Source organism: Sciurus vulgaris (genome assembly GCF_902686455.1).
Source record: "Sciurus vulgaris genome assembly, chromosome: 15".
Lineage (NCBI taxonomy): Eukaryota > Metazoa > Chordata > Mammalia > Rodentia > Sciuridae > Sciurus > Sciurus vulgaris.
Window position 1 is genome coordinate 9909747 of NC_136476.1, and position 60948 is coordinate 9970694.

Genomic DNA, 60948 nt, shown 5'->3' on the forward strand with positions numbered 1-60948 from the left:
TAAATTGCTGAAGCTGGCTTTGAACTCACAATCTTCCTGCCTCTCCTCCTGAGCCACTGGCATGCGCCACCACACCCAGCTTGTTAATCAGTATTTTCACTTAAAATTCTATAGGACTTGCTGGGCACAGTAATCCCAGCAATTTGGGAGGCTGAGGCAGGAGGATCACAAGTTTAAAGCCAGTTTCAGCAACTTAGCAAGGCCCCATGCAACTTAGCAAGACCCCATCTCAAAATAAAAAATAAAAAGAGCTGGAGACATAGCTCTGTAGTTCAATCCCCATTTAAAAAAGGGGGGGGGGAGAAAAAGAAAGAAAAGAAGAAATAAAAAGAGAGAGAAGGGAAGGGGGAGAGGAAGGGAGGAGAAGGGAAGGGAAAGAAAAGAAATGAAAAGAAAAGAAAAGAAAAGAAAAGAAAAGAAAAGAAAAGAAAAGAAAAGAAAAGAAAAGAAAAGAAAAGAAAAGAAAAGAAAAGAAAAGGAAAGGAAAGGAAAGAAAAGAAATTCTACAGAACCGAACTTCAGGCCTAAACAGGAGAGATGCTTCAGAGCCTGAGGCTGATGACCTTTAGACAGGGAGGTTAGTTCTAGGTCAGGCCTTTGGGCCATAAGAGAGGAGCTTAATGGAAGGAACTATAGACTAGAGGGAAAGGACAGGACCAATAACTGGAAATGATTAAATAATGCTTTTAGCTTCAACGAAGCTGACAGAAGTAGAATATGAACTAGTTTGTGGGGCTGTTCACTGTCCTACAGTTCTGAGAGTCCTTCATCTAGCTCTAAAGTTTGTTTGCACGCTTGCTGTTAAGGTTAAGATGGCGGAAAGGGAGAAGGCTGGAAGGGTGGTACTGGTAATTGTCAAGTGTCTTATTCTTTTTACATCAGAGTGATTTTCTAATATAAAGTATAAATCTTGCTATTTATAAGTATATAAGTGTATAAGAACCATGTGGGTAACAAATATGAAAGAAGTTGACAAGGGAGAAGAAAAGCAAATTTGAGCGCTCCCTGTCCAAAGGGGCAGCGTCCAATGCTTCCAGACCATTGTTACCACTTGAATACAAGCTGGAATTTCCTTCCTCTTTAAGGAAAGACAGGAATTGAGATAATAATGCTTCCTCTCATTATTTTTTAATAGAACTATTAATTTAATAATAATAAGGTATTAGATGGTTCCAACAAAACACAACCACTGGTTCATTCTACAATAGAATCAATGTGTGGCTCCAGGTTGAGTTTCTCTCACCCTGAAAACCTCAAGCAGATGTTAATTCAATTTCCCTACGTCTTTGGTAGAGTAGTGACACCAGTGTCGAGAATCAGGTTTGAGTCCCATTCCCCAGGTGTTGAAGACTGAATACCCAAGAAACACCAAGGCAAGAGCAAAAAGTTTTGTTTAAAGGACAGAACAGAAAGAGACAAACAGGACCTCTGCAGAGGGAGTCCAAGTTGGTGCCCAAGGGAAGGGGGGGAGTCCTTCTCCTTTTATCCTTTCTTTTCATGCCTCCTCCTACCCTTATCTTGCCCACATGACCAAAAGATAGGAAAGGAGCCTTCCAGGGGTGCCTCTCCATACCTGCCCAGAAAGAAGGGAGCTACCCAGAAGTTACTTCATTAACAACTCCATGTTGGGAGGAACAAGTCCCTGGAAGCACATAACCTTGGCAACAGGTTGGAGGAGGGGAAGTGTTCTGGAGGTATTAGCATTTTATTTCCTTTTGAATCAGTCTCCATCTTCCTGATCCAATCTTTCATTACCTACACTGGCTGTCCTTTTGCCCCCCAGCCTCAGTAGCAATACCCAAGATAGCAATACTCAGTAGCAATACCCTCCCAGCAGGGAGGGAGGTGATACAGATCTAGGGAAGCACTTAATTTGCTTTGGGAAGAAATCTTATATCAATCAGACACGAATATAGATTACTTTCCCATGGTGTCTATACTGCCATCTATATGTTTAGGCAACATTTACTGAATATCACTTAGAGAAGATTAGTGATTGATACTGTGGAAATTCTGAAAATGCGGTACATTCAGGACTGAAATCCAGCAGGTATGCATCTTTGCTCTGTATCAGTTGTTTATATATTTATCTACATCTATCCTCCTTGGTTTGCAATCACTGTTCAAGCCTCAGCTGTGGACTCGGACCCCAGCGGGAGAGCGTCCCAGGCACTACAGAGAGCTACTTGCTGAGGCCTTATCTGACTTCCTGTCTATGGGAACCTGCTGCCCATTGGGGCTATCCTATAGGCGCCCCCCTGTGGTCATATGCAGAAACTGCAGCTTGTGCGGAGCACTATACTGGTGGATCAGTATTTTAAGTATCATACACCAACTCTCCCAAGAAAAAAAATCAAGTGATCGAAGCCCCCGAAAGATGCCCAAATTTCTTGTCCTCTTCTTGATAACTCCTACACTATCTTTCAGGTCTCTGCTTAAATGTCACCTCCCACCTCCAATCTGGACTGGTTGTCTTTGACATAATTGTTACAGCTCTGCGTGAGTTTCCTTCATATATTGCAACCATTTAGTTGTTTACCGTCTGCCTCCCCGACTAGGCTGATCCATGAGGGTAACAGAAAGTTTTTGACAAATTACCCAGGTTTCAATATGGTTTAGATGGCATTGGCCTTAGCCACCTCAAGGGAGGACCTTGATTTATTTCAGTCAATTAGCATATCCTTTCCTCATTGGTTCAGCGTGAGAAGCTGAGCTAAGCCAGCCCAATCAAAGTGCACCTCGGTATTCCCGCCGGGAAGGTTGAAATCCGTACCTGTTTTCATCACCTGGGCAACCGCTGTGAACAGAATTGCCATTGCTATCCTGTGATCATGAGGGAGGATATGAAGGAGGGTAAAGTCCCAGAGTCAGGAGGTGAACCCACGGAGCAAACCAGACCAGAGGTTGGCCTGCCCGTGGCCTTTTCAGTATAGTATATCAACCAATAATATATATATATATATATATATATATATATATATATATATATATATATTTTTTTTTTTTTTTTTTTTTTCCTCTAGTCAGTTTGGATCAAGTTTTCTATCTGTTGTGACAACAAAGCCTTGATTGTTTTGCTCACTGCTGCATCCACAAGAATGCTCCTCATGGAAGACAATGTTTTTAAACATTGGTTTTAAACTGTTTAAAGCATGGTTTTAAACTGGGGGAAGGGAGCAGAAAGTCTCTAGCTGTCTTTTACTTTCCTCACCCTTGCCTGCATGAATAACCTGTAACTGCTTACATTTCTTATGCCTCAACTTTAAGTCTCATTTCTCAGACATTTAAGGTACCTTCAGCTTCTTACCTGACTAGATGGAAGCCAAGATTTTATTTTTCTCTTGGGGACAATTCTGCTGAGCTACAGTCATCTGAGGCAACTTTAGGTTGTTCTATGACATCTTTCAAAGTATAATCAGGCTGTGTGGCTCATGATCTGACTATTATATTAAAGGTATGTGTTGCCAAAGGGCTGTACTTCTAAAAATATTGAGACATAAAACAAACTTGACTAGACAGGGAAGGAAAATTCTACAAGTTGAATTCCCTATATCTTAAACAGAGAATTCTTTTTCTCTTTTCTGGTTCACTAAAAGCATGTTTGCCCAGACTATTAATATTTTCAAAATATGTTTGTTACTCTCAGGGCTTCTGTAATACATACCCTCCAACTATTGATTTTGGACTTCCAAAATGTAATTTTTCACACACCTTTGCTTCAGGTATTTTCATTTGGGGCGTGGGTAGCTGTAAAAAATAAGCAATAAATCATTTCACTTTCTCCATCAAATAATTCCACTGAGACTGTCCTTTTTATGGAATCTATTTGATGAAGAACAAACTATTTGCATACCCTCAAAATCTCCCCCAAACTTATTAATCACAAAGACAAGTAATAAACTGACAGTGGGAACATCTCATAGAAACCACCTGAACCAAGACAACAAGAATATTACCAATAAGACAAATCAACTGAGGACACAGTATCACTTCTGCAAGGTCTCTGCCCAATATGCATAACCTAAAGCAGTCACAAGAAAACAAATTTATATACACCTAATGTGAGAGACATTTTACATCACAATTGGCCTACACTCTTCATTAAATGCCAATAACAGAAATAACAGAGGTTTAAGAACTAGTTCATATTTAGATGAAGAGACATGTCAATTAAATGCAATACATGATTGTAGTCTGGATACCTGGTGGAGAAAAAAAAAAAAAGCTATGGAGGATGTCCCTGGGATAATTGGCAAATTTTGAATATGGACTGTAGATTAAGTGTATCAGTGTTCAATTTCTGATTTGGGTAATTTGTGAGGTGGTTACATAAGAGAATACCCTTGTTCTTAGGAAGTAAACACTGTAGAGATAAAGGGGTACATTGTCTCCAACTTATCCTTAAACACTTCAAGAAAAATAATAAGTATCTATGGAAAGAATAAATGACAAAAAGTCTATGATGCCAAATATTAAGAACTGGTGAATCTAGGTGAAGCATATACAAAGAGTTCTTCATACTAGTCTAGCAAATTTTCTACAAGTTTGAAATTATATCTATAAATTTACTATACAAAGGTATTATAAACAATATATAAACACATAATTACAGCCCAGTGTATCAACCTAAAATCCAGGCTATTCTTCAGGTAGTCTTCGCTAAGACATCATGAGACAGGGTCCGTAATTCATTAACCTGTCTATTATTTCTAGTAACTTATTTTTTCACTTGAATAAACATTTGAGGCTTCCTTAAACCTAGTGCAGTTTAAGCAGACAATTATGCAGTTTGTTTAAAAACAAAGTACAAATTCCACAGTCTTCCCCAAGTGAGGTTCCAGGCTGTTAATATTCTTCTGCACTACCTAGTAATCAGGGATACTTTCTGCAAAACCTAGAGAACTTGTGTGGATGTAAACTTTCTCTAAGATGCCTACTTCCGTTTTCTTTAAAAAATTCAATTTACATCTCTAGGATTCCAAATATACAAGCTCTCACTTCTGTCATGTCAAATAAACCATTTTATTCTTTAGCTTCTTGTAAAAAAAATTCAATAAATCTTTGCTCACTGCCAGCTTTTCTCTCTCTCCCAATAGCTCTTTGATCAAGATTTTCCATCCACTCTGGAATAATCCAGAGGTAATTAGAACTTCTTACCTGCTTTAGCCCAAAAGGAGCCAATTTATCACAAACTGTCAGGGATTCCAATTTTAAATTACCAAGAGCCCAATTACCAACAGAGCCAAGGAATTGTCTTTCCAATTAAAGTGATTGATTTCTTAGCAGACTCAGTAGTATTTCACTTTTTAATTATGCTTATTCTGATCAAATGTAAGGAAATTCTCACTTTATTTTCCTTCCAAAGAACATGATACAACAAACATTAATCCTGAGTGACACAAGGCCAGACCCAGCAATGCCTTTGGCAGAACTAGACATCTAATGCATCGATGGGTCTTGTCCATTTTTATGAGTCTTGGTGACTGCCTCAGCTCCAAAGGGGGTCAGGGGATAATTATTTGTTTCTTCATATTGTTCACCCAGGAGCACACCAAACCTTCCAGCATCAACTACGTTGTTGCAAAATGGCAATAGGTACTTCAATAAATAATCTAGCAGGGACATGGGGAGTTAGGGACAGAACCCAGTCTCGTTTCTTATGCAAAGAACAGAACTGTGGTACTGGAGACAAAGCAGCGTATGGAGATAAACCTCAGGAACAGGGGAACCAATCTGTTTTTTCTCACTGGTTGGCATTAGAACAACTAGGTGTTGTAAAGCATTTTGAAAGGGAAAAATACAACTTCAGTTTCAGTTCAGGGAAAAACAGTTTAGAGGAATCCAAGGAACACATGGCAGTCCCTTGCACAGCCTCTAAAGTCTCCAAGGACACGTTTGTCTACCTGGCTTTTAATCTTGAATGATAAACCAGTTGGTTCTTACCTACAGCCTGCTTACCAGCCATCTGCATCCAGATCTCCTCCTTCCTCTTTATACATGGTCAGCAGACTAGCATCAGCTCATTCCTTGAGAAAAGGTCAATGTTCACACTCTGATGACTATTTTCCAGCAATCTATACTCCAAAACTTACCCCTGTGGCCAGACAAGTGAGTATCCCTTGCTATAGAAAGTTATTGACCATTTTCCAAAAGTTTGTAGATTTAGATAGTTCTAGGGAACTGCTAGAATTTTAAATTTTCACATTCAACCATGGAACCATATTTGACCATTCTAGTTAAAAATTAAATTATATGCAAAAATCTTTGAAATTTTAAGAGAAAAGGGCTGGGGACTGAGCTCAGTGGTAGAGCGCATGCCTAGCAGGTGTGAGGCCCTAGGTTCTATCCCCTCTCTATTACTACAAAAAGAAAGGGGGGAAAAAAGGAAACTGAAGGAAAATAAAAAACAATATATTAGAGACTGCCTCTCTCTCTAACTTTACTATTCTAGGCAGCTCAATATGCAACATTCAGGAAGACCTCCCTTAGGACTTTCCATTCATCAAGCAGACAATTATGCAGCACCTCCCAAGGGCAAGGCAGGCTGTCAGGGGCAGGAGAATCTCAATTCCTTCTACACTGCTTTACCCAGAAGGAGACAAGCGGCCACCTCAGTACAGTGAAGAACAGAGCTGGAGATGTTCTGATGGGATAAAAGGGTCACCTGGGTGAAAACAAAGAAAAAAGCACTTGCAGTAGAGACAAATAAGGTTGAGGTAGGCAAGCTACCTTGAAGGCAGGCTGGTTTACTGAGTGCAGGAACCCAGGCTGCCATCATGGCGACACAGCATGGGCAAATGCAAATGCACACCCCATTCCAATAACCATGAACACGGGAGACAAGGGGCCAGGCCAGATGTTATGAAGCTGTGACTATAAGGCTAAGAGGCCTGGGGTTCTGTGTGAATGAACAAGGAGCACAAGGGAAAGCCACAGTCCAGCTGGCTGTGGTGTGAGAGGAGGACAGGGCAGACAAGGCTGCTGAGGCAAGCCACCAGGGCTGACACAACAGAGCTGGCCCTAACCACAGGAAGGGAAAGAAGCCCAGATATGAGCAATGTGGTGCTGTCACAGATGACAGGGACTTACAGTACATGTGAGGACAAAGGCACAGTGGACTCAGCACCACTCACTTGGTTGGATTCCATGGACTGGCTGGCTTTTGCTAAAGGGTTTATTGTGATTATCATTCACATCCTGCATCAGGTACTCATTTTAAACTCTAAATATTCCAGAGATAAGAGGCAGAGTGATTTTACCCCTCCTTTTACAGATGAGAACCCAGCCCAGGAGACTGAGACCTGACCAGGAAACTCAACTAATCCGTGCAGACAGAACAAGCAATCAGTAGAGTTCCCATTACACAATCAAACACGACAGGCAGAGAGCTCAGAATTGTCTCCCTGGCATGTTTCTGAGGTCAGGGGGACAGAGTTCACAGAACTTTACCCAGTGAGCTGGGTCAGAAGGTGGTTTGCTGATAATGTCCATTCCAAAAGCAAATGGAAAGCTTCCGTACTGCACTCGATTTTTAAAACACAGCTGCACAAGATTCAAGTCTTACACCTTAGATTAAATTACACTATTGCATGCTATTTTTAGACTCTAGCTTTCTTATCAAAAGGTTTAAAAAAAAAAAAAAGAAACATTTGTCTAAAAAACAGGTAGAAGAATCATCGACAAGAGTTTAGATATCTCAGGATTTTAATGTTCTTCACATTCAATACAAAATACTGACAACAGATAAACAACAGGGGAAAAGACTCCAGCAAAGATCTTCTGGGACTCACAGTATTGCTCTGTTCACACAATACAAAGAAAACCACCAAGTGAACACAGGATAAGGGAGTCTAACAGATTTTGAGTTTAATGGCATAAATGGAAAACGAAATGCAACCATTTCTTTCACCTATTGAAAGGAGAGTCAAAGTGAATTGTGGAACTTCTAGAATTCTTTCCACGGAGTAGCTTCAAAGGGGAAAGGGCTGAAGAGGGGGGGTACAACTGTTCTTAATTCAGTGCTGTAATGCACAAAGTCAGGAATTTAACAAATTCTAAGCTTATAAATCACTGAGAACCATTTCATCAGAAATACAAATGCACAGAGATATAAATGATGTGGTATTAAAAACAGACCCTACTAAATGAACATTTATATAGTAAGTCACTTTTATCTCTTCAAGAGAATAACAGTATAAAGAAAGACCTGCAGTTTGCCCTTTTGCCTGGCCCTCCAAATGGTCACCAAATAATCAATGTTAACCTTAACCCATTATGTCCCATGATCTCATTTATGAAACACCTAAAAAACTTAAATTGAGCAACAAATGTACCACTTCTGATCATTCTGAAACATTTGTTTTTAAGAGTTTTTTGAGAAAAGTAATAGGTGAATGATTAGTGATAGTACTTATATTATTAATGATATCATTATATTTTAATGATAATATGTTATATAATAAGCTCTAGATTCGGATTTCCAGCCTAATTTAATGCACCTGTGTCAATTTCATTGACATATTTGCAGAATTGAAAACTTGGGACCTAATGGGTTAATCAATAGCTGCAGAACCCAGGAGACCCCACTACTCCCAGATTCTGTACCTGGAAGACCCTCCCACCCTCCATTACTAATTGCAACTGGTATAATTAAGTCCAAGCAAGTTCAAATACTGAGATCTAGCTAGAAAAAGTAGCAGCAAAGACAAAATAGGCTGGAATTCATTAGAAAAGCAACAGGAAGATTTTTTTAAATGCTTCCAGTTTGAGTCAGAATTGAGGTGACTATTAGCATGTGGTCCCATCAACTCTGCAGAGCTGTGGATGTTTTGCTGTTGTTCTTTGAAAACGGAATCTATAATAAACATGTTTATCTGAAAAAAACTTAACCTGTCTGTTGAGTTTTTGTAGCCATTCTCAAATTACGTTAACCTTTGTATACACTGTATAAAAGCAGAGAATATACTGGTTAGGCCTCATTCATAGCTGATGCATCTCCAAAAAATTTTTCATGAAGGTGGCCAGCGTTTCAACATCTTCAGTGGTGACAGCATTGTACAGAGAGACCCGAATGCCTCCCACTGACCTAGAATGACCAAAGAGATTCAATCATTAAGAATTAGAGTATCAGCTGGGTGCAATGGTGCACTCCTATAATCCCAGCATCTCAGAAGACTGAGGTAAGAGGAACACAATGCCAAAGCCAGCCTTAGTAAATTAGCAAGGCCCTGTCTCAAAAAAAAAAAAAAATGAAAAGGATTAAGGATGTGGCTCAATGATAGAGCACCCCTGGGTACAAAAAAAAAAAAAAAAAAATTTAAGCGCATCAGGCTGGTGTTTCAATGGCAGAGCACCTACCCAGCATGCAAGAAGCCCTGGGTTCTATCCACCACAAAAAAAAAAAAAAAAAAAAAAAAAAAGAAGAAGAAAGAGAAAGAAAAAGGAAAAGCATCTAATTTAATATCAACAAACCCTCTGCCTGAGAGCTGTAGCACTGGAGACCAATGATGCCCAACCTCCCACCTGATAACCAGACAGGAAGCACTGAGCTTTCATGTCTGAGTCATTAGAAAAAAAATCTCCCTTATGCAGTGAAGATCCATGCTGCTTACACCTGGATTAACTCAAACTATTCACTCTCGATAAATTAAAAAAAAAAAAAAAAAAAAAAAAAAAAATTGAGAAAAAGGGGGAGAAAAAATATCCATCAATGAAGATGATGATCGTGGGGCTCGGCACCAGGCCACTCATGATCATGCTGCAACAGTGGCAGCCAGTCGGGGATGCGCAGCTCACTGCTACCAGGGTTATGTGTGAGGATGCGTATTTTTTAAGCAGCGTGCAAAATTAATACTCTATTTGGTGTTCAGCTGCAGACACAGTGATGTTCTAACACTAGAAAGGAGTGGTGCCGGGCTCCTCAGACAGAATGGCTGTGAGAGCATTAGAGATTTTCAAAGGTAATTTCTGACAAAACCCCCATGGAAGCTGTGACTCCATTACACTCTCAGCCAGAGAACTGTGCCCTGGGTTCCATAGGAAGGAGGAAGGAACACAACTAAGGCAACTGTTTCCCCCAACAAGTTAACAAACTGCTGCTCCAAGCTGAGAAGGCTCCCAGATTTGTTTTGTTTTGCGTCCGAAAAACAAAACCAAGCCAGGTTTGTGGCACATGCCTGTAATCTCAGTGACTTGGGAGGCTGAGGCAGGAGGATTCCAAGTTTGAGGCCAGCCCAGCAACTTAGTGAGGTCCTAAGGAATTTAGGGAGACCCTGTCTCAAAAATAAAAAAATAAAAAGGCCCAAGGTGTGACTCAGTGGTAAAACGCCCCTGGATTAAATCCCTGGTACCAAAAAAAAAAAAAAAGAAAGAAAGAAAGAAAAAGCAAAAAAACCAAATCTCTAAAGCTTCTGGGTTGGAGGCATACTCACCTATGGCCTTTCAAGGAAATCATATTGAGTTCAAGTGCTTTATCAAGAAATCTTTTCTCTAAATCACTGTCTCCTTTTGCATTGCCAATGCGGAATGGAATATTCATCTTGCTTCTATTTTGGGGCTCCACTGGGCATCTGAAAAACACATTTCATAGTCCAACTACTTTTTTCTGAAATGCACAGGCTGTCATTAAGAAATTTACAAATTCTTAAGAAACATTTTCTAGATGAAAGCAAAAGATTAAAACAAAACCAAAAATCTGTCCCAGGACATTTATAAATTACCTAGAGAGACCAGGCTCTTGCATGTGGAATAGCAGGTTAGCATTCTCCTGTAAGACTTGTATTTATTTTCTGTAAGCCTCAGTTTTCTCAGGTGAATATTGGGAATAATATCTTCAATGCAGGTTAATTGCAATGATTCAGAGGTTCAACAGGCAGGAAGGATCCAACACATGGCAGCCATAAAGCAAGTGTGTATGATCCTTTCTTTGTTCAAATGTAGAGAAATAAGTTTGTCCTAACGGTGACTGGAAGGCTTGAAAATAATGAGCAGCAGTTTATAAAGGGCTTATTACCCTGTGTTGTTCCAAGTTGTGTGACCTTGGGCAAGTTACTTTACATCCCTCCTGTGCCTCACTTTCCTCTCAAAACAGTGAGAACACTAATGGAAACTTACCTCAAGAGTTGTATTAAATAAACTATGTCCGTTTTTTTGTTTGTTTGTTTGTTTGTTTGTTTGTTTGGTACGGGGGATTGAACTCAGGGGCATTCAAACATGAAGCCACATCCCCAGCCTTATTTTGTATTTTATTTAGAAACAGGGTCTCATTGAGTTGCTTAGCACCTCACTTTTGCTGAGGCTGGCTTTGAATTCACAATTCTCCTGCCTCAGCCTCCCGAGCCACTGGGATTACAGGTGTGGGCCACCAGCTCTAAGTGAGTATTAACAGAGAATTTTGAGGGCACGATTCAAATTTTTTAAAAAAGAGTGGGGTGCAGTGGCATATACCTGTAATCGCAGCAACTTCAGAGCCTGAAGCAGGAGGATTTCAAGCTCAAGGCCAACCTCAGCAACTATCAGTCCCTAAGAAACTTAGCAAGACCCTGTCTCTATTATAAAAAGGGCTGGGGATATAGCTCAGTGGTAAATTTAGTGCTGTGGGATTCAATTCTCAATTCCACTCCCCCAAAAATGTTTTTTGTTGTTTTGTTTTTAAAGAGGTAGGGTCTAGTTCTCCACCTTTTGATTCTGGCCTGGCCTTGTTTCTGGCTTTGGCCAAGAAACTGCAAAAGAAGTCATTCTGTGCCACTTTCAAGCTTCAAGAGGCCTCACACCAGTTTCTCTTCTCTCCACCTTCAACATCACTGCAACATCCAGAAGTCTGAGCTAGCAGGGTGGAGGTAAGTAGCCTAGCCATTCGCCAGCAACAACGGCCAGACTTGTGAAACTGTATTAGTTCATCGGGCAGTAGCTCCATCTCCAGATGCCTTCAGTTTTATGAGGGCTCCCGGGACCAGCAGAAGCCCCCAGCTGAGCTCTGCCCAACCTGCTGACCCAAAGAATAAGGAGCACAAAAAAGGGTTACGTCAATAAGTTCTGGAGTGTTCTGTGATTCAGAGATAGATAACTGATATAACGGGTGCAATTTAAAGTAGCATCCAGAACATATCAAATGCTATTTAAGTATCTGTTAAATGCAATAAAATTATCTTTTTACTCCCAGCCTCTTGCCTTAAGGCATATAGAGACTCAAAAATGAATAAGTAATTTTTTCTGGGAAAGATTAGTATCTGACTTCAGTATCTGATTTGGAAAATAAGCAGCCAAAATTATTCTCCACTGACAACCAGAAGAGACAAATGGAAGATGAGTTGAACTGTAACCTGGAATGAAAGAAAAGCAGAACACGTAACCCTCTCTCCCTTTTCTCAGGTACATCTTATTTTATTCTTATACTTCTGTATGTTAGATTCATTAAAATTAAACAGCAAATAAATGCAGCGGGAGAAGCCCCCTGTATGCACATCCATAATACCTGTTACAATTAATAGGAGTCAAGTGCACACCAGCAGGGAGAAGACAGGCAAGAAGGGGAACCAAGGAACTGCAGCAGACTCAGCCCAATTCCAGGCCCCCTCTTCCAGAAGGCAGCAAGTTTCATGGTTGGCATTTAAACTAAATATTCAGTGGCTACCCTCTTTTGATATTCTGCTGCCACAGGGCTCCCAACATGAGGGTCCAATCACAGAGGTGACCCAACAAAAGAGCAACACCCAAGGTAAAAAATTACAAGGAATTAAGGATCTGTACTTAAGAGTTCACCTCCCAAGCCTACCCATCCTATCATGAAAGTAGAAGATATCACAAAGTAATAATGTTATAAAATCTAGAAAGTAAAGTTCAAGTTGCCATCCAAATAGTTACACAGTACCCATGGCCACATGTGGCTAGAACAAGTAAGAGGGAGAAGGAAAAGATCAAGGGGAGTTAACCGATCCCAAACTAGTGAGAAATGCTCCACTCAAGAAGGACTAACAGCCTAAGCCTGCGGATACAGGGCACAGCAAGTAATCCTGCTGAGAAGGCTGACAGGTTTCAGAGGGGATGTGGAAAAGCCAGGACGGGGAGAGGAAGAGGAGGGACATTACAGCAGCTGAAAGACATGGAGGCAGCAGGCAAGTTCTCCAGTTTCCTTAGGGTGTGGGATTCCCAGACAAGGTGGCAGGGAAGACCAGCAGGGCCTGGCCCATTCACTCCACTGGGAATTAGACCAGGTCCTTGAGCAATGAGCAAAAAGTTTGCGCAACAGATCTGAGTTTGAGAAAAAAAGAACTGGCACACAGAGGAGATGGAAGGTGAAGACACTGGGAGACTGAGAGACCTGCTGGAAAACCTTACCAAGAACTTTCTAGGTCAAAATAAACAGGACCTGTCCCAAGCCCAGCACTGGGGAGCCTCAAGTCATTCCCTCACCATCATAATTTAGAGAATGCTGCATTAACTGGGCTCACCAGGCTTCTTTACTGACTTCCTGCGCCTCCTGTGGTGTGAACCCCCAGGGGGAGGCATGCAGGGACAGTTTCTCCCAAACACACCTGCTGAAAACCCTTCCCACAGAGAGGATTAGCATTCCAGAGAGCCCCCTACCCCAAGACACCAGTTCTCCCCAAGTATTGGAGGTTGGCAGGTGAGGGAAAGGACAGCTTCAACAAGAGGCACGCATCTCACAGAGGTGGCAAGGGTCGGTCGGGTGTGTTGGAAAGTGGCAGGCCAGCGGGCAAGGGGTTGACCTGCTCATTTCTGTCCATCCCCTCCAAAAGGATGTATCAGAAACAAACAGGTCAAGGATAGAGAGTACATGCGATGAAAGAAAAGCTCATGAAATATAATCACAGACCTCCATGGTTTGAAGCCAGACAGTCTCCACTTATACAAATCAGAGCCATCTGCATCACACCTTACTCAGAAAATAAATTCTAATCAGTCAGAAAGGTCTAAGCTTCATGTTCATATATGAACACACGACCAGTGTAACTCCACATCATGTACAACCACAAGAATGGGAAGTTATACTCCATGTATGTATAATATGTCAAAATACACTCTACTGTCATGTATAACAAAAAAGAAAAAAAAATTCTAATTTTTTTTTTTAGAAAGGTCTAAGCTGGATCTGATAGTGCATACCTATAATCTCAGTGACTCAGGAAGCTGAGGCAGGAGGTTTTATTAATTTTTAAAAAACCAATTTGAAAACCGTATGTGATTACAAAACTGAGTAAAATTATGAAGCTCTATCATCCCCTTCCCACAGAGGTGGCTATCATTAACAATCTGGTGTGTGCTCACCAGTGCATTTTTAAATATACAAACATGAATATGTGTCAGAATATGTACATATATATACACATGTAAATTATATATCCTTATGTAATATTTACAAATATAATTACAGGTTTCATAAACAGACTAATAGACATGTCCTTTTCTACGCTTCCTTCTTCCTTTTGGCCCGTTGACATACAGACATCTTTCACTGTCTGCTCAGACAACCTTGCCCTCAATGCACCCATTATTCCCTCCTGTGTTCGTCGGCTTTTTTACTGCTGTGACCAAAATACCTGACAAAAACAATTTTAGAGGAAAAGTTTATTGGTGCTCACAGCCTCAGTCTATAGACAGCTGACTCCATTGCTCTGGGCCATCAAGACAGAAGAGTGTGGCAGAAGAAAGCAGCTCAGGACATGACAAGAAGCAGAGAGAAGCTCTGCTCACCAGGAACAAAATGTATACCCCAAAGGCAGGCCCAGTGACAAACCTCCTTAAGCTCTATCCTGCCTGCCTCCAGTTACCACCCCGTCAATGCCTATCAGGGGATTAATGCGCTGACTAGGTTAAGGCTCGACAACTCAATCATTTCACCCTTGAACTTCGTGCACTGTCTCGCACATGAGCTTCTGGGGAACACCTCATATCTAAACCATAACATTTACTATGCATGGATCCTACTTAATTTCCTCCAATCATGACTGACAGGCATGGTGGTGCTCTGCAGATTTTTACTGTCCCGTCCTACAGTGGACCTGCTACAGCTCAATTCTCTGCATACTGCTGCATCCAGCAGGGTACTGAGGGAGGGTAGCTGCCTAGACATAAACATCTCTGCAAGTTTTCTTTGAATTTTGATTTGTATTGCAAACTTGGCCCCAGATTTGTCCAGATTTATACTTCCATCCAAGTGTGGTCCTTTGCCAAACGATCAATTTCTTTTTAATTTCTGCCATTCAAAGGTAAAAAATATCTCATGATTTCAATCTGCATTTCCTAATGAACTAATGAACTTGGGCATTTTTTCATTTGTGTGTTAGCCAGCTATATTTCTTCTGGGTTGTTTACTTAAACCACCTTCTGCCCTAATTTTTTACTTGGTCATCCTTTTCATTCATTTGTGGGTTCTTGCCCAGATTAAGGATGGCAACCTTTCTGTTATATAGTGTTCATTTTTTCTCATATCTGACATTTGTTTTTGCTTTGTCTTCACTATGTAAAATTTTAAGATTTTTTTTAAGATTGAATTTATGAAATTAAATGTCATTTTTTACTTTATTGCTTTTGAGATTAATAGTTTGATTTTAGTTAAGGCCTTCTATATTCCTAGACTTAAAAGATTCACCAGCAGTTTTTTTCTTGGTATTAGAGACTAAACCCAGGAACCCAGGGGCACTGTACCCCTGAGCTTCATTCCCATGGCCTTTCATTTTTTTGTTTTTATTTTGAGACAGGGTCTCACTAAGTTGCTGAGGTTGGTCTCAAACTTGTGATCCTCCTGCCTCAGTCTCCCAAGTCACTGGGATTACAGGTGAGCACCACCGCAACCAGCTTAGAACTTCCTGACTAATTAGAATTTATTTTTGAGTATGGCATGAAGCAAATAACGCTAATTTGTTTAAATGCACCATCATAGCTTCAAACAGCATGTTAGGAATATACTTTTCATCTAATGTAACACAGCTGATTCCCAAGTAAGCCCGGCCATTTATGAACTCCTTCAACTGATCTATTATCTATCCCTGTGCTAGTACCCCAGTTTAAATTAACAAGGCTTTATACAACTATAATAGATTTTGTGCAAAGTTCACCCTGTAACGTTTTCTTTTAAAAGTTTTTCAGCCATCCTCCTGCATTAACTCAAACAGGTGGACATTTGGATTGATTTCTAGATATTTTATAATTTTTTTTTTTTTTTTTGATACCAAGGATTGAACCCAAGGGTGTTTAAACAGAGCTACATCCCGAGCCCTTTTCATTTTTTTTCTTTTTTTTTTTTTTTTTTGCGGTGCTGGGGATTGAGCTTGTGCTTTCGAGGTGAGCACTCTACCAACTGAGCTATATCCTCAGCCCATTATTTTTTATTTTGATACAGAGTCTCACTAAGTTGCTTAGGGCCTCACTATATTGCTGAGGCTGGCACTGAACTTGCAATCCCCCTGCCTCAGCCTCCTGAGCAACTGGGATTACAGGCATGTGCCACCAAGCCTGGCAATATCTTATAATTCTGTGTCTGTTGTGAATTCCATCCTTACTGCATGTTTGATACTTGTGGAGAATGGAATCACAACTGACTTTACACACCGAGTTCTTCTGCACTTGATCATTTCTAAGGTTTTTCTGCTGGTTCTTGCACTTTTAATACAGAAAGTCACCCCATCTGCAATCTGTGATTTTTTTTTTTTTCCTTTCTTTGGTGTAGTAATTAAAGAGCCACACATGCCTTAGAAAGAGCCCCCACGGTGCCCACCCTCCACACGTTCATACCCAGGCCAATCCTACTTCCCACGTGTGACTTTATCCAGTCTGGGCATCTATCAGACATGCTTCCTGTCTACTTCACAGGACAGCGATGGCAATAAATGCAATCCTACGTGTAAAGTGCCTAGTACTCCACCTGCTTCATTTTAGTTTAGTCTTCACTAGACCTATCACATGCTTCCTTCTCTTTCCTAAGAAGGCAACCAAGGTAATCTCACATCTGGATAAGGAATATGACACTTGAACATCCATATTATGATGATAGAGTTAATATCTGATGTCTGTTAAGCACCGTGTCAGGAACATCCAAAGTGCTTTACGCGGTTAACAACCACAAATAGTAATACTAAGAGCCAGCATGTGAGGACTGCTCAACAAGGTGCCACCATTAATGAGAGGCAAATTAACCAGCACAAGCCAATCCTCTTAACCCGCTTATATACACTCTATAGCACAGGCATTGTCACTTAATTCTCATGACAAGACACATGTGCCATTATTATACCCCCTGCACAGATGAGGAAACTGAGGCTTAAGGCAATCAAGTCATCTGCCTAAGGTCACATGCCAATAGGTAGCAACATGGGACTCTGAGGCCCAAGACTCTATGCTGTCCTGCCCGGGTGGACTCAACTCCAGGTTGCCAATGCCATGGGACTGGTTAGGCTATGGAATGAACTTGGAGACTTCAAGGATTGTCTCATCTAGTTTCAGAGGTCCCGTCAAGTGACTAGTTGATTGTTGCAGTCCCCAGCAAGCCACTCAGAGAGAATCAGGCCTTACAAGTTAGGGAGCACAAAGGGAGAAGAGGTTCATGACAAAGATAAAAAGGAGAAGCGAAGACAACAGTAAAGTGCAAATCAAGATCTGTCTTTCAGTATTCAGGACCATCTTGCCAAACTATTTCCACAGTTTAAAAGAAGAATAAAGAATTTCCTGAGAGCTCAGTGGTGCACAGGAACAGCTAGAGAGTCTCCCGCTTTCAGTAAACAGAGGAGTACTCTGGACTCCAGTAACAAGGTCCCTTAGGACCCATCAGCCTGGGATGACATTTTCTAGGCAGGTGACTGACAGGGTGACTGGAGTCCTCCAATTTTATGTCTATACTCCTCCTGAGAAATAGTGGAGCCACTGCTAATAGACTGTTCTCCACTCCACAATAACCACCAAATGTTCCCATGCATTCAAGTTCTGAGCACTTCTGGGAAGTCAGGGATGGTGATTTATTCTTCTGGGTATCTCAGGAGCCTAGACCAAGGTTAGCCCAGAGTGGGTAGTCAGGAGCCATCTGCAGGACAGATGGAGAGGTGAACAGATGAATAGGTAGATGGGTGGGTGAATGAGTGACTGGCTAGATGGCTGAGTGAATGGGTGCACAGGAAAGTAGATAGATGGGTGGACAGATGAATGAAGAAATGGCCCAACACATCTCAGACTTCTCCATGACTTTCCTTTCAATCCAAGCATAAGCCATTGCCACCAGGCGGCCCATTATCTGCTCCCCAACACACTGTGTTTCTTCCCTCAGTGTCTTTGTGGGATCTTCCCTGCCTTCCTAAATACCTACAAGTACTTCGCCCACTTCTCTGCCTAATTCTACTCACACCAAGGCTCCATCCAAAAGCTCTCCCTCCCCCTCCAACCCAACAATATCACCCTGTTCCAAGTTCACGCCACATTCCTTAGCCCTTGGCCCTGAACTTCCTGGACCACTTCCTGCTAATCATGCATCACTCCTGTAAGCACCGATATCCCCACCTCCACATACAGAGGGTAGGATGGAAGCTTCCTCAAGACCAAGCCTGTGTTGCACAGAACTACAGAGTAGGCAGGAATGTGCAGGGCATCCCTTCTCCAGATGGCACATGGAGCGGAACCGAAAGGCCAGGACATCCAGCCAAGCCCAACTCCCTTTGGGCTATGGCTAGAGGCCACTGCATGCCAAGAACTTGCAGAAGCAGATGACAGGCATTTTAGGGAAAAGATGGCAGCACCATGCGGCTTTCAGCCAGCTGTCCAGCGTCTACCCCAGCCCTCAACTGTGGGTGGTTATAGAGTCATGACACCAAGTTACAGCTGTAGCACACATTTCCAATTTAAAACTGAGGTGTAATATTTTCTATCCCATGTGGCCCATGCAATAAAGAGAGTGCCAATTCCCCCATTACTGTGGGGCATATATTTTTGTTATAACAGTAAAACTCAAAGATAATGAGCACTAAAAATGAAGGTCCTAAGCCAAGTGCAGCAGCACAAGCCTGTTGTCCCAGCTACTAGGGATGCTGAGTCAGGAAGATCATTTGGGCCCAGAAGTTCAAAGCCAGCCTGGGCAACAGTGAGATGCCATGTGAAAGAAAAAAAAATAAAAATCAAGAATCCTGGTTTGATAACTGAGTGTCCACATAAACACACACTGCAGGTGGCGATAACACCTGGGACACTTCTCTGGGTCCCACATTTGCATTTTGTAGGAACTGTGCATCTGACCTATTTGGAAAAAAAGGTCTTTGCAGGTAAATATGAAGGATCTGGAGAGGAGATCGACTGGGCTACCTGGGCTGGGACCACTAAATCCAATGACCAGTCCTTATCAGAGGGAGAAGACCTGCGAAGACAGAAGCAGAGAAAGAGAGGAGGCAGCTCCAGGCCAGGACCACCTGGTGTCACTAGAAGCTGGAAGAGGCAAGAAGTGGATCCTCCCCTGAAGTCTGTGGAGGGAGCGAAGCCCTCTAACACCTCAACTTCAAATGTCTGGCCTCCACAATGTGGTGGGCTGACAGATCTGACTCCATGAGCATGTTATAGGCCAGACTCTAAGGGAAATGACTAAACAGACTCCATTTTGCTCTGAGACTCCATGTTATGTAGGAAAAAAGCTTCTCTCATGGGAACATCCCACCTCTGTACATCATCAGTTACTTAGTGTGACATGTTTAACAATACAGAATGACAATTCCTATGTAAAGAAACATTGCTCTCTTTTGATTCCTATTGCTCCTAAACAACGTACCATGTGAACGGTGATTGTGTGGATGTTAGCAACCATTCTTTAGTTTGTACCTAGGTAAGGGTCATTTTGACCCACTTCCCTCTCTGTCGATGATCTCATGATGTCAATGTGTAATTTTGAATCATAGCAACATACACTTATGATTAATGTAATTTTTGGTATAAGAACCCCTATAACCCTGTGGTCGGGGCTGTTCTCCCAATAGCCATTTTTTGGGGCATTGTGTGAGACAGTCAGCCGGCCGGCTTAATAAAGACTCTCAAATTTGGACTTCTCAGTGGTGATCGGTCTGTTATTAAGTTATGCCCCATAACACACAATGGTAGGATTTTCTGTTGTTTTAAGCTACCAAGTGCCTGGCACTTTGTTAGGGGAGTCCTAAGAAACAGACACAAAACCCGTACATTTTCTGTAGCCCTCACGGGTGCTGGCCCAGTGGTCAAGACAAGTTCATCAATCACTTTGTCAGGAAAATATTAAAGTAGGAGTACACCTGTGCCACAGCCAATTCCACTCAACAGAGGCCTGGGATGGGAGCATCTGTCCTATAGGAAGGGAGGCATGGGCAATTATCCCAGAGAACTCCAACAGGAGGCCACAGATAAAGCTGAAAGCTTCTGGCAAGCATTCTTCCCAGTGACAGAGGAAGGAGGAGGTAGAAGGGGCCTCTCCCAGGGAGCAAACTGAGATTCTTCCCCAGGGCAAGATTTTTGGAGTGAGAAAAGTCACTACCCACTGGGATCTGGACCCCAAAGCCTGGGTTTCCTGGGGGGGGGGGGGGGGGGGGCACAGCAGGGAAGAACTCACCCCACTGTTCCCGGGGCACATACACACTCACCAGTGTGTCAGGTCTTAGAGAAAGGTAATTATGTCTATTTTCTAAAGGTATAAAGTTTTCAGTTCACAAGATGCAAAACGTAGGATAAAACCAAAACCCATTGACTTACACATAGAATCCTTGAGAATTATCAATAATCTCATAAATCTTCTGAGATTTGATGGAGCTGAGCTTCTCCATAGCTGCTGTCCCACCATTGTTCTTAATCCACTCCAGGACCAAGCCCATAACATAAATGCTAAAATAAAAATTAAAACAAAAAGTCATTTAACACAAAGACTTTCAAGCAAATTGTTACCTTGCATTAAGACAAACTTAAAGACATCATTAGAAACAGACAAGATAGCTGCACACCGCGGTGCACATCTATAATCCCAGCTTCTAGGGAGGCTAAGGCAGGAGGATCACAAATTCAAGGTCAGCCTAGGTACCTTTAGTGAGTCCCTAAAATAAAAAATAAAAAGGACTGGCTCCATAGTAGAGTGCCCCTGGGTTCAGAAAAAAATAAAATAAAATTTAAGGAAACAGATAAGATAAATGCAAACCACAGGTAAACAAGAGCATGTCATGAAGCAAGGACTAGGGTCAATACAATTCTAAACCTCTAAGGGCCATTCATAAAAAAAGGTTTAATAAGAAAACTTGGAATGGAATCACCATTTGACCCAGCTATCCCGCTCCTTGGCCTATACCCAAAGGACTTAACATCAGCATACTACAGAGATACAGCCACATCAATGTTCATAGCTGCTCAATTCACAATAGCCAGACTATGGAACCAACCTAGATGACCTTTAGTAGATACATGGATAAAGTAACTGTAGTATATATACACAATGGAATATTACTCAGCCATAAAGAATAATAAAATTATGGTATTTGCAGGCAAATGGATGAAATTGGAAAATATCATGCTAAGTGAGATAAGCCAATCTCAAAAAAACAAAGGACGAATGATCTCACTGATAAGCAGATGATGACACATAATGGGGGGTGGGAGGGGGGCAAGAATGGAGGAAGGAGGGTATAGAGGGAAAAGAGGGGTGGGAGGGGTGGGGGGAAGGAAAAAAATAACAGAATGAATCAAAAACTATTACCCTATGTAAATGTATGATTACACAAATGGTATGCTTCTACTTCATGTAGAGAGAAACAAAATGTATCCATTTGTTTAAAATAAAGATAAAATAAAAAAAAAGACACCTCAATGCACCTCAATGGATATCACATCAGTCCCTTTCTGTCCAGCCCAAGCTCTAATGCAAACTCTCCATGATACCTGTAGTACACTTCCCTGTCCCCACAATGTATCATCAGAGTCCTGCTCCCCAACTTCTCCCAGGGTTAACTCTTCACTTCCTGAACTCTGGTCTCAGAGTCCCTTGCCCATACTACCTTATAGCTTACCACTCACTCCTTTATCTTATACTACCTATATGCTTTGGGCTATGGTCTTAGAAGGCTGGAAGCTCACACTGTACACCTTTTCTACTTCATAATCCCAGTTCAGAGCCTTCCACCTGGCAGATGTGGTGTGGCACAATGTTTAAGGCCATGACTCTCAGTTATAGTCTAGACCCCAAACCCAGGGCTGCTGCTTACACATACACACTACACTGGTTCAGTGAATGTAAGCATTGGCTTTCCCAAGGGAACAAGGAGAATCATCTACCTATGATGGACACCTGGCATTTTATCTGCCCTCTCTTCTCAATTCCACCCTCCCACCCAGCCTGCAAATTCCCAGCAAGCCTTGTTCCCCTGGTCTCAAAGTTGGGCATGGGACCTATCCAGACCAATCAGAAACTACCCTGGGGGGCTGGGGACATAGCTCAGTGGGACAGTACTTGCCTCGCATTTGTGAGGCACCAAGGTCAATCCCCAGTACTGTTAAAGAAAAAAAAAAGGTAGAAACTTCCCTGGGATTTTCTCTCACCTGGGAGTGAGAAAAGAGGCAAAATCATGGGCTGGTGATTCTGTAAGTTCTAAGGTAAGAGACCTAAGTGGATATCATTTCTAGGAAACATCTGAAAGAGGTTCAGCTGAAAATATGGAAGCTAACATTCCAGCTAAGAGAAGCAAGAAATGGAGAGCAAACCAGGCACCTATAATCCCAGGGACTCAGGAGGCTGAGACAGGAGGAGAGCAAGTTCAAGGCCAGCCTCAGCAATTTAGTGAGGCCCTGTCTTCTCAAAATAAAAAAATAAAGTGGGCTGGAGGTAAGCCTCAGTAGTAGGGCACTCCTGGGTTCAATCCTCAATATCACAAAAATGAAAAGAGAAATGGAGAGTATGATGGTATAGGATCAGTGTTCCTGGTTCTGGGAGGCCCAGCTGCACCCCAGTCCTTTCTAAAATTTGCTTGGGTCCAACCCCTTCTAAGCTAAGTATTTTAACTTCCTGTCTCCTACAAGACCCATGCTTAGCACAGGGCCTGGCACAGGTAGGTGGGCCACACAAATGACAGCTAGTGGTGTCTCTGCTATTAGGTGCCCAAGACAAAGCTGAAAATAGACAGAATTGAAGAATAGTGGATGGTTCTGTCCAGCAGTCTTCTGAAAGTCCCATCTTTAAAAAGATACTAAAGGCTCCACATGTCCCTCACTGACCAACACCACCCTCCTTGAGTTGGGAGTTCAGAGGTGGTAAGCTCTCAGCTATGCTGTCTCCAGAGGGGCAGGGCAAAAGTCCTCTATGGAAATTGTGCAAAAATTTGGTGGAAGTCAATGCTTAGCAAAAATGGGGTAGCACTGCCTAAACTCAGTGACCTCCTCATTTACTGACACCTTCAGTCTACAAATACCAGGACAGATGCTCACAGGCGAGCCCAGGTCTGGAAGATGGTCTAACAGTCAGAGGCTGGGGACAGAAGTCCCCGATACTGACTGGCTCTTTGTTCTCTCAACTGGGTGGGCCACAAATTCAAGTGATGTGAGCTTTTCATTACTGTGACATAAATTCCTGATAAGAACAACGTAGAAGAGGAAAGATTTATTTTGGCTCATGGTTTCGGAAATTTTAGTCCATGGTCAGCTAGACTTGCTTTGGAATCAAGGTGAGGCAGAACATCATGGCAAAAGGGTGTCAGCTTATGGCAGCCAGGAAGTGGAGAGAATAAGAGAAAGAGGGAGGAGGGAGGAATTCCCAGGGAGAAGATACGGTCCCCAAGAGTACACCCCCAGCGACCTACTTGCTCCAACCATGCCACACCTGCCTACAGTTCCAATCACTTCCCAGTAGTCCATTCAGTTAGCAATGGATTAATCCACTGATGAGGTCAGAGCCCTCATGATCAGTCACTTCCCAAAAGTCCCACCTCTGAACTGGGGACTAGGGAGCCTTCAACACTTGAGCCTTTGCAGGGGGGACTGTCCAAATCCAAACCATAACACCAAAGCTTAGTGCCCAGAAGGTCCTTAGGCAGAGAGTAGCCAACACCCAACTGCATACAATGGCCTCTCCTGAAGCTTCCCTGCCTGGCTCCCCTGGCAGCCCAGGGAGGAAAAAGCAGGGAGGCAGAGAGAAGCAGAAAACAGTCCTGAATGAGTCCCAGCCTGGGCTGTGGCTCTCTGGCTAAAGACAGAAGTCAGAGGGCAAAGGAGGAGGAACAAAAAAAGAGAAGGGGAGGCATCTTACTGAAGTCTACTGTGACCTCTATTTTTATTTTTCCCAATAACCCTGAGGTCAGAGCCACCATTATCCGATTTTACAGATGAGGAAAGAAAGGCTGAGAGTTTTCCAGAATACCACACAACTATTAAAAGGGGCGGGGAGGTAGACATTTTAGCTACCATGGAAGACTTGAGTGTCCATGGGACATTGCTGGGTGGGGTAAAAAGGAATTCACTAAAGTCTGAATGGCACAGTTCAAGTTCCATTTGCACAAGTAAATATATGGCTCAGTATACAATTGGCCCTCCATATCTGTGAGTTCATTATCCATGGATTCAACCCTGGGCAGAAAATATTTGGGGAGAAAAAAATTGTGTCTGCACTGAACATGTACAAACCTTTTGCCTCATCGTTATTTTCTATACAACACAGTATTACAACTATTTATATAGCATTTACATCATACTAGATATTATAAGCAATCCAGAGACAATGTGAAGTATATAGGAGGATGTTCACTGGCTATATGCCAGTTCTACACCATTTTCCATAAGGGACTGAAACATCTGAGAATTGTGGTATCCATGGAACTAATCCCTGATGGACACCGAGGGAAGACTGGATTTGCATAGGCCCAGTTAAGAATCTATCTGGATTCACAAGTGGTTCAAGTGGTTACCCCGGTGACTTACTCACTTGAAAATCTTTGCTAAGAGTATGTGTGACTTTCACAAATTTCTTAAAGCAATATAAACTACAGCCATGTGCCAGGGTTTTGAACAGCACACCCCAGAAAGTCCTGTGGGAAACTCTCCCTGGCCGTTCCAAAGGTTCGGATTCTGCAGAGGAGCTTCTGGTCTTGACGATGTCGTGGCACAATTTTCTCAGGAACTAATGAAAGTAACCAGGGAGCACAGCACTTTTCCCAGAGCTGGTTTCACTATGCCCCTCTGCGGATTCTAGGACTCCAGGTTTCTTACATCTCACCCAGGGTAAGGGAACCTGGGACAAGCTAAACCCTCTGGACAGACTCACAGGCTTCATCTGGTAAGAAAGGTGGCCTGGGTTAATCATTTCTTCACTTCATATTTTTATTGAAATAAAAATAATTGAATTCAAAATGTCTTACTTTCCCTCATACTGAAGCTCAGGGGTTTAGTTTGTGATGCTAAGTAAAAAATGTTTTGTGTGGTTACCAGGGACATTTAGGAATCTTTTTTCTGGGTTTATAGTGTGTTCTACCAAAGGGTTAAAGAGAATGACACTGTGGCCCTTTATTCCACCCCAGTTCATTGCTCAGGGCTACAGAGAGCTATTTGCAGCCCAGTTTATCTAGCACAGTTAAAACAAAGTTCTCAGGGCCCATGGTCTTTCAGCTCTGACAAAAACAAATAAAACACACAAAATAAATCCAGGGCATATTTTCAAAGCTGGAGCCTTATCTACCTACGTGATAGGAAGTAGCTAGGTGCCTTACTGGCCTCACAGTCAAAGACTGGGCCGAGTACCAGCATAAATTTCTCTCTCCATATGGAGAAGGCTCTCACTGGGGACTTCCTCTCCTTGAATGCTGAAGCATTGCAAATGAACTCCAAGTGTTTCAACCCAGATTCACAGTCATTCTGCAGAATTATACAAAACTTTTCTTCTTTTGTCTTCTTTTAGGGTAAAACAAAGCAAAGCAACCTACAGGGGGCATACTGGAGTCAAAATTCATTTAATTCCGTATCTTTCATCTTCACTCACATAATTTTAATATTATTATTAGCCATCCCAAGTTGCCCTAAGACATTCTCAATTATCACTTTATCTGCCTGGGAAAGAAATTTTGCACCTTTCAGTCCTGGGAAAGGAATCCTGCCTCTCCCTAAACAATGTTCCTAGCCCCTGTGCAACAGTTGAGGGGTTCAAGGTCAGTCAAGGTCCACACAGGGGCTGGAAGGGATTCATTCTTCCAGGATGATTTTCTGTGTCTCCAGTCATTTTCATCTCCCGTTATTAATCTCACTGTTCTCAGTAAGCCATTTTTATCCTAATATGAACAGCATAAAAATGTGTTCAATTTTTTAAACTAGGCTTCAAGGTAGCTCTTTGGAAAGGTGCCTGAGGGTACAACTGTTCACCCTGTCCCTCCGGGCTGTGCCTTGATCAGAACTTGCTGGCCTTGAAACACATTTCAGGGACAGTACTCATTCCCTGTGCCTGCTACCTCCTCACTTCTAAAGGCAGTGGTGGCTTTGGCCTCCCCCTGAAAACTCACCTAACTTTGAGACAGGTACCCCGGCCCTACCTCCAGGTAACTGATGACCACCTCCCTCCCTTCTTCCACATGCAGCCTGACAAAGTCCCTCCTCCAGGAGCCCTGCACTTGAGGTCTCCCTCTAGACCTTCACCACTGAGCTTGCCCAGTTTGTCCCCTGGCTGACCAATGACCAGAGTTGCTTCCTCACTGCCTAGAGCCCCAACGGTAAACCAAGGGAGTGGGAGATAGAATTTGGCCCTTCCCTGTCACACTCACATTTCAGCAATATTTTCAGCCAAGGTACAACTGAGTGGAGTTTAGAGGTGACCAGGGAAGTTAGCCCCAGAACATCCTGTCTCCTGAGGAAAGTGAGGGACACAAAACAAGAATCTGCTCTGTACCACATGGGCCATGCGGAAATCCAGCAGAAATTTCCACTGGAACTCTAATTGTGAAAAAAAAATCTCCTTTCTTTCTTATAGTAGACTATATGGGAGACATTTTCCACAGGCAGCACCTACGGGAGGAAAGACCTTTAACAAAGTCCTGACCCAGATGGAACTGCTAAATGCACAGGCCTGCCCTACCCCTTCAAATTTAAGAGAACTTCAGCCCCTCATGGGAAAATCCTATAGACTAGAAGAGCTAGTCTCCTAAGACAGAATCCTTCAGAAAAACAAATCCACTCAGATCATTTTGCAAAGTACTGAAGTACAGGGTGTGGGTACCCAGGCTGCCTGGGCTCAAATCCCAACAAGACCATTTCCTAAATGTGACCTCAGTTTCCTCACTTGAAAAATGGGAACAGTAATAGTATCCAACCCCTAGGTGATTGGGAGGATTAATGGGGTCCTACACATAATGTATCACTGTTTTACATCACAGATACCTGGAAAGATAAATTAATCAACTCTGGCTCTTCCCTTTTATCACACTGTCCCCACTGAGGCTCTGGGAACTAACAACAAATAAAACAGGTGACATTTATAAATCACCAAGTACCAGGTACTTACTAATATATAAATATATCATGTAACCCTAACAGTAACCCAGGGAGGATGGTACTATTATTACTCCCAACGTCAGACAGGTAAGTGACTTCCTAAGGTCACAGAGTTAGTAAGTAGCAGAATTTCTCAACCAAGTGTGAAATCCTAGGTGTCATGAAGGTTTTCACAAAAATCTGAGTCTAGGAGTGAAAAGATGCTAAAGCAGGCAACCTTGCTCTCACTAAGATACTGCAATGCAGGTTCCCACTCAGCTGAGGAGAAGCCAGAATCCCTGCAGCTGGGGTTCAAAAAAAGGACAAATGTTCAAGATAGTGCCTGGATTGCCAAGATCAAAAACAACAGCCCAGTTGGGCATGGTGGCCCCATGCCTATAATCCCAGCAGCTCAGGAGGCTGAGGCAGGAGGATCATGAGTTCAAAGCCAGCCTCAGCAAAAACAAGGTGCTAAGCAACTCACTGAGACCCTGTCTCTAAATAAAATACAAAATAGGGCTGGGGATGTGGCTCAGTGATTGTGTGCCTATGAGTTCAACCCCCAGTACCAAAAAAAAAAAAAAAAAAAAAAGGCCCAAAAATTTTTAAATTTTTAAAAAAATGTTAAAGGGGGGAGAGGTGGACAAAGAATCCCGATAAGATATTTGAGGCTATTAGGTCACGACTCATGGAAGCACACGCTACTTTAAAAGGTCACCTCCGCTTTAATGGGAATAATAAGAACTCCTCAAGGGGTCCACAGTGACACAACCCAAAGTTACCTGAAACATGGAGGCGTGTTGTACAGCGACTTGTTTTCGGCCTGCACTTTGTACTCCAGGATGGAGGGGCACTCTCTAAGGGCAAAGCCCAGCAGGTCATCCCGGACGATCACCACTGTGACTCCAGCGCTGCCAATGTTCTTCTGGGCACCAGCAAAAATCACACCAAACTTAAAAAGAGAAAGATATGCTGCTTTAGAAGCATAAACTTGTGTGGTCCCTTTCCATCAACGGATGAAAACTTCCCAATTACTTTCCAAAGAATTTTTTTTTTTTTTTTTTTTTTTGAGGAAGTGATTCCACTTCTGTTTAGAGAGCATCCCAGGGTCTCCAGAAATATCCAGGAGACAGTAAACAGTGGTTGGAGTACCACGGCTCAAGGCCTGGGCCTCACCCGGAAGGGGCTACCCAAGCCTTGCACTGTAAAGGCCGTGTCCATATTCCACACCGAAACCAGTCTTTAATACTGGGCCTCGGGGCTGAGGGTGTAGCTCAGAGGAAGAATGCATGCTTGGCATGCACAAGGTCCTGGGTTCAATCCCCAGCACCACAAAAAATAAAATATAATAAAATAAAGCCTCTAAATATCCTTGGCAACCAAGAGAAGAAACACCATTTTTTAATCACAAAACTTTATCTACATAGGGACTGGGGTTGTGGCTCAGTGGTAAAGCATTTGCCTAGCCTCTGTGAGGCATAGTTTGAGCCTCAGCACTGCATATAAATAAATAAAAAAATAAAATAAAGGTCCATCAACAACTAAAAAAATTTTTATCTACACAATGTTTACTTTTAACAATTTCAAATGGCAAAACTATAACTTTTACTTAAAATTATTACTTTTTCTAATTTTTAATTTTTTTAAAAAAATCAAAAACACATTTATACAAATCTTTTATGTTTATGTAAAGAGATAATCAGAAGATGCTGAGAAGACTACTGTGGCCAAGAAGAGGGATAAGACAAGCTGCCTGAGGCAGAAGAAATTTTTAGAAAACGAGAGATGTTTAAAGGTACTTCAGGAAATTTTACTGTGCAAGATATAGAATCCTTTCCCATTTCCCCTGATGAAACCTTTAAGAAATCAAGTGGGGAAGGAGGGGAGCGCAGGGTGTGACTTGTAGTTGACATGGTTTAAAACTGCCACACCTGGTTATGGGAACAGCCTTAAAACAAGTAAGTTCTGACACACAGAACAATATGATGATCCTTGAAGACGTTATAGAAAGTGACATATGCCAGAGACAAAAGAACAAATATCACAAGACTCCATTTATAGGAGGTCCCTATAGTCAAAATTCACAAAAAGAAAGCATAAAGGTGGTGGCCAGGGGCTGGGAACTAAGGGTTTGGGTAAGTGATTAATAGATACAAAGTTTTAGTCGGGAGAAATAAAAAATTTTGGGACATGGATGGTGGCGAGGGTTGCACAACAATACAGAACATTCTCAATGTTACTGAGCTATACACATAAAAAGGGTTTAAATGCTAAATTTTACATTGAGAACTATTTTAATACATAAAAAAGTTAAAAAAAAAAAAAAAAAAAGCAGATTGCATTTGGTTAGTTCAACTGTTGTTGTTAAATTCTTTGCAGACATTCTCCCCCTAGTTCCATGCACCTGATGCAATGGTGGACCACTTACAAGCAAATGTCAGCCTTCTCAGTGACATCTGCCCCATCTTCAAGGATTCTGCTAGCCCAAGCTCCCATGTCCTTTGCTGGTCTCATATATACCAGAATCCCCCTAAAGAAACCACTCCTCGTATACTGTACCTTGGAAACATCCACTGGCTTGGATAAGAAGTTTGAGGACATGTCACAAACCAGTACTGCTCCCTTGACATCAGGAATAAAATTAAACTCCACACCATGCACGGTCTCGTTTGCACAGTAATACACATAGGAGGCATCTGGGTTGAGGTTCCAGGTGCTTGGATCTGGAATTTCTATCACAGAAGACAGGTTTGAGATTTTGCACTTTTATCCTCCTTTCTTATATAGATTGGTGTCAACACAAAGACAGATACCACTCCCCCTGTAGTAAAAAGGTTGACCCCAAAGCATGTCACCCTGCCAATAATCCATTATTACCACCACCATCCTGAAAGGAAAATTGGTCACACCCTTTAAATTTACTAGGCACAAATAACCTTCAAAAATGGCATGGTGGTCATTACGTAAAACTTCAATGCACCAATTTTTAGAAATATGAGAAAAAAATGTCATGTGGAGGCAGGAGGTGTAGTGCTTCACATGTGGGAAACTGAAGGTTCAAACCTCAGCACTGCCAAAATAAAAGGGCACAGTGGTGTGCCTACAATCCCAGCAGCACTAGAGGCTGATGCAGGACGACCTCAAGTTTGAGGTCAACCTTAGCAACTTAGTGAGACCCTGTCTCAAATTAAAAATAAAGGACTGTCGATGCGGCTGAGAGGTAAAGCATCCTGGATTAAACCCCCAGAACCAAAAGAAAAAGAAAAAAAGCATAGTGGATATCTGGCATTTTTTCTTGTCACCCAGCATCCATCTGTCCTATGTCCACTGAGAGTTCAGGAGTTTTTTCCTGAGATCCCAACCCTCACCTTCTCTTCAGCAAATGTGGTTCCAGTGCAGCTGATTCAACCCACAGCCCCAGAGCTAGAATGTGACTCAAATACAATCACAGGGACTTGTTCAGACTAGACATGAGACATGAGGCTGTCATTGGGAATTCTCTAGCATATGAAACTTGGGAGAATATAAGTAAGATCAGAAGCAGTTGTAGGCATCATCCCAGAAAAAAAGGGAGAGCTTTTCCTGGCTGTGGAGGAAATACCATAGAGGAGACACTAGGGCCCAGGGGCATTGTTAGGGCCCCTGATCAAGCCATACCTGAAGCCAAATTGGCTGCTGGACTTTTCACCTAAATGAGCCTATCAGTACTCTGTTTGGTAGAAGCTACTTAGTTATCTTCTACTGTTAAAACCACCCAACCGGGCTGGGGATATAGCTCAGTTGGTAGAGTGCTTGCCTCGCAAACACGAAGCCCTGGGTTCAATCCCCAGCATTGCCAGAAAAAGAAAAAAAAACAAAAAACAAAAAAAAAAAACAAACCACCCAACCTAAATGGTATCAAACTAAACTACTGACAAGGTAAACTACTGACAAGGGGAGGAGAGCATTAAAAACAATTGCACATTGCCCTATGCAGTGGTAAGCCACCAATCTGCACCTCACCATCCAGCCCTATTCCCAGAACTTACTTGTATAACTCCCAAGTTTAGGATGGACAATGTTCACAGTCCCAAATTTCTTGGCTTCCTCTGCAGCCTTTGCTGACCAAGATCCAGTCACTACATAATCGGCACACTTTCCTGCTTTCAGGCCAATCAGATTTAAGGGGACAGCACTGAACTGGCCACACCCACCTCCTTGCACAAAAATCACCTTGTAGTTTTCTGGAACAGCTCTGGACAGAAACACAAGTGACCGTACATAAACAGACTCACATGGTTGAAGATGGAGAATGAGTGATACTCTACCAAGCGCTTTATTTGGGTGGCTTTCCTACAAGAAATATAGTACAGTCCCACTATCACTTTGTCTTCCCCAATTTAGTAATTTACTTATTTGTTCATTGGACAACTATTTATTGGGGACTACTGTGGAAGCCTACAGTTCTATCTAAACAGAAGCATTTCCTCCTTTTCCTAGTAACACAGCCTCCGAGGAATCATCTCTCCGAGCTGGCCAATGGGATTCAATTCTGAGATCTTTGCTCGAACTTTCTATTGAGGGAAAGAATAAATTTGTAGAAGCAAATCCTGAAACCACCGGTGGCCATCTGGCAAAGCTAACATAGAAAAGCAGAGCCAAGAGATGGAAAAGACACCCCTGTTATCAACTGAACTCCTAAATCCACCTGTACTTCTCTAAGAGGCAAACATTCCACTTTTTGCTAAAGTCAGTGAACTGGATTCCTGTCACTTGTGACTGAAAGTCCTGAAACTTTCTACATTAGGTACCATGTTTATGATTCAGGAAGACCCTGGGGAGGGATTTTTGATTGTGACTTAGACCAAGTCATACAATTACAGACACAATGTAAATCAAGATTAAGAAAAAAAATTTTTTAACTCCAGGATGGAAAATTAAGATGATGATTCTAATGGCTACAGGCAATATAATATGGCCAGCTTCGGGGATCCAAGGCCAGGGAAGCTGGGCCCAAGCCTTAGAGCAGTCAGAGCTTAGGAAAAGAGGTACAAAAGGCAGGTGGCCAGGGGACAGCACTCCAGCACAGACATAAATAATAAAGAGCAGGGCAACAGGGTAGGGTCCTGGGGGAAAGGTGATGTGTGATATCTTGTTCTGAACTCTGCTTGGCCTACATTCTGGGGCCAGTAAAAGAGCAAAGCAGCCATGCATGTCTAAGGAGACTCTAACCAGTTATTCAGATGCAAGGACGTTAGGCTGAGAACTAGCTGGATGGAAACCAGGCAGAAGTCTAAGTACAGGGGTACAGATAGGAGCTTGGTTAGGAGGTCAGGTCCATAACTAAACTGTGGCTCTAGTCACAAGAGGCCTACAGTCATCTGGTCAATGCCCATATCCCAGGATAAAGCTTGAAATATTCCCTCCTTCATCATTCCATGAATGTCACATGGGACCCAGTGAGCAGACATGGGCATGATGAGCAAAGCAGATGATCACCAGATCTGAACACTCACAGTTCAGGCCTCCTCCATTCCTCACAAAATTCTCTCCAAGCCTGCCCCATCTAATCAGCTTCTCAAAAGCACTTTAAAAAGCAAATGTATGGCCAGGCATGGTGACACACACCTGTAATCCCAGCAACTCCGGAGGGTGAGGCAGGAGGATCACAGGTTCAAGGTCAGCCTCAGCAACTTAGTGAGGCTCTAAGAAACTTAGTGAGACCCTGTCTCAAAATTTAAAAAATGAAAGGGGCTGGGGTTGTAGCTCAGTGGTCAAGTACCCCTGGCTTCAATCCCTAGTACCGAAAGAAAAATAGTAAAGTTATGAAATAATCAGGACAACTCCAACTTTGTTAATAAAATGATGACACCAGAACAGACCCTGAATGTTGATCATCCTTGATGGGTGGGATCAGAGATCAGTTCAGTTTAATTTGTGAGTTGTTGCCTGTTTCTGAACCTTCTATCATGAATGTGCTTTTTTTTTTTTTTTTTTTTTTTTTGTGCACAGGACACAAAACATGTGGTTTAAAGGGGCTGGGGATGTAGCTCAATGGTAGGACACATCCCCACCCCACCAAAAAAAAAAAAAGAAGAAGAAGAAAAAAAGCCATATGTATATATAACTTATCTACATATGTATAAAATCTCTCTCTCCTTTCAATATTTTCAAGGCAGAGGGCAGTACCTGCAGTTGAGAACCCTTAAATTTCCTCAGACCCTCTTACAAATAGTTTCTCCAGACTTTCTGACTTAGCAAATCTGGGTGAGCCTTGAATTTCTTAACATCCACCTCCAACCAGGTAATTGACAGACAGCAGAAAGCCCCCACCTTAAGAATCCCCGAAATAGATTAGACTTACTCTGAAAAAGGTGACTATTGCTTTGTCACTTAAGGCCCCTTCAAGTCAATGTAACTGGTACAATGCTAAAAATCTTTCCAAGCTATAATGATTTCATATCTTTGGAAATACTATATAAAATAAAAATAACACACAGATGCAGGCTAGAAAACACATAAAAACATTATGCACTAATAGTGAATCTGGGAAGGGATTAAAAAGCTTGTTTTTAATCATGGAATATTGTGAACAAACACAAAATACAGAAAATAATGTAACGACATCCAGGTTTATGAAATACTGAACAAAAGTAACATAATTTGGTCTTTTTAGACTTACAACAACTCCCGCACAAGATTCTCTGCGTTGTTAATAATTTTGGCAAAATCTGATGACCTGTGACTCATTTCTGTGGAAGATAAACAATAACAAAAATATCTACAAAATTGGCAAGAAAACAATAATGAAAAATATCAGTTACTTTGCATTCAAATTGTGGGCCCATGTTCACTTAATGTATGGGATAATCCAAACTGATTTTCCAATTGTGTACATTTTAGCCTTATAGACACAGCGAAATGATTTTTCAAATGTCATGTGTAATGAATAAGCCACTTAAATTCATCATTAGGTTCTCATTAGACTCTGCATACCATGTCTTTCTGGAAAACAGGAATCCATGGGTAGTGGTTTCCTTTTAGGACAGAGCACAAAATTCCAGGCTGCGATCTCACTTGACAGAAATCTAAGTATGTGTCTCAAACCCATAGGAACAAAAGATAACACAAATAAACAATATAGTTAACCCTATGGTCTCTTCATACCATTCAGCCTTTGGAACTTTCAAAACAAAAATTAAATTAAAGAAAATTAATTTTAGAACTCAGAGGTCCTCTTGCCCAACAACACAGGGGAGAGAACTGAAACAACAAAATTACTAATGTGTAAGATCTTTACAGAAGGCTTGTGTACTTGTACTTTAGTAAGTTTGTATTTAAGTATAACAAAAATTGTAAGTTGAATTGAAGCAATTATAAATGTTTGATAGTAATGTCATGCAAATGTACAGGGTCTTCTGATCACAGATTATGTGATTAGCAAAAAAATTATGAAACAGTAAGCTGAAATGTCTAAGCCTCCCACTGGCATTTATGCTATCTTCAAAACCATTCCTAGCAAAGCCACTTATTAAAGTTTAAAAATGTATCTACAAAAGCCTATTGGGAAGACCTGTAGAAATTCAGGCTGAATGCATTTAAATTAGCTCCCTCTGAAACCAGGACCAGAATCCAAAAGCAAATCTTACCAAGAACACTAATGCCAACTCCTTTGTAGTCTAATAATTCTTTTTGAATCTCTAACAATACCTGGAAGAAAAAAAAGAAAAAGGTGATTTCAATATGCCACACACGGCTTTCCCTCTGTGTATACCAACCTGGAGAGGAGGAGGGAATCCACACACAGGCCTGTGAGGTTCCCAGGCTTCTGTCCCAACCCACAGCCAAACCTCCTCCTTCCCATTTCCCACAGGAACCTCAACGATGCAACTTCCACAAAAGTTGAGCCTGAAATGAGGCAACACGATAGATGCTAAGATATGCTTTTCCCAAAGACATGAATTTACCAATTTCCTAGAAAATGTTCCTGCCACTCTCTAAAAGCTAAAAGTACAGGATGCATAAAGTTCTGGGTCCAGGGAACAATAAAAAAAAAAAAAAAAAAAAAAATCAATTAGTCCCTAATTATAGAGATACATTTAAATCAATTTTCCAGTCTTTTTTTTTTTTTTTTTTTTTTGTCTAAGGTGCTAGATTAGGAAAGGTAAGGTGAAAAAAAAAAAGGAAGAAAGAAGAACCTGCTATGAATTAAGATTTATCCCAGTGGCTGGGGCTGTAGCTCGTTGTAAAAGCCTGGGTTTGAAAGAGGTTGGGGGTGTTATCCCACAGTACTAAAATAAGATTAGCAAAATGCTCATAGATGGGTACCTGAGAATTCACTATATTATTCTCTCTGGCCCTGAGTGAATTGAGGATTTCCATAATAAAAAATATAAAGAAAATGAAAACCTCTAACAAATGAACACAAGAAACAAGAGACCCTCTGTGCACTTCAAATGGGAGACTGCTTCTTTAAAAGATGTTAGAAAAGGAAGACATCATTAAAATATAAGCTGAACAGCAACTTGTCTGAAAAAATATTTTCATAAGAATTAGACAAAGACTGCCTCAACAATGAGGTTCAAGAATGTGTCATTGTGTTTTGAATAGCTGAATGCTTATTAGCTAGCGCTGGCTGATCAGATTTCTCTGACTTGATCAGTACACAGAGTATACATGAGATAAAATCTTACAGTACCCCATATGTACCTACAGCTAACCAAAAAAATTTAAGAATAAAAATAAACTTATGTGAATCCTTTTGTTTAATAAAGAGAAACAAAGAAAACAATCCAGACTCTTTTTTACTTTTTTTGGTGTTGGGGACTAAACCCAGGGCCTCATTTCTCAAGTGTTAGGCAAGCCTTCTACCACTGAGCTAACACCCCCATCTCTAGAAGCATCTCCAAATTTGCTTTAAGACTATATTCTTCTTCTAGCCAAAAACCACACACCCCTTATAATGCACTGAAGTTTTTTTCAAACTGCAGAATGCAATCATTTTTGTGGCTCACAACTAATTTATTTAATGAAATAGAGCACAAAAACAGTATATGTCACAATTCGGCTAAATATTATTTCATAAGACCTTTGCTTTCATTATAATTATAATGCCTGTACTTCATCATTTTGTAAAACATTTTTCACTATAGTGACAGAGGTGGAAAACTTCTCGAATCTTTACAATTCAACTAAATCAACAAGACACCTAAGAAGTAGCACCTGCCCCTCCAGGTTACTGGGCAAAGGGGAGGGGTGTCCTCTCACGAAAATAACTAGTAAGTAAGCGTATTATTTATGACAAATGCCATGATAACCAATTTCATAACAAATTACACTGGGAACAAATACTTGGAAGACTCCAAAACAGCTGGGCGTGAGGGGCGTTACAGGAATAATTTCCACAGTTCTAGCAGTAGTAACAGGAAAAAAGTAAGTCCTGGGGGCTGGTGATTGTAGCTCAGTGGTAGAGCACATGCCTAGCGCATGCAGGGCCGGGTTCAATCCCCAGTGCCGCGCGGTAGAGGTGGGAGGAGCCTTGTTCTCAGCTACTGTGAGCGCTACCCCCAAAAAAGCAAAATGTTCTTTCCCCTCTCACACTGTAAGATTCTCTGTTCTTACCACCACACAGAGAAGGCTCTGTCCCAGGGAGAATTCTACTGTCTAACAATAGATGATTGTAAAATACTTGGCTTTGCCCCCACGCTACTGCACATTATCAGGCAAGCGGCGGTAGCTTGTCAAAGGGTGAAATGCACATCAGAGCCCTCGCCTTCTTCACTGCTGATGGAGCTGGGGGAGGGTGCTCGTGGGGGAGGGTGTTCCGTGGAAGGGAAAGGAGGGGCCAGAGCCTGGCTCGGGGCTGGGAGGGCAGGGATTAAGTTCCACTTGCATTTGCTTCGTGTGGTTGTGGCCCACAGAACAAAATGCACAGACTAAACTAAAGCAGACCAATGCCTACTAGAGTTTGAATCATCGAATGCCTTTACAGGGCAAGCAAGTTTTAAAAACACAACAGAGAGGAGAAAGGATGGGTTGGTTCTGGGAAGGGCAGGAACTGGGGGTTTTCAAACTTAATTTCTGAGAAGCAGTATTTCCAGCGCTGGCTAAACCAAACACGATTGGGGGTGAGGGGAAACGAGGGCCCTCAGTTTGCAATCTCTTTCAGTAATCGTGAATGACCGCGGTATGCAAAATCTATTATGTGCTCATTCCCTTGCATCATTCACTCACAGTGCCCATTCATGCATCCCGTGCACACTGCCAGGGATCGCAGCGCAGCCGAGATGAGAACTTTTTCTTTTCCACCGTTCCCCCTTTCTCGCCTGCTCCATTCGGGCCGGGGAGAAGGCACGGCCCCGGAATCTGCAGGTGAGCTGCACCCGGCCGGCCGTCAGTGCCAGGAGCAGCTGCAGAGACATGCCCTGATGAGCTTCCATCGCCAAATGCATTCTTCCAGAATCCTTCTCGCAAGAGCTCCTGAACCCCTCGTGCAGGCTGCTTGCAAAGAGGTTGGGGGACTCGCGCTGGAAGCCGGGATCCGGGCGCCCGGCGCGGGGATGCAAACCCACCCGGGTGCACGATCCTAATCCGACCGGACTCCCAAGCGCACCGGCGGAATCTTACCGAGTGCGGTAGTTTGGCGGGCCCGGGCCCGAAGTTGATCACTTGCTTCAGGGAATCCATGGTGTAGCGGCGAGAGCAGCGAGTCAGCTAAACAAGACAGACCGCGTGGAACACCAGGGTCTCTCAGCAGCTGCCGCGCTAGTCTGCCGCGGGCACCAACCCCCTGCCTTCTTCCCGCGCCACGCCGGCGCCCCATTGGCCCGCTGTCGCAGGTCCTGCGCCGATTGGTTCTCACTAGGAAACTTGCGTCCCCATTGGTCTCATTCACTAGCCCATTCAGTGTGCGATGGCTCCTCCCTGCTCTCAGTGTTTCGGCCTCCTTTTCGATCAATGCAAGGCGCCCGGGAGATTGCACCAGCCGGCCGGCTTGGCTGAGCTCCCTTCTGAAGATCGTAGGCGGCGAGAAGAGGCTGCTCTTGCCAAACTGCATTCGTGCCTCTGAACCTTCCATAGGTTCCAGCACCCCAACTCTGACCCCAGCCTGTCTCTCTGGGCCGGACCCGGAGATGCGATGCAGATCTGTCGCTCCTAGTCCACCCACCTCTCCTCCACCAGCCCCTAGACTGGGCTGATGGGTTTTGTTCCAAAACCACAGCAGTCATTAATTCACTAAACTTTTCTAAGAACCCTCACAAGCGGCAGACTCCAGTGGACAGGCAAGACACCCAAGGAGGGACGTGCAAAGTGAAGGATGGACGGGGTGGGGGTGGCGGAGTGAGTGGATAAGATTCTTTGTACCGGCACTTGGGCCCCTAGTTCCTGTGCAATGAAAGGATAGAGATGTCTCAGTACTCTGGGTGGCTACATGCCCCCAAGCAAATCCTTTAAAGTTGCTGATTCTCCATTCCCTCTTGTGAAAGGGCGAGCGGGAGCCTGGCGTTCCCTCCCGGGTTGAGCCAGCTCTAAGGAGCTGTGAGTTCAGAAACGTGAGAAGATAACTAACAGGAACGCGATACACAGGGGGAGCCACAGTCCAAGCCAGAGGAAGGAGGCACTGAGCCAAGCTGGGCACAGAGCCAGCGCTACTCAAATTTTTCCACATAGGTTCCCCTCTCGAAAGAACTCCAGTGGAGACCCACATGGAGATCTGAAACAGGGAAAACTCCCTTCTCTGCAAGAAAGGAGTTCCTTTGAAGTCCAGAATTTCATCTTTTAATGTGAATTTTATATCAACTTTCATAATTTAACTTAGTTTCTTTTGCTACGAAAATATTTTCTCAAGTTCTTTGAGTGAAATTTGGAGTAACATTTTTGTAATCACAGAAATGTAATTTCTTTTTTTTTTTTTTTGTAATCACAGCAACATGGCTAGAAGAGAGGGGCAAGGCTGATTAAATATGCAGCAGGATGTGCTATGATGCACTACTATACCACTATTTAAAATCATTTAATGATGTAGGAATATGCCCATGTGAAATTTAAAAAATAAAATCATCCCAACAATGAACCATCTCTGCACACAGCCAAAAATAACAATGGTACATACCCCAACTAAAAAATTTTTTAAAAATTAAAATTTAAAATCCCACTTTCTTAGAGTCAGTTTCTACTCGTTTTTTGTCCTAAACCAGAACATAAAAAAACGCATTCAGTTTTGCTTATTTAACTTTCATTTGTTACTCAACACATTGTGTATTGCTACTACATACAATGCAGATAGAAGGCATGGCACCTGCCCTTCTGAAGTTTCTGGTATTTTGTGTGTCTGCATGGAATAATTTTCCATTTTACAAATGTCATCCAGTCAATGAGACCTGCACAATACCCTCTTTATTTTATTTTATTTTTTCATGTCATTTTTATTAGTGGACTTTTAATTTGTTCCAATAGTTTTAGATTTACAGAAAAATTGAGATGACATCACATAGTTTCCATGTACACCTCTCACCCAACTTCCCCTATTATTAACATCACATGTTGGTATGGTACATTTGTTACGATAAATGACCCAGTATTGATGCATTAAGTTCATAAATTTCCTTAGTTTTTAACCTAATGCCCTTTTTCTGTCCTGGGGCCCCCTGCAGGATACCACATCCTATTGAGTTGCTCCTTAGGCTCTGCATGGCTGTGATGGTTTCTTGTGTTTGTTTTGTTTTTGTTTGTTGTTTGATTGGGGGGTTTTGCTTGTTTTGTTTTAGTTTGTCTCTCTTTGGACTGGAAGTTTCTTGAGGGTGAAGTAAATCTCATCATCCTCCACCCCCACATCCCCTCACAATGCCTGATTGGACTTCCATGTAAAACACCTCAACACAAATACCCTCTTTAAACTACAACCTTCCTCTCCACAACTGGACCACTTGATTCCTGCTAACATTTTTCCTTTTTCCAAAGCATGAATCAACTCACATGCTATATCATTAGCCCTCTGTGAGGGTTGCACTTTTTTCTTCTTTGTTTCCTGCTATACCAAGAACAGTGCATAGCTCGGGGTAAACTCATGATGGAGATTTGTTGAATGAAAGAATGAATTTAAAAATAATGGACCTATCAGGATAATCATCCTAAAATAAAAACAGGTCTATCCTGAAGTTCAAGTCTTTACCTCTAGAGACAGGAAACTGTTTGCCCTCATGAATTAATCATTCCCTTCCTCATTCAGCATAGTTTCAAGGAGGTCTTCTCTTTCCTCGCTCTCATAGTCTGTTCTACTTCAGAACTTTTCTCTGATCTATCTGCTTTCTCCCAGCCTCCCTCTCTCCTTTCCACCTGCCCAGTTCTGCTCTAAATAGGAAACACCATCAACTGGTGAGTGGAAATCAGGGCTCACATACTAGGTAAGTGCTCTACCGCTGAACTACACTCCCAGCCCACAGTCAACTTTTCAAAACATGCATAAAGACATCATGTCACTTTCCTGCTGAAAGCCCTCTAATGACTTTCCAGTGCAGTTAGAACAACCTTCAAACTTCTAATGGACCCACAAGACTGTACCAGACCTGGTTCTTGGTTCCCTCTTAGCTCAGCCCTTCGCTATGTCTCTCATAACCCAGGAGTCTCTTCAATAGTACTACCTGTTTTTTGACCACCCTCTCACTAGGATATAAGTTCTCGGGAAGAGCTGAGATTATGTTTATATCCTCAGCATCAAGCATATTAGGAGCTTGACAGATACTTCTTGAGTAAACATGGAGGGCAGAAATAAGGAAATAAATGTTTTGTTTTGGCTTTGGGGTGTTTCTGCAGTGCTGGGGATGGAATCCAGGGGCCTCATGCATGCTAGGCAAGTGTGCTACCACTGTTCTATACCCACAGCCCTTTATTCTTGTTTTAATTTTTTTTTTTTTTTTTTACTTTTTTAAGAGAATAAATGAAAATGTCAATAGTCATTGTTGCTGGGAGAAAGAATTAGGGGTATTCACTATTTTTTCAGAATTTCCTATAATGGAAGTTTAAAAATTAATAATCATGTTTTGTTTTGTTTTGGGGGCTTTTTTGGGTTTTGTGTGTTTGTTTTGCTGCTGAGAACTGAACCCAGAGCACTACATCCCAGTCCTTTTTATTTATATGTTGAGACAGGGCATCATTAAGTTGCTGAAGATCTTCTTGCTAGATTGCCCAGGTTGGCCTCGAATTTGTGATCCTTCTGCCTCAGCCTCCAAAATCTCTGGGATTACAGGCATGTACCACCATGCCCAGCACAATAATCATGTTTTTTTTTTTAAGTTGGATATTTTTTTAAAAAGTGAGGTGAAGATAGGCCTAGCAACCACCAAAAAACCCTGAAGATCCAGGGTCACAAGTCTGCAGCCTGTGATAGCTGTGTCTCCCAAGGCCCTTCCTCCTCTATTCTGCCAAAGCTACATGCTTCATCGGGCGCTAACATGTCGTCCTGCAATTAGAATTCTAGGTCAGTGTTTTCACTGACAAGTGATGCTGCAGGTGGGAGATTACCAAAAAATTCTATTCAACTTGCATTAGATCCAGTTATTCTTCTCTGGATTTGCATAATCATTCAAAGTTCACAGCAGATCTTGGCAAGGTGCAGATTGCATTTTGTGGAGGGAGAAGAGGTAGTTAGAGGGACAGAGTGTAGTGTACATTTGTTTCCCAAACTCACAGAGCTGGAAGGAATCTTGGAACGTCATCTAGAATCATCTACCCACACATTCTGACAGCCAACCTCTCCCAGCATTGTCCTGAGGCAATGAGGAGGGAAAATTACATTCCCTGTAAATCAGCACAAAGCTGTTCCCAGATGACTGGCCAAAGATTTGAGAAGAGGTTCACAGAACTGAGAAACAAGATGAGAGAATTTTTTTAAATAATGCTATTTTTATGGACTCTGTACATCCCAGCATCCTATCACTTGTATCATTTAAATCAAACTCTCAAGTAAAAGAATGACTTAATGGCCCCAAGTTGGTCCCTCTCGAATCTCTAAACAGAAATAACTTTCCTTAGAGAACTAAAATTAATTAATGAATCCTAACCATATGTACTGACCATGTAGAATTCAGGAGCCAATAAGGAAACTGCATCAATTCTAAACTTCAGTTTACAGATCAAAGAAAACTACCAAGTGTCCCAATGAATAGCAAAAGCACTGGAATCCACTCTCAAACAATATGGGATCATTTTCACATATCAAAATAAGAAGCATTTTCAGTATGTCTTGTGTTTGTGTGTGTGTGTGTGTGTGTGTACACCCACACGTACACGCATGTGCATTGGGTTTTAGCTGTTTGTTACTAAATTGTCAAATTTACATCACAAATCCCCGGAGCAACTACTTCACTTTTTGAAATATCCCCAGGGGATAAATTGATGCTGAGCCTGTCTTTCCCTGTGTGGCTTCACAGGTATGTCTTCTGCAACTTACTGGTAACATATTTTTTCCATTTCATAGAAAAGAAAGGTAAAACCAAATCAAGGATTTTCTTTCTTTTTCTTTTATTTTAGCAGTGCTGGGGATCAAACCCAGGGGCTCACACCTGCTAGCTAAGCACTCCACTACTGAGATACTTCCCCAGCCCCAAAATTGAGGATTTGTCCAGGATGACCAAGATTCTGGTCATTGAACTAAGAAAAGGACACCAAACTACTATATTTCCTTTCTAGAGAATACAATCCTTTGTGTTATGCACACTGCCCTATTTTTAAAAGTGATTTAAAGGTGAGTAAAGACATTTAAATTCTCCCAAGAAGGAGCCATCTCAGAGAGGTACAAACTGAACCTGAACAATCAGATAAGATCTAGAAAATGAAGGGCATGAGCAAGGGAAGCCGATTGCACAAGCCTGTGCCCTGCCCTGCCCTGCCACCTGGAGATGCTACGCTCCCTCAAAAAATGCTGCATCTCTTCCAGTAGGAAGACTGGACTTCATTCCTGTGGATTCTTACTGGTGAAGTCCTCTTATCCTGCCAGCCCTGGATTTGATATATGGTATCTTGCATAGCCTTGGCTAAAGGTTTTTCATTTTTATCTGTAGATCTAGGGCTCTTTTCACGTGTTCCTCACCAAGTTAGCTATTGCCATTGGCTTGGTCTTCAATCTTTCTGTAACTGCTGAGTGTCACAGGGAAATGTTTAACCATCCTTCCGCTGTGGCTCAGAGGAGAAGCTATTGCAATAAAAACAAAAGATCCAGTAGTTGATAGATTCTCTACTTTTTGCAATAAAAACAGAAGATCCAGTAGTTGATAGATTCTCTATTTTTTGCAATAAAAACAGAAGATCCAGTAGTTGATAGATTGTTTCTCTACTTTTTGAACGTTCTCATGCAGCTTTGGTTTCTAAAGAAACCTCTGATGCTTTGCCTTTGCTTTCCTAGGTCTCTTTACCTAGGAAAAATGTTAATAGCATTTGTTGTTTTAAAAAAAAAATTGGTACTGGTGATAAAACCCAGAGCTCCTTCCCTAACCCTTATTTATTTATTTATTTATTTATTTATTTATTTATTTATTCTGAGACAGGGTGTTGCCGAATTGCTTAGGGTCTCCCAGAGATGCTGAGGCTGGCCTCAGACTTGAGATTCTCCTGCCTCTCAGGTTGCTGGGAATACAAGTGTGCACCACAGCATCCAGCCTTTTTTGAGGGGGGCAGTGGTGTACGGGGTTTGAACTCAGGGGCACTCGACCACTGAGCCACATCCTCAGCACTATGTGGTATATTTTTATTTAGAGACAGGGTCTTTCTGAGTTGCTAAGGGCCTCACTAAGTTGCTGGGGCTGGCCTTGAACTTGTGATCTTCCTGCCTCAGCCTTCCAAGCCACTGGGATCACAGGCCTGCAGCCCCAGGTCCAGCAGCATCATGCCATATTTAAATGTTCAAATATTACAAAACCTCAGAGTGTAGTCATTGACCATCCAACGCTCCAGGACAATTTTAGTTTATATTTACATATGTTTATGTTTAAAAAAATCAAACATAAAACTTGCATTGAAACTTTACTTGTCTTTCACCTTCTGGTAACTCTACCACTAACAAATTTTATGGGCTCTTTTGTATCTTTCTAGAGTTTCTTTAGCAAATACAAATACATATTTGTTCCATCCTTACCACAGAATGTAGCATACTATATGCACTGCTTTGTGTCTTGTTTTTTTTTTAACATTGCAAATATTAAGCATATTTTGATTTTTCTGATTTAAGAAAAAACAAATTAGGAACCAAATGCACACATACCTGTAAGTGCATGTGGGTGCACACAAACAAGCACAGTTTTCTATTTTTCTTTTTGATCTTACTAAACAAGATAAAGTATTTGAACCTATCATTATTTAACAAATTCCACTGCATGGATCTTACAAAGAAATAAACCAGTGAGGGAAAAAATCTATTTCTGATATAACAGTTTTGGATAGAAGATGCTATCTGATAGATGGCAGCAGAAGGTTGGGGCAGATGACCCCAAGTAAGAGACAGAACTGCCCAGGGACATCTCTTGCTTATTCAGAAGACACTGTGAGACTCAGTTGTCTTTAGAATCAACCCAAGTCCAGGAGGCATCTTCTCTGGGCATTCCCACTTTTTGATTCAGAAATCACAGCATTCCAAGAGACAGCAAGTAAAAACTTTTTTCTTCTTTACTATTAAATATAGTATCAATACAAATAAAATGATCAGCCTCTGAAAGTTAAGACTTTCACAGTAAAAACAGTCCCAGGCTCCAGAACTGGTCAAGGTAGCCAGCCTTGGAGTTTGTTCTGGTTTTGGTTTTGGTGTTGGAGTTTGAATCCAGGGTCTTGCACATGCTAAGTACACGCTGTACCACTGAGCTACATCCCCATGCCTAAGCTTGGGTTTTGCTAAATAGTTCAGTAGAGCTTCTAAAAGCACAATTGTTTCAAGAAATCCTGACCCATTTTGTTATCTCTCCCAACTTAAAATTAAAAATTCACATGTCAACCAATGACAATCTTTTAAAATTTCTTTTAAGTATATTTTTTAGTTGTAGATTGACACAATAGCTTTATTTATTTAGTATTTTGTGGTGCTGAGAATTGAACCCAGTGCCTCAAACATGCAAGGCAAGTAGTGCCCTACCACTGAGCTTCAGCCCCAGTCCTAAAATTTCTTTTGACATCCCACCATACACACACATTTCAAAGGAACAAGCAAGCACATTTTTCAGAAGGACTTAGTCCTTTGAAAAGACACCCCGTTATTTTCCTTCATCACAACACACAAGGTATTTTTTTATTTGTTCTGATTAGTTCAAGATATTTCTTGATTAAAGAAATCCTGGTATAGTTTGCTTAAGAACAAATAATCTTAGTCTCTTAAACAGCTCTTAGGTTGCTATTTTGGGGGAACTCAGACCTACACAGGGAATTTTTCCAGTGTCTTCCATAATAGTAACCCAAACCACTTTTCAAACAGTAGAACCAAATTTTCTGGCTCCATCCCCCTTCTATCTTTGGCTACTTCTATCTTGGGTAACTGTATCCAGTCTTGGAATATCCCCAAGACCATTTGACAATTCTTTTGCCTTTTCTTTACCCTACTCTGCCAATACATTACTGTGATTTCTTTATTAAATTTCTGGGTGTTCAATTTAACTAGGGAGATATAGGGTATGCAGTTTTTCCCTGTCTTTGTTCCTCTGACCAACCCAGGAAGAACAAATGTTAAACCCTGCTAAAGAAGTGAGCAAGAAATTGGAGAATATCATGCTACGTGAGATAAGCCAATCTCAAAAAACCAAAGGACGAATGATCTCGCTGATAAGTGGATGATGACACATAATGGGGGGTGGGAGGGGTTAGGGTTAGAGTTAGGGTTGGGGGGGCAAGAATGGAGGAAGGAAGGACTGTATAGAGGGAAAAGAGGGGTGGGAGGGGTGAGGGGAAGGGAAAAAATAACAAAATGAATCAAACAACATTACCCTATGTAAATTTATGATTACACAAATGGCACGCCTTTACTCCATGTACAGAGAAACAACATGTATCCCATTTGTTTATAATAAAAAAAAAAGAAAGAAAGAAAAAGTGAGCAAGAATTGAGCAAAAAACTGAAGGCAGAGGTGGAGTAAAACCTAAGAAAAGACTCAAAAGAATAATCAGATTGACACTGGGGTATTTGAAAGAATATAAAAGCAAAAAGTGCCCCTTTAGATATTATTGTCTAACCTCTCATTTTACATAGGATTTGAAAGTAACTCACCCGAAATCAATGGCCCATTAATGGTGGAAGTAGAAACTGGCGCTCCCTTCTTTGTTCAATGTTCAAACGACCTTTTCCTGCCATTTCTGGTTTTCTCGTGAAGGGAAGGCAATAGCCTAATTGGATGGCCACTCCATCCTCAGAAGAGCACCTCCTTCCCTCTGTAGGAATGCTAGGCAGCCTGTGCTTGATGCCCTGAGCTTCAACCCTGGAATCTTTTAATTGAAAGTGACAGAAATCCAGCTCCAGGTTAGGGCTGTAGCTCAGTGGTAGAATCCTTGCCTATCATATGATAGACTCCGGGTTCAATCCCAAGTACCAAAAAAGAAATGAAAAGAAAAGAAATCCAACTCCCACCTAGGTTAGCAGAAGAGAAATGAATCCATTCACAGGACCTAGACGCAAACCTGAGTGGGAAACAAAAAGCCAGATGCTGTGAGGTGTGCATCTGTGGATGTCTTTCTTTCCTATCTTTGCTTCTGCCACATATAACTTCATTCACTCAAACTGGCATTCACCTCAAGTCTATGACCATTCGCAGTGACTGTGACACCTTTGTAACTAGAGTAAAGACTCCCTTCTCTTGTTTCTAGGTTGGAAATCACCTCAGAAGGACTTCAATGCATTTGGGTCACATACCCGCTCCTGCACTCTGAGATTCAGAATATGTTAGTCACCTTTTCATTAATGTAACCAAAATACCCAACAAGAACAACTTACTGGAGGAAAAGTTTTATTTTGGCTCACAGTTTCAGAGGTTCAGTCCATGGTGGGCTGACTCCATTGCTGCGGGACCAAGATGAGGCAGAACCTCATGTCAGAAGGGCGTGGTGGAGGACTGCTGCTTCACTCACTGCAGCCAGCAGAGGAGGAGGAAGAGGCCACAGGGAAGGCGAACCATTCCAGTGACCCACCTCCTTCATTCACACCCCACCTGCTTACAGTTACAACCCAGTCAGTCCATTCAAACTGGGTTGGACAGATTAAGTTACAGCTCTCATGATATCATAATCATCTCACCTCGGAATATTCCTGCATTAACATAGAAATTTGGAGGAGGCACCTAATATCCAAACCATAACGCAGAGCAATGCAATTGGCAGCATCCAATGAACCATAATACCAGAGTGAGGCGAGAGTAGTTCAAGCCCAAATGGCAATATTCTTAGCAGAAGAGAAGCAGAAGGCTGAGAAGGTAAACACGATATATCAACCTTGCCCTCCCCGCCCCTTTACACAGCTCTGCCCACTGACACATCTCAATTTTTGTCAACATTCAGAATCTTGAGATGTTTGGAGGATATGAACTGCCTCCCAGACATTCCCAAGTCACTATTCACAAAGGAAGTCCTCTTAGAATGAGGTACCAGTCCACTGAAATTCATGTTTCAATAGAAAATGAACGACTCCCATTTTATCTCAAACCAAAGTGTGAGGCGAGGTTACAAAAACAAAAAGATTTTATTTTAAAATCGGTAATCCATTGTGGCTCTGAACTGCATATGACCTTATATGGCTAGACTCAGAAGACCATACATCATTGGAAATATCATTCAAGAACATTTCGTCTATCCCAGAGTTTTGGTAAAAAATACAACAACAAAATCATTCTTGGACTTTCTGCCCTGTCATCTCAGATTGAATTCCTGAGATTTAGTATTTTCATTTTTCTGACTTGGACAACTCAAAAAGAATAAATATCTCACTCCTCCCTTTGTTAAAAAAAAAATACTACAGAATTGTTTGTTCAGCAAAAATTTTAGTAGCACATCAGTTCCATTTATGAGTTTGTCACAAAGATTTTTAGCCATAGGATTCCAGAGTTCCCAACATCTCACTTGTCTCAAATTATATGAAGGCAAGGCAACCCAGACATTCAATGTTCTTCCCTCCAGGAGTAGAGATCCATATGTTGGCTGAATAATATCCCATATGCTACATTTGGTTAATCTATTCATCCCTCAGGGTACACTCGGGTTGCTTCCATCTTGGCCTTTTGGAAATAATTCTGCTATGAACATGGGTGTATGAATAGCTCTTCAGGACCTTGCTTTCAGTTCTTCCAGTTATATGTCCAGAAATGTGATTGCTGGATCATATGGTAATAGCATTCTTAATTTGTCAAGAAGCTTCTGTACCATTTTCCATAGTGGCTGTACTGTTTTGCATTCCCAAAAGTAGTGTATAAAGATTCCAATTTCTTTATATCCTTGCCAGCCCTTGTTATTTTCTATTTTATTTTACTTTTTTTTTATAGTAACCATTCTAATGGGTGTGAAGTGGTTTCCCCAGGATTTTTAACTAGAACTAAAGAAGTCTTTCTATGACAGAAGCTATACTATGGAGGCAAACTCTAGAGTCAACTGTCATATTTTTCCACATGTGAAGGAAGACATGTGTGTTGAACTTTTAGGATACTACTTACTCCTACTCTGTTCCCTCCAAAATTCTGAGTGCACTGAAATGTCTTCACAGAGGCCCAAAAGGCACTAAAAGAATCAGAATAGTAGCTCCAGCATTTTTTTTTTTTAATTATAGGCATTGAACCCAGGGGCACTTAACCACTGAGCCACATCCCCAGCCCTTTGTATTATTTTTTATTTTGAGACAGGGTCTTGCTAAGTTGTTCAGGACCTCGCTAAGTTGCTGAGGCTGGCCTCATACTCCCAGTCCTCCTGCTTCAGCCTCCTGAGCTACTGGAATTACAGGCATGCACTCTACATTTCTTTTTTTTTTTTTTTTTTACTTGTAGTGTAGCTTGTTCTCTTTTTTTAATTTATTTTTATTGTAAACTAATGGGATACATGTTGTTTCTCTGTACATGGAGTAAAGGCGTACCATTTGTATACTCATACAGTTACATAGGGTAATGCTGTTTGATTCATTCTGTTATTTTTTTCCCTTTACATTTTTTTTTAATGAAGTCAGATTTTTTGTATCTTGTATTTTTTATTTTATTTTATTTTATTTATTTTTTTTATTTTTGAAATTGGGTCTTGCTAAATTGCTGAGGCTGGCCTCGTACTCCCAATTTTCCAACCCCAGCTTCCCAAGTAACTGGGATTACAGGTATATGCCACCACATTCAGCTTATATTTGTTTTTTAAAACTTATTTTTAGCTGGTATGTAGAAACATAAAAATGTCCATATTAAAGGGATATGATGTGAGGTTTTGATACCTGTACACATTGTGCAATATTTAAATCAGGTTAAACTTCTTGCTTCTATCTGAACTTCAGCACTTTTCCAGGTGGATTGGACACCAGGACTGGAAGACAACTTCATTCCTGTCATTCTTCTTCCCCAATAAATGAATTTATTCAGGAGGCAATGGTAGGTCTGCTATGCCCTACCTTATGACAGAGGCAGAGAAGGTCCTGGTGAATTTACAATAGAAAAAGCCTAAGACCAGAGGGAAGACTGCATGCTGCCCAGGGACAGGCGAGATCCAAAACAGAATCAGAGGGAGCCATGCCTGCATAGTAAGCCTTTTGCTAATCTCACCAGGCTGTATACGTCACCTCATTCACCTTTGGTCTAGGAGAAAGAAGGGAATCTACAAGAAGAGCAAAGCTGAATCCCCAGAGCCTCTGAGAAACGGATGTTCACCTTAATGGACTTGGGCTGACACGGGAAGGGAATATGTCTCTCTGCTGCCTCTTCATACAGCTCAGCACAGCACAGATCCAGCTCTTCTTTATGGAAGAGTGCTGCCTGCGTGGGAGTATTTCAGGATTCTTTCAGGAATCCTTCTGAGGTCATTGATGAGACCTGAAAGCCCTGAAACAAGCCTGAAGAGAACACTGGGTGAATTTACGCAAGGCTGTACATGCTCTGTCCTAAACATTCACTTTCCATTCTAATTGGAATTAGATGAAATCTTAGGGTGGTTTTAATTTGCATTTCTCTAATTACTAGGGTTGATGAGCACTTTTTCATATATTTGATCTAACTCCAATTAGAATGGCTATTATCAAGAACACAAGAAATAATAAATGTTGGCATGGATGTGGGGAAAAAGGCACACTCATACATTGCTGGTGGAGTTGCAAATTGGTGCAGCCACTTTGGAAAGCAGTGTGGAGATTCCTTAGAAAACTTGGAATGGACCCACCATTTGACCTAGCTATCCCATTCCTCGGTTTATACCCAAAGGACTGTAGCATACTACAGTGATGCAGCCACATCAGTGTTCACAGCTGCTCAATTCACAATAGCCAGATTGTGGAACCAACCTAGATGCCCTTCAACTGATGAATGGATAAAGAAACTGTGGTATATATACACAATGGAATATTTCTCAGCCACGAAGAAGAATAAAATTACAGCATTTGCTGGTAAATGAAGTTGGAAAATATCATGCTAAGTGAAATAGGCCAAGCCCATAAAACCAAAGGCCAAATGTTTTCTCTGATAAGTGGATGATGATATATGATGAGCGGGGGTGGCAAGGGGAAAGAGAAGAATGAAGGAACTTTGGATGGTGTAGAGGAAAATGGGGTGGGAGGGGGTGGGGGACGGAAAGATAATAGAATGAAACAGACAGTATTCCTATGTATATATATATATGATTACATGAAGGGTGTGAATCTACCATAGAAAAGTTGTACCCCATTGATGTACAATGAATCAAAATGCAGTCTGTAAAAAAAAAAAAATTTAGTTAAAAAAAATTCACTTTCTGATCCGTTTTTCCCAGGTATGATGTTCAATAGAACTCACTGGAGATTACGCAATAAACTCAGATGAATCCATAAAACTACTCCAAATAACAAATATCAGCAATATTAAAATTTCCTGATTTGAACCATATGAAATATTTCACATTATTCAAGGAGGTATTAAAGTCTAAAAAATATGTGAAAAATTAAAAGTTCCTTTTTCTTGGAGGTGAAAGTCTAAAAAAATTTAAAGCACAGGTGGAGTTCTAAAAAAATTTTAAATTTTTAAAATTTCCTGTTCAATTTCTATAAGTGCAGGGTCAGTGAGAGGGGTTCTCATTTAGAGATGGAGGTAGAGTCTGGCTTCTTTGGCACCTGCAGTCATGCAGAAGAATCTTTCAGCTTCTGGCTCTTCTGGAAATCAGTGTCTTGACCAGCAGTCTGACGTCCAGCACTAGCAGATATAACTGGAGAATCCAGTCGTATAAGGCAGCGCTGCTGGCACAGGTCCAGGACTGGCTGAGGGCTGTCTTGCTGGGGAAGTGGCTCTGGTCAGGAGCTGCTGCTGCTCAAAACCATTAAAAATAAACCCACTTCTAAGAGGTGTTTCTGCCCGATTTGAGGTAAGATTCTGCCAGGACTAGCAAGCACTGTGCCTCTTCCACACAGAACTCTGAAGTCCCTGAAGAAATGAAGCAGTTTCCCATTTCCCCCAGATCCTGTCCTCACAGAAGGCCCCTGGTACCTAAGCTTGTAGGGCCACTCCAGGCTCAGATGACAAAGGGCCACATTCTCCATCCCAAAGCCAAGGGTACAAGACTTCCCCCTTAGAAAGGGTGAGATGTAATAGACAATTGGAAAAGGATCTTCTTTATTTTTATTTATTTTATTTACTTACTTATGTCGCCCAGGCTGGCCCAGAACTCCTAGGCTCAAGCAATCCTCCTTCCCAAGTACCTAGGACTACAGCCACTGTATCCAGCTTAGCAAAGAACATTTTATTGTAGAGAACAATCATGAGTCTTAAGTTGATCCAACATGAACATGAAAAAACCCTAAGCAATCAGAATCATTGTGAATTATATGGAAGGATTTAACTCAGGTTAAATGGTAAGTTCTAACATGGTCCATATTATTTTTGTGGTACTGGGTATTGAACTCAGGAGTATTCTACCTCTGAACTATATCCACAGTCCTTTTTATTGTATTTTGAGACAGGGTCTCAGTTGCTGAGGCCGACCTTGAAATTTTGATCCTCCTGTGTCAGCCTCTCAAGTAGCTTGAGCTACCACACCCAGCATAACATGGTCATTGTTAAAAAAGCAATCACTTCGAAGGGATGGCAAAATTATGGGCAGTCAAGGGCCTTAGACCTGAAGTTCTATTTTATCTTAAAGTAAGAGATCTAAAATGTTAATCCCTAATAAAAGATTCAGGGTAAATCTACTCTTACTAGCGAGAGAAAACATCAGATTGTGTCTTGTCTATTATACTCAACATCTAGACCTTAAAGACTATGGACTTCATTCTAAGATAAAATGATTTCAGCAAAAAAGTTAATTTAAATTTTTTAATATTTAAATATTTGTTTATTTATTTTTGTGATACTGGGGATTGAAACCAGGGCCTACTAAGCTATATCCTCAGTCCTTTTTTTTTTTTTTGGATCTCACTAAGGGTCTCACCAAGTTGTCCCAGTTGGCCTTGAACTTATGACCCTCCTGCTTTGGCCTCTCAAAGGAAAGGGATTATAGGGGTTTGCCACAGCACCCAGCTAATGTTTAATTTTTTGAAAAACAAAAATAAAGGGGCAAGGCATAGTGGTACACCCCTGTAATCCCAGCAGCTCTGGTGGCTGAGACAAGAGAACTGAGAGTTCAAAGCCAGTCTCAGCTAGTGAGGTCCTAAGCAACTTAGCGAAACCCTGTCTCTAAATAAAAAATAAAAATAAATTAAAAATAAATGGGATGGAAAACATTTAGAGGCACTAGCCAATTTGAAGTTCTATACTGAGGAAAGGAAATAACTACAGAAAGTGCTATAAACCTAAGTGTCCTAAAGAACAAAAAATGAAGAAAAATGTGTTCCATTCACATGGGTTGTTGCTGTTCTAGCCCCTTTGACTAGAGGGGCAGCTCAGATGAGGATATCACTTACTGCTATAGCCTCTCTGATATATGGTTCTGTTCTTTTATGATAATCAGTGACAATAAATATTTTGGAGTAAATATTTGTGCAGCAAAGAATGCCAAAAGCCACACAGCATGGGAAGAAAACAGATTTGGGAGGAACAGATCCTTCTCCTACCTTGAAACCCCCTAAAAGTTAATCAATTACTCTGGGGCCTCATTTCTTCTTCAAGGTAGAGATAAGACATTTTCCCCTACAGTTTCTCAAAACTTGCAATAATGTATGAAAGTGTCTCTTGTCCGATAAACAATAAAGCTCTGGATTCTCAGGAGAGTTAAATAATGTTTGGTTTTGGTAAAAAGAAATGGGAACTGACTATCAAATTGATTTTAGTGTATTCAAATCCTACTCAAATTTTATCATTTAAGGTCCTGAACTAGGAGTATCTAGTTTAAGGTTTTGTGGAAATCTGTTTTTGTTTTTTTAAGAGATAAAGACTCCTCCACATTTTAGGATTTTTGAGGACTATCTTTCTAAGACATAAATAAACCAACTAATCTTCACAGGCCTTTCTGGAACAGATCTAATGGTTATTTAATCTATGGGAGGTATTCTTATCTATTCCTAAACTACCAGGGGTAATGTTGAGAGAGGAAGAATGCAAGGAAGCTTTTCATATTTTACTCCATTTTCTTCAGGGTTGTTTGACCCAGGGGTTTGTGGGATTTTTTCTTTTTTAAATTCACACTGGTTTAAAATTTACAAATTGTACTAAGAGAATAGAGGCATTAGGCTGAGCTCTTTCAACCTCTGTGGTACATTCTGTGTTTAGGAGCAGCCAGGCATACCAAGTGCCTTAAACCACAGGAGAAAGTCTCCTGTTTTCTAACTTGTTGACCAAATCATATGTGAAAATTCCAGGTAGATGTGTCAATTTAAAAACTCAGGCTTTCAATGTCACCAAAATGTTTAAAAAAAGAATCTAATAAGAATTACCATAAGACTATTAAGAGTTAAAGAGGTCACAAAAGCTAGGCTTTGAGGGGAGGGAGGAGAGGATCAAAAGGGGAAATACCCAGGAAATGATATTGACAAATTGTTGCATCATGCATATGTACAAATATGTAACAAATTCCACCATTATGTATGATTATAATGCACCAACAAAAATCAGAAAATGAAAAAGAAAAAAGGAAGCTAGGTTTTGATGTAAGGTATAAATGTAGAAATGACTTTTGGCTATAATAAAGCAAACGTGGGAAAGATTTGCACTGTGCCACCAGTAACAACAGCTTTATCAGGGGTTCGCAGAACAGATGTTTGAAACCTTGTAGCTGATGCTTTCAAACTATAGGACATGACCTGTTAGGGGATTGTGAAACAGTGAGTTGAAAGCAGAATATTCTTTAAAGGCATGAAATAGAACAGAACACATCAGAGTGAAACACTAGATGTATAATAAGGATTGTTTATGAAATTTCCCATTCATTTTATGTGCACTCAAGTAGGTGTGCACATATTTTACTTTGCTGAAAATATAATTGTATCATAAGTTACTATCCAAGAAGGTTTGCACACATTATGTAGGCTCCACCAACACTCTAAGGTCCAAAGCTCTGAGAGAAATTTACATAGTAAAGCTCATTTTCATTCACATAGATAAGGAAATACAACAGACACATTCTGAAGATAAAAAAAAAAAAAAAAATGAACACAGGGAATAAGGAATAACATTATGCATTTTAATTTTCTAAGTTTTCTGCAATGAAGATGAGTCAAGATAGGTCTCAAGCCCCATCCCATCTCAATTAGCAGAGCCAACATGAGCCTAAGGACTTCCCTTTTATCCCATTCCATTGCATTATCTGAGGAGCTAACTTCCCCAAGTGTAAACAGCAGGATCCTGTTTTTCAAAACATTGGCCAGTCATCTTGAGAAGCATGCACAGAGACCCAAGTTTGACCTAGAGTAACCTAATAAGGGACCTTAAGTCCCTGCTTAAATTCCATATATATTAACTTCCATCCCATGCATCTAATGTAAAACCTGGGAACAAGCATATAGCACATGCAAAATAAGCATTATAGGCAAGGGACAAGAATCAAATCTTGCTTAGCATAAACCACTCCTAGTAAAAAGCCCACCAAAGGTGAACATAGGACTCAAAAGTGCACATAAGCCCTGATCTGATCCCCTCCGAGTGGTTGGCAGACGTCTTGGTCCTGCCCCTGTGTGCTCTTTGCAACACAGCTTCCCCGAATAAACTCTATTAACTGCTTCTCTTCATCTTGGTGAATTCTTCTCACTGCCTGCACACTCCACATCATCCAGGTCCACGTCAGAAGAGGACTTTAGACATTTATCAAATGTAAAAACCGACTTACTTAAAAAATTTCAAACAACCCTGAAGTAAATGGAGTAAAATATGAAAAGCTACCTTGCTATTCTTCCTCTCTCAACACAACTGCGTTTGTAGAAGAAATCACTGTGAACTTGGAATGTACAAATACAGACTACTATGTAGGCGCACACAGACATGTATGCAATACGTAAACAGGTTTTAACTACATGAATGTAAACTGGAGTGTGTGATTATTGTTCCACTTGTTCTTCCTGTCAGTATGTCCTAGAAACATTTTCATGTCCAGACTATAGAGCTATTGTCTTTTTCTGCTGCAGAATATTACATGGTAGGAATTAGAATATTCTTTTTTTTTTCTTTGATAGAAATAGATATTCAGTGCATCTTTGTGTTTATATATATAAATTCTACATTCTCTTTATGTTTCTTCTTACTTTCTTTGGGGTTTTTTGGCCTCTGAAGTGAACTTAATATATTATCTATGCATTTGATTTTTTATAATGGACTTTTTTTTTTTTTTAGATTTCAAAACTGAAATCTTGAGAAACCAAGCAAATTGTATACCTTACTTAATCCAAAGAATTACTTGCACTTTCAGAAAAGTCACAAAAAGGCTGAACTCAAATAATGTATATGTCCTAACTTTTCCATGACCCATTCGAGAATAAAGAAATATTTGTTCAAATATTGCTTGCTGTCTAGTAAGTCAGATTGTCAGATGCTTCAGTAAATTATCTCTATTTTAAAATTATATCTTAATCCTATCAGAGATGATCTGGTCAATAGCAAACATTGTGCCATATATAGTATTAGCCCCAAAGCTTAAATTACAATGGAATTGGCTTATTCTAATTCAACAATTTCTGCATTTTTGTACGATTTCAGTTTCTAATTTTTTATTTCAAAAAATGCTTCAATTCACACTGCTGTACCTCTCAGAGGACACATGAATATTTAGGGTAAATGACTACATTTAGAGTTGTTAGATCAAAGGCAATTTAATATATTGATAAACATTGCCAAGTTGCCCATCCAAAAAAACTATTGATTTATATGTCCTTCAAGAATGACTGAAAGTACTAATTTCCTCACATTTTCTTCAGCACTATTACCAATTCTTCATTTTTAGTGTATTGAAAAATAACTCAGCAATTTTTCTGATTGCTTGTGAAACGGAATGTTTTTATGTGCTATATAGTTTCTTCATAAAATATTGGATAACTTTCGTCCAATTTTTTCATTTGTTTGTAGTCACTCTATTATGTATCTCAAAACTTTTGTTGTATTACACACATTTCCCCAATCTTTTGTCTTTTACTTATAGTACCTGATTTTGTGTATAGAAGTATGCTGATTTTAAGTCCTTTAGATATAGGCCAAGGAGTGGGATAGTGGGTCAAATGGTGGTTCCACTCCAAGTTTCCTAAGGAATCTCCATACTGCTTTCCAGAGTGGCTGCACCCTTTTGCAGTTTCACCAGGAATGTATGTGTACCTTTTCCCCCTCATTCTCCCCAACATTTATTTTTACTTATATTCTTGATAATTGCCATTCTGACTGGAGATGGAATCTCAGTGTAGTTTTAATTTGCATTTCCCTAATTGATAGAGATGTTGAACATTTTTTCATATATTTTTGACCATTCATATTTCTTCTTCTAAAGGGCCTATTTAGTTCCTTTGCCCATTAATTGATTGGGTTATTTGTTTTTCTGTGTGTGTTAAATTTTTTGAGTTCTTTGTATATCTTGGAGATTAATGCTCTGAGGTACAGCTGGTAAAGATTTTCTCCCAATCTGTAGGTTCTCTGTTCTTGTTTTCTTTGCTGTGAAGCTTTTTAGTTTGATATCATTTCATTTATTGATTGTTTTTACTTCTTGTGCTTTAGGAATCTTATTGAGGAAGTCTGTTCCTGAGCAGATATAATGGAGATTTGGGTCTATTTTTTCTTTTAGTAGGTACAGGGTCTCTGGTCTAATGTACCCAAAGGACTTAAAATCAGTATACTAGAGTGACACATCCGCATCAATGTTTATAGCAGTTCAAGTCACAATAGCCAAGCTGTGGAACCAAAGTAGGTTCCCTACAGCAGATGGATAAAGAAAATGTGGTATATATACACAATGGCATATTAGTCACCCATAAAGAATGAAATTATGGCATTTGCCAGTAAATGGAATGAACTGGAGACTACCATGCTAAGTGAAATAAGCCAGTCCCAAAAATCCAAAGGCTGAATGTTCTGATATGGGGATGCTGACCCATAACAAGGGAGGTTAGGGAGGGGAAGTATAGAAGCTCATTGGATTAGACAAAGGGGAATGAAGGGAAGGGCAGGAGGATGGAACCAGGAAAGACAATAGAACGAAGTGGACATAACTTGCCTATGCTTGTATATGACTACACGACCCATGTAACTCCACATCATGTATAACCACAAGAATGGGATCAAAATTGTAATGGGTTCTTGATAATCACCATTATAATTGGGGTGAGATGGAATCTTAGGGTAGTTTTGATTTGCATTTCTCTTATTATTAGAGATGTTGAACATTTTTTCATGTATCTGTTGATTGCTTGTAGATCTTCTTCTGTGAAGTATCCGTTCATTTCCTTAGCCCATTTGTTGATTGGATTATTTGTATTCTTGGTGTAGAGTTTTTTGAGCTCTTTATATATTCTGGAAATTAGCGCTCTATCTGAAGTATGAGTGGCAAAGATTTTCTCCCACTCTGTAGGCTCTCTCTTCACATTGCTGATAGTTTCCTTTGCTGAGAGAAAGCTTTTTAGTTTGAATCTATCCCAGTTGTTGATTCTTGCTTTTATTTCTTGTGCTATGGGAGTCCTGTTAAGGAAGTCTGATCCTAGGCTGAAGAATTATGTTGACGATTAGGACCTACATTTTCTTCTATATTACTCAGCCATAAAGAATAATAAAATTATGGTATTTGCAGGCAAATGGATGAAATTGGAGAATATCATGCTAAGTGAGATAAGTCAATCTCAAAAAACCAAAGGACAAATGATCTTGCTGATAAGCGGATGATGCCACATAATTGGGGGTGGGAGGGGGGCAAGAATGGAGGAAGGAAGGACTGTATAGAGGGAAAAGAGGGGTGGGAGGGGTGGGGGGCAGGGAAAAAATAACAGAATGAATCAAACATTACCCTATGTAAATCTATGATTACACAAATAGTATGCCTTTACTCCATGTACAAACAGAGAAACAACATGTATCCCATTTGTTTACAATTAAAAAATTGTAATGGGTTGCACCCCATGTATGAAATATCAAAATATACCCTATCATGTATACCTAAAAATAATTTTTTAAATGTGGATCATTTTTTTAAAAAGTTGCTCTATATTTTTTCTTAATGCAGTCAGATTTTTTTTTTTTTCTTTCTCTCATGGCTACTGGTTTTGTGTTTTGCTTAAGGATGCCTTCCTCATCCCACATTTGTTCAAAATTTCTTATATTATGTTCTTCTAGTTGTCTATTTTTCCATGTTTAATTCATCTGTATCTTCTTATTTATGGAATAAAGTGTTCTCCAAGTAGTCAATACTTTCACCATCACTTGTTCAATTTTCCCCTACTTGTGATCCATTTTTCAAATATGAAGTTCCTGTATATGTTCACATTTCTCTATACTTGGATTCTTTGCTATGTGCCTTTAAGTGACTTATTTCTGTGCCAACAGCATCTTTACCCCAGCTCTACAAATAGATCTAATGCTTAATCAAAATTGTTTTGTGCATTGTCTTCCAGATGAACATTACAATCATTACATCCATTTAAAAATGTTTGTGACGTGTATGAAATTGCTTTGACTTTCGATTAATTTGGTAGAGCTGACATCATCATGGGTCTTCTCATACAGAAGCATGGGACGCCTTTCCATTTTGGGGTCCTTTATACACTTCAGCATAGATTTATTTTATTCATGTAGGCCTTGTATTTCTTGTCAACCTTATTTCTAGATATTAAACTCATGTAGCTATTGTGAATGGTGGTCTATTGTCCCAACACATTTCCTAATTGGTTATTACTGGTGTATACAGAAGCATTAGGTAGCTTATTGACGTGCTTGGACTTCCTACTATTTGCTCATTGGTTTAATAACATGCCAGTAGATCATTGTGGTGTTTTGTTTTTTTTTTTGTCCAAAGAAATTCTTATTTACAGAACAATGACAGTTGTCTCATTTGCTATCATGCTATCATATACTTTTGGGGGGTTGGTGTACTGGGGATTGAACTCACGGGCACTCTACCACTGAACTACATCCTCAGTCCTTTTTATCTTGAGACAAGTCTTGCTAAGTTGCCCAGGCTGAACTTGATCTTACAGTTCTCCTTAGTCACCCACAGGGCTGAAATTACAGGTGTCTGTTAACTTAGACTTGCATGTTTTTGTATAAATTCTACTTGAAAATGACACTTTTTTTTTTTACTCACAGCTGAACTCAAATTGCTAACTTTTTTTTCACTTATGTTGATTGAGTCTGGTTTCATTTTCCTTTTATTATATGTGCAGTTTTGGTATTAGGACTATGCTAACCATACTGAATTAGTTATAAGACTTTATATGTTTTTTCTATCTTCCGGAATGGTTTACAAATATATATATGCCTCTCATCTAGTATTTATCTTTTTAAAAGAAGTTCTTGTACTGTTTCTTCACTTTCTACCTCACTTTTTAAAATCTAAATTTAAAAAAAACATAATTCACAGTCTTTCAAACTTATTATGAAGTTATACAATATTTGCAGTAAAATTATATTCTAATTAAAAATATCTCAATTTGTAGATATCTTTTCAAAAATTATCTCCAATGGTAGCAATTTTTGTTGTTTTTCTTTTTTACCATTTTTCCAAGGTTTTTAAATTGTTTTTTACTTTTAAAAAGTCCTTTCAGTTTTACTGACCAAAAATTGGCTATTTTATTAATTTATAATTTATTTATTTTACTTCATTTTTTGGCTTCTATAATTGCTATTTCACCCATTTTATTTTCTTACTTCCTAAAAAGCAAATTAAAATCTGTAATTCTTAAAAATTGATTTGGCAGAATCCCTCAGGTTTGGGCTACTTTTGTCTCCCCTGCTTGTGTGAGGAGGTGTTGCTGAGGAGTGAACCCTGGATCTT

At 40.8% G+C, this 60948-nt stretch overlaps 1 protein-coding gene across 1 annotated transcript; it reads right to left on the reverse strand.

Moving 5' to 3' along the window:
• Positions 1-7841: 7841 nt before the first annotated feature.
• PSAT1 (phosphoserine aminotransferase 1) lies at positions 7842-38190 on the reverse strand. Its single transcript, XM_079112104.1, has 9 exons — positions 38035-38190; positions 35058-35118; positions 34091-34160; positions 31458-31663; positions 29989-30161; positions 28212-28381; positions 20704-20832; positions 10431-10568; positions 7842-9085 (listed from the first exon to the last, which is right to left on the reverse strand). The coding sequence occupies exons 1-9, from the start codon at positions 38092-38094 to the stop codon at positions 8980-8982; spliced, it is 1113 nt and encodes a 370-aa protein (XP_078968230.1). The 5' UTR covers positions 38095-38190; the 3' UTR covers positions 7842-8979.
• Positions 38191-60948: the final 22758 nt, after the last annotated feature.

Bases quoted from the DNA above. Each gene is read 5' to 3' on its own strand.
- PSAT1 (XM_079112104.1), bottom strand. From the start codon at position 38,094: ATGGATTCCCTGAAGCAAGTGATCAACTTCGGGCCCGGGCCCGCCAAA. The intron at 30,162-31,457 runs GTAAGTTCTGGG...CTTCTGTGATAG, and splicing joins TAAACTTGGGAGTTATACAA to AAATTCCAGATCCAAGCACC. The intron at 28,382-29,988 runs GTACAGTATACG...TCTCTTTTTAAG, and splicing joins AGCCAGTGGATGTTTCCAAG to TTTGGTGTGATTTTTGCTGG.